Genomic DNA, 71,877 nt, shown 5'->3' with positions numbered 1-71,877 from the left:
ATACAACCCTATTATTCTTACAACAATGAGCAATTTCTCTACACACTTCTTCAAGTTCCCGCTGACTATCGGGTGGCCTATAATACAGCCGCACTAGAGTGACCTTCCCCTTCTTGTCTCTATGTTCTACCTATATGGCCTCATTGTACAATACCCCAAGAATGTCATCTCTAATTACTGCTGTTACATCCTCCCTTATCAAAAAGGCAACACCCCCTCCTCACTTCCCTGTTCCTCTGTCACGCCTGTAGCACTAGCAAATTTCCTTGCAAGGATATTGGTGTCTCTCTGGTTCAATGCAACCCATCCCTCTTGTACAGGTTTCCTCTACCGCAGAAGAGATTTGAATGATCCAAGAACCTGTATCTCTGCTCCCTGCATCAGCTTCTCAGCCTTGCATTCATTATCCTATCTTTCTCTTTCTGACCTCACCAGCAGATTAACAGAGATTACTACCCTCGAAGTCCTGCTTCTTAACTTCTTACCTAACTCTCTATATCATTCTGCAGGACCTCATCCCTTGTTCTACCTATGTCGTTTGCTCCAACATGTACAACGACTCCTGGCTGTTTGCCCACCCCCTTGAGAATGTTCTGCAACTGCTCAGAGACATCCTTGACCCTGGCACCCAGGAGGCAATACACCATCCTGGTGTCTTTTCTGCAGCTACAGAATCTCCTGCCTGTCCCCCTCGAGTCTCCTATCCCTATTCACCCTATCTATGCCCCTCATAATTTTATATACCTCTATAAGATCATCCCGCATTCTCCTACCCTCAACCACTTCCTCTAGCAGCTGGTTCCATATACTGACCACTCTCTGGGTGAAAAAGTTGCCCCTCAGGTTCCTATTAAATCTTTCTCCTCTAACCTTGGCCTCTACTTCTTGATTCCCCAACTTGGGGATAAAGACTGCACATTCACCCTATCTATGCCCCTCATGATTTTATACACCTCCATAAATTTTTAAAAATATTTTTAGATTTAAATTTTAAATTTTATTTACAGAGTGGTAACAGGCCCTTCTGGCCCAACAAGTCCGCACCGCCCATTTTAAACCCAAATTAACCTACCCGTACATCTTTGCAATGTGGGAGGAAACCCACGGGAGAACGTACAAACTCCTTACAGACAGCGACGGGAATCGAATCCCGATCGCTGGCGCTGTAATAGCGTCGCGCTAACTGCTGCGCTACCATGCCGCCCCTCTTCACCCCTCTCCCCATTCTCCTGTGCTGCAATGAACATGTCCCAACCTGCTCAACCTCTCTCTGTAATTCAGTCCTTCGCGTCCCGGCAACATCTCATAAATCTTCTCTGCACTTTTTCCAGCTTAATGGCATCTTTCCTATTGCAGGCTACAATATTCTAAATGCGGCATCACCATATTTCAGAAAGTACCTTCACTGAAGTGAGACAGGTGCAGGCTCCCCATACTATCACCTGCATTCCTGATACAATTACCTGCATTCCTGTCAGCCAATGAATGCTGACAAATTCTAAATTTTGATCCTAGTGTTGAAACTTGATGTTAATCACTGGAGTCAGAATTAACTACTGCCTTTGTACATTTCTGTGCCCCCTTTTAGTGGACATTTTAGTGGACAATGGTTGGATGTGGAGATTGAGAGTGGGCAGTATTAGTCTCGGCTCTTTTGGAAACCCGCCTCAAACGAGCACTATCTGGAGGTTTCCTTGCTGAGCTAATGAATATGTTTAGTTGCTGTAGATTGCTGAAATTGTATCATAAAAATTAATTGAAGTGTTGAAATCTTGTAATTTTGATAATAGTTAAAGTAGAGATTGTAAAGTGATAAGAGCAGTGCCTTGTGTCTACTTGCAGAACAATGTAACTTGGACAGAATCATCCATTGTTGAAAATTTAATTGGCTATCTTTCATTTTGATTTAACAGTACATCAGATGGAATATAGTGCAGTCAGAGGTGGCAGCACCAGCAACTGATGAGCAGTAAGTGTTATGTACTTTCATCTTTTTTAATTTGGACTGTTGTTTTCTCTTGTATCCCACGTCAAATAGAATACCAAATCTTAACCGACTGGCGGTGTTTTGGTAGAGAAACATATTTTATTCCAACTATAGATTAAGTATGATACTGTAGATGTAAGCAAATCATCTGTCACATGAAACCACTCTAGACTTTAATTTGGTATGAAGTACAATTAAAAAATAGCAATATCGAGACTTTTGACATTCCCTATCTGCCTCAATATCCCAGCTGTGTTCACTGCTTGTGAGGGTTTAATATAAACCCATGTGCCCAAAGAACAAAATTTGCTCATAAGTGGTTAGGTTAGAGCCCAAATTTAGAAATTGAATTAGAAGAAAAATATTTGCATCTGTTTATGTACATAAATCATGTATAAAAATTGATTTGCATCCATTTCAAGTTTAAGACCCAGACAGCAGGAAGTTGGGCCAGGCACTTCTTCTTGTTATTCATCTTAACACATTTCTGACTTGTTGATGATAATTAAATCAAAAGGTCATGATCTGCACTCTTCATTGTTTACTCATATTAGAACAGGGAACGCATCACACAGCAAGTCAGGAATTGTCCCAGAATTACAGGAACCACTCTGGCGCATTGATTTTATTTTCATTGTCTTCCTCCCTTACTGATTGCCTTGTGTTGCCATTTTGCAGACAAGCAGCAAGATGTCTTTATTAGTCATATGTACATCGAAACACACATAGCATGCCCACAACTTCCTAACCCGTACATCTTTGGAATGTAGGAGGAAACTGGAGCACCCAGAGGAAACCCACGCAGTCACGGGGAGGACGTTCAAACTCCTTACAGACGGTGGCCAGAATTGAACCCAGGTCTTTGGCGCTGTAATAGTGTTACGCTAACCGCTACACTACCATGCCTGTCCTTAGGAATAGTAAAAGGAAAAAATAACTGGTGGGAGTTGTCTATAGGCCACCAAATAATAACATTACAGTGGCACAAGCAATAAACCAAGAAAAAGATGTAGCAGAGGATGTGAAGGGTCTACGGAGAGATATAGACTGGATCACAGTGTCTTTGCACTAATTGTTGCAACCTGTGGCCATGATAACCTCTGTGGTAATGACCCAATCACACTATGGGGCCCATGAATGACCCAATCAACTCGGGAAATTTGAAAATATTTAGAAAGGTAATGACTGGACTTGCAACACTGGTACACGGGAGCATAGATTAATAATAGGGATTATAGGAAATCTTTTGTAAAGAGTGAAGCACTTGTTAAGCGTGAACAAATTTGTTTTTCTCTATTAATGCTCTTCACATTTCTTCATTATTCTTTAACTCATATACTTATGGTCATTTAAATGTTATTTTAAAGCAGTCTTCTAGGCTTTGTTTCTTGCTATGGTGGACTATGCATTATCAAGAGTTTTAAAGGCCTTGCCAGTGATACAAGACTTACGCGGGAGTTGAGTTGTAGTTGCAGAACTGTGCACGTGCAATCTTAGTTTCAAAACTACTAATGTGATCATTGACTCAGGTCAGCGCTTCAGAGCCATTTTATAAATACGCATGCTGGCAAAGTGTGCTTGTGCATAGACTTCGACACTTCCGTTTATTCATGTTATATGTTATACTAACAGATTAGTTCCTCAGAAAAACGTCTCTAAATATTATTTTCTCTTTGATTTTTATTATTACTATCAAGTCAGTTTTAGTTTCTGGTTTCTATTTTCTTTAGCATTCTGAAATCAGTTTCTATTTTTTAATTATGTAAATTAATTCTATTATTTTTTGATTTCTTTTCATTAAAATATCCTACATGACAGTCTGAGACTGTGTACATTAGTAACTTACATGTGTGGCGAGGTATCAACTAAAATAGGATCCATTTAATTCTCGGGATGAAAGAAAGCAACAGACATTACTGAGGAGGGGCAGCAGGCCAAAAGTGATGGGTGGAATTCATTGCCAGTCAGTGTTAAGGGATAGCAACATACAAAACGCCGGAGGAACTCAGCGGGTCAGGCAGCATCTTCGGAGAGAAAGGGACAGTCGATATTTTGGATCGACACCCTCCATCTGGACTGAAAGGTAGAGGAAGATAGCCGGTACAAAAAGATGGAGGGAAGGGGTGGGGCAAGAGCTGGCAGGCAATAGGTGGAGGGTTGATAGGCAGATGGGGGAGGGGAGAGTGGGAATGGTGTCAGAAGCTGGGAGGTGATAGGTGCAGGTGACAAAGGGCTGAAGATGTTGGAATGTGATAGGAGAGGATGTCGAGCATGGAGGGAGGTGGGGAGAGGAACCAGTGGGGGGAGTGTGTGGGTGATAGGCAAATCGAGAAGGTGGGGAGGTGAAAGAGATATGATGATGGGGCCAGATGGGGCCGGGCGGCCATGGCAGATGAAGCAAAGGTGCTCGGCGAAGCAGTCGCCCAGTCTGCGTCCAGTGTCATCAATGTAAAGACGGTCACAACAGGAGCATCAGATCCAATAAAAAACACCGGAGGATTTCCATATGCAGGTGATACGTAGAGAGATTGCAGCTAGTTGTCAACATAATAAGGTGGTATTAGTGGGAGATTTTAACTTCCCTCATATTGACTGGGCCAACCATAGTGTAAAAGGCTTGGACAGAGCAGAATTTGTGAGATGTATCCAAGAAGGCTTCCTTTATCAGTATATAGAGGGACCTACTCGAGAGGGTGCAACACTGGACCTCCTCCTGGGGAATGAGATAGGGCAAGTGGTGGGACTGTCTGTCGGCAAGCACTTTGGGTCCAGTGACCATGATTCTATTAGTTTTTAAATAGTTACGGAGAAGGATACGACTGGTTCACAGGTTAAGGTCCTGAATTGGGGCAGAGCAAATTTTGGAGCCATTAGACGGGATCTTGCAGTGGTTGATTGGGTGAGATTGTTTGCAGGGAAGGGACCGTCTATTGAATGGGAGGCCTTTAAAGGTGTGACGTCAAGAGTTCAGGGCCTGCATGTTCCTGTTAGGGTGAAGGGTGAAGGCTGGCAGGTTTCAGGAACCATGGTTGATGAGAAATATTGAGGCTGTGGTTAAGAAAAAGAGGCATACACTGCGCGTAAGCAATTGTGAACTAGTGAATCTCTTGATGACTACGAGAAGTGCAGGAGTGCACTTAAGAGAGAAGTTAGGAAGGCAAATGGAGGATATGAGAAGGATCTGGGAGGTAAGGTGAGGTAAAATCCAAAGAAATTCTATGGGTATATTAAGAGTAAAAGGGAGGCTAGGGAGAGAACAGGTCCCCTTAAAGATCAACAGGGCCATCTGTGTGTGAAACCAAAGGAAATGGGTGAGATTTTTAATGAATATTTCTCTTTCAATGAAAGCTAAGGAAATGGGGGAAATGAGTGGTGTTGTCTTGGACCACACATGAATTAGCAGGGAGGAGGTATTGGAGGCCTTAAAGTGCATTAAGGTGGATAAATCCCAGGGCCTGACCTAGTGCATTCTTGGACCTTGTGGGAACCAAAAGAAGAAATTGCGGAGGCTCTTGCAGAGATTCTTACTTCATCTCTGGCCACAGGTAAGGTTACAGAGAGTGGCTAAGGCAGATAGGACCACTGGTTTAAATTGCATCTATTTCAATGCATGTAGCTTAGCAGGTAAAGTGGATGAAATAAGGGTGTGGATTGCCGCTAGGGACTGGGATATTGTGGCCATAACAGAAACGTGGCTGAGAGAAGGGCAGGTCTGGCTGCTCAATGTTCTGGGATACCGATGCTTTAGGCATGACAGAGGAACATGTAAGAGATTTCAATTTTCCGCTATTGACCGGGCCACCCAGAGGCAAGGGGCCTGGATGGGGCAGAATTTGTGCAGTGCATCCAAAACAATTTCCTCACGCAATATATAGAGGAACCTACTCAAGAAGGAGCAATACTGGACCTCCTGTTAGGGAACGAGGTGGGCCAAGTAACTGAAGTGGCAGTTGGGGAGCACTTTGGGTCCAGTGAACACAATTCTGTTAGTTTTTAAATAGTTATGGAAAAAGATAGAAGAGGTCCACAGGTTAAAGTCCTGAACTGGAGCAGGGCCAACTTGAGTGCATTAGGCAGGATCTAGCTGGGGTTGACTGGGTGACTCTATTTAAAGGCAAAGGAACAGTTAGCAAGTGGGAAGCTTTTAAAAGAGTCATATCAAGAGTCCAGGGGCAACATGTTACTGTTCGACATGCCAAGTTCAGGGCCACCTACATGTGGAACCACAGGAGATGGCTAATATTTCCAGTTGGAGGGAAGTTACTGGAGGGAATTCTGATGGAATTCTGATGAAGTTCTACCATCAATTGGATAGTCAAGATCTGATCAACGTGGTTTTGTACGTGGGAGGTCACGTCTGACAAATCTTTTGGAGTTTTTGAAGATGTAACTAAAGGGATAGATGAAGGTAGGGCACTGGATGTTGTCTATATGGACTTTAGTAAGGCCTTTGACAAGATCCCACATGGCAGGCTGATCTGGAAGGTTTGGTCGTATGGAATTCAGGGGGAGCTAGCAAGGTGGATTCAGAATTGGCTCAATGATAGGAAACAGAGGTCGAAAGTTGATTCTCCAGCTGGAGGCCTCTGACTAGTAGAGTGCCCCAGGGGTCAGTGTTGGGACTTCTGTTATTCATTATTTATGCAAATGATTTAGATATGAATGTACATGGCACGATTAGCAAGTTTGCTGATGATACTAAATTAGGGGGTCTTTTTCATAGTGAAGCAGGTTACAATGAATTGCAAAGAAATCTTGATCAGTTAGGGAGATGGGATGAGGAATGGCAAAGGGATTTCAACTTAGGTAAGTGTGAGGTGAAGCACTTTGGACAGTCAAGCCAGGGTAGGGCTTATACAGTGAATGGCAGGGCACTGACGAGTGTTGTGGAACAAACAGACCTGAAAATAGCCACGCAAGTAGGCAGGATGGTGAAGAAGGCATTTAGCATGCTGGCCTTCATCAGTCAGGGCATCGAGGTTAGGAATAGGGACATCATGTTGCAGTTATATAAGTCGTTGGTGTGGTCGCAATTGGAGTATTATGTACAGTTTTGGTCACCCTGTTGTAGGAAGGATATTGCCAATTTGGAGAGGGTGCAGGAGAGATTTATGAGGATGTTGCCTGGACTAGAGGGCCTGAGTTATGGGGAGAGGTTGGCCACATTGGATCTTTATTCCTTGGAGCTTAGGAGAATGAGGGGTGACCTCACAGAAGTTTATAAAATCATGAGGGGAAAGGATAAGGTGGACGATCATAAAGGTACAGGCCACAGATACAAGATAGGAGGGGAGAGATTTAAAAGAGACCTGAGAAGTAACTTCTTTACGCAGAAGGTAGTGAGTACCTGGAATGAGCTGCCAGAGGAAGTGGTCGAGGCGGGCACAATAGTGTGTGGAATGGGCTGCCAGAAACGGTGGTGGAAGCTGATGTGACAGGGTCTTTCAAGAGACTGTTAGATCGGTATATGGAGCTGAGTAAAATAGAGGGCTATGGGTAAGCCTAGTAATTTCTAGGGTAGGGACATGTTTGGCACAGCTTTGTGGGCCGAAGGGCCTGAATTGTGCTGTAATTGTTCTATGTTCTAATTGCAACATTTAAGAGGCATTTGGACAGGTACATGGAGGGGAGGGGCTTGGAGGGTTATGGACCGAAGGCGGGCAACTGGGACTAGCAGGGAGGATGCTGTGGTTGACATAGACCAGTTGGGCTGAAGGGCCTGTTTCTGTGCTGTGACTCTAATATGGTACCATTGTTTAAAGTAGCAAAAACAAACCAGGAAACTACAGGCCAGTGAGTCTGACATATGTAGTGGGTAAATTGCTGGAGGGGATTCTGAGGGACAGGATCTACCAACATTTGGAGAGACAGGGTCTGATTCAGGACAGTCAGCATGGCTTTGTGCATGGGAAGTCGTGTCTGACAATTCACTTGGGGTTCTTCAAGGAGGTAACCAAGAGGGTAGATGAGGGTAGGGCAGTGGATGTTGTCTATATGGACTTTAGCAAGGCCTTTGTCAAGGTCCTTCATGTCAGGCTAGTCTGGAAGGTTAGATGGCATGGGATCTAGGAGGAGATAGTGGATTGGATTCATAATTGGCTCAGTGGTAGGAAGCAGAGGGTGATGGTCAAGGGTTGTTTCTCAGACTGGAGGTCTATGTCTAATGGCATGCCACATGGGCCAGTGCTGGAGCAGTGGTAGCTGCAAGAAGATGGCATGGCCTGGATGGAAGGGATCTTTATGATAGATGTTGCCTTCTTGAGGGAGTGCCTCACATAGATACTTCCGATGGGAGGGAGGGATGTGCCAGTGATGTATTGGGTTGAGTCTACTACTCTCCTCAGCTATTATGTTTCCATGCATTTGAATTGCTGTACCAGATCCTGATGCAACCAGTCAGGATACTTTCAACAGTACCTCTGTACAAGTTTGTATGAGTGTTCAGTGACATGCTGAACCTCCTTAATCTTCTAAGAAGGTAAAGACACTGGTATGCCTTCCTTGTGATTGCATCTATGTGCTGGTCCCAGGTCAGGTCATCATGTTAATGCCCAGGAATTTAAAGCTGCTGACCCTCTCCACCGCTGATCCACCACTGTAGACTTGTGTATGTTTTCCCTCCTTCCCATTCCTGAAGTCAACCATTAGTTCTTTAGCTTTACTGACATTGAGTAAGAGATTGTTGTGGCACCACTCAATCAGATGTCCGATCTCACCCCTGTATGCTGACTCATCAACTCCTGTGATTCATCCAACAATAGTGCCGTCGGCGAGTTTGTATATGGCATTGAAGTTGTGCTTAGCCACACAGTCATGTGTATAAAGAATAGAGCAGGCGGCTAAACCTGCAGCCTTGAGGTGCACCTGTGTTGATGATCAGTGAGGAGGAGATGTTGTTACCGATCCTCACTGATTGAGGTCTGCCAATAAGGAAGTTGAATATCCAGTTGCAGAGGGAGGTACAGAGGCCCAGTTCTTGAGGCTTGATGATAAGTTTGGATGGGATGATTGTATTGAACACCAAGCTGTAGTCAAAGCTGACATATGTGTTCCTGTTGTCCGGATGGTCCAGAGCAGAGTGAAGAGCCAGAGAAATAACATCTGATGTTGACCTGTTGTGGCGGTAAGCAAATTGAAGGGCATCAAGGTCATCTCTGAGGCAGGAGTTGATTTGCGCCAAAACTAACTTCTCGAAGCACTTAATTATGGTTGATGTCAGTGCTACTGGAAGGTAGTCATTCAGGTAGGTTACTGTAGGCACCAATATAACAGATGCCTTTTTGAAGCAGATGGAAACCTCAGACCATAGAAGCAAGAGGTTGAATATGTCCGTAAATACTCCAGCCAGTTGGTCTGCACAGATCTTTAGTACTGTGCCGGTTATGCCATTTGGACACTTTTGAAGTATGCTCAGACGTTGGCCTCAGAGACTGAGATTATAGGGTCATCTGGAGACTTGGGGGCTTGTGTGGGTGTGTCATGGTTCTCTGTGTCAAAGTGTACAAGAAAAGGCACTGAGCTCATCTGGGAGTGACGGGTTGTTGCCAGTTATTTTAAAGGGGATGTAAGGGGTAAGTTTTTTTTATGTAGAGTGATTAATATCTGGAACATGTTATCAGGAGAGGTGATGGAATCAGATACAATAACTGTTCAAGTGGCATTTGGACACACTCCAATAATCAAGATGGAAGGATATGGTCAATAAGTTCTGGCCTTGACTCTGGTCCTACATCCTGAAAATGAGTAAAGACAATTCTAGTTGTAGTATGAAAAAGGCTCAAGTATTGTGACACTCACTGGAACAAGGGCAATTGAGGAGGATCAATGAAAGCGGTGACTTTTTTGTAACTAGTAATATTTAGTTCATTGTTATAATTAATGCTAGTAACCCAGCCTACATGAATACTCACTGACAGTTGTCCAGTAGCTTTTTCTTAACGGGGTGGAGGCTAGTGAGTTAAAGTTTTTGTAAATGAAGCATAAAACTGAATGATATTACCGCCAAAAATAACCCTGATGCTCCATAAATGTCGCCATCAGATGATTTCTGGCAAGATCTGTGATAAACAATGTATCCATTCAGTGAACTAATCATTGTCTATTAGTACCAGTATTAAATATATAGCTTAATTAAATGTAACTAAAAGTTGTCTAAATCTCTTCAGAAGTATGCGTTATAAACCCCATAATTATTGTGTTCTTAATTTGGAGTTATTAATTTGCAAAGTTGGAAATGACATAGATGGGTGAAGACACTGACAAAATGATTAGCCCTTGATATAATTTCTGATTTTAATGAAATTGTACCAAAATTGCAATCTTGGATATTTGCAATGATCGATAGAATAAATGTGTTGCATTTCTTATTTGGACCTACGATGCCGGCGCTGATACTGAATTGGAAATTGCAATTTTTTCCCCTTTCTCTAGAAATGAAGATCAGTCGGACCAGTCCATTTGGTTTTGTTCTCAGATTAAGACCATTTGTCTTGTCGGTTTGCTGCTGGTTATTACACTGATGCTTGTGGCATTTTCCAGCTTTTTTTCCTTCGTCCCCTGGTCTTGTCAGAGGTACTCTTTTGCAGAATGCACAGACAGCAGCTTCTGGTCATTGCTGAAAGCCTTACTTTGCCCTCAAATCAGGCTAAGGCATGGGGCTCCTCCACCTGTTTGACTCAGTAATCAATGTAATTTTCAAAATAAACAGCACTTTAAAATTTTAAACTGTTTTAACTGAATTTAGTGATTTTAATTTACTTATACATTTACTTCTCTGTTCACCTGTAATGTCACAATGACATATGTAATTGCTCGGTCTAAATTATGTCTTCCTTTTGTTATTCCTCCATATTCATTAACTGTATGGTTGTGTGTTTAGGAAGACTGGAGAGAAAAATTCCATTCTTTCACTGGACAATTTTTTTTCTTTTCATCATTTGTTCAGTTTTGTGATTTGGACCAATAATGGAAGAAGGAGTATCTCATTTTCAGCATCCCCACTCAAAGGAAAAACATTTTGCAATCCAGGGGATTCTTTTTTTTGTTATAAAAAACAGCTTGAAATGTTTCTGATTCCATTTAATCAAATACAACATTTCCAAGTCTGTGTATATGTATTTTCCTTGACTAATTTGAATAAAATATAATAAAAAAACAGAACACTGGGAGAGGATATACATGAATGACTTCACAAGATCACAAGACAAGGGAGCAGAAGTAGGCCATTCGGCCCATTGAGTCTGCTCCAAAGAAAAGGGAAAAAAGAAAAAAGAATGAGAAATTTGGGGGGGGGGGGTGGGGGAAACAAAAAACAACTATTCTAACCCCAATTTCCGGCCTTATCCCCATATCCCTTGATACCCCGACTATTTAGATGTCTATCTATCTCTTTCTTAAACGCCTCCAATGATCTGGCCTCCACAGCTGTACGTGGCAAGGAATTCCACAAATTCACCACCCTCTAGCTAAAGAAATTTCTCCTCATCTCTGTTTTAAACCTGTACCCTCTAATTCTAAGATTGTGCCCTCTGGTCCTGGACTCACCCACCAAGGGAAACAGCTTGACCACATGTACTCTGTCCAGTCCTTTCAACATTTTAAATGTCCAAGAGCCGACAAACGCTCATCATACATAAGCCCTTTCATTCCGGGAATCATCCTCATAAATCTCCTCTGAACCCTCTCCAACATCAGCACATCTTTCCTAAGATATGGGGCCCAAAACTGTGCACAGTATTCCAAATGAGGCCTCACCAGTGCTCCACAGAGCCTCATCAACACTTCCTTACTTTTATACAATATACCTCTCGAAATGAATGCCAACATAGCATTCGCTTTCTTTACCACCGATCTGACCTGGTGGTTAACCTTTAAGGTATCCTGCACGAGTACCCCCAAGTCCCTTTGTACTTCTGTACTTTGAATTTTCTCTCCTTCTAGATAATAATCTGCCCGTTTATTTCTGTTTCGAAAGTGTACAATGGCACATTTCTCAACATTGAATCTCATCTGCCAGTTCCTTGCCCATTCTCCTAAACTATCTAGGTCTCGCTGCAACCTGCCTGTCTCCTCAATACTCTACTCCTCCACCTATCTTGGTGTCATCTGCAAACTTAGCCACAAAACCATTTACTCCATCATCCAAATAATGTAGATGGGCTGATTAGTAAGCTTGCAGATGACACAAAAGTTAGTGGAGTTATGGATAGTGAGGAAGGTTGTCAAAGGATACAGCAGGATATAGATCAGTCGCAGATACGGGCAGAGAAATGGCAGGTAGAGTTTAATCTGGGCAGCTTTGAAGTCGAATGCAAATCGGGGAGTTATGTTGCAGCTGTATAAAACTTTGGAGAGGGTGCAGTAAAAGTTCAGCAGGGGCTGCCTGGACTAGAGAGAATTAGCTATTAGAAGAGGTTAGATAAACTTGGATTGTTTTCTCTGGAGCATTGAGGCTGAGGGGAGACCTGATTTCATAAGTTTATAAAATTACAAGAAGCATAGATTGGATAGATAGTCTTCTTCTCAAGCTAGAAATGTCAAATACAAAATGGCATAGCTTTAAGGTGGGGGGAGGGTGTGGAATTTAAAGGAGATTAGCAGGAAAAGTTTTTTTCTTACACAGAGAGTGGTGGGTGCTTGAAATGCACTGCCAGGGGTAGAAGTAAACATGATAGCGGCATTGAAGAGGGATTTAGACAGGCACATGAACAGGCAGGGAATGGAGGGATATAGGCCCCATGCAGGCAGATGGATTAGTTTAATTTGGCATCATGCTCAGCATTGACATTGTGAGCCAAAGGGCCTGTTCCTTTGCTGTACCATTTATGTTCTAACTCAGCAGGTCAGGCAGCATCTGTGGAGGCAAAGGGATGGTTGACATTTCAGGTCGACACCCTCGGGCCCTACATTTCTTTCCGGAACAAAGACCCAACCAGTTCCTCTCCACTAACATTCTCCTTCTCTTTGCAGAACTTATCCTTGCCCTCAACAACCTCTCTCTCAGTTCCTCACACTTCCTGCAGCTCAAAGGTGCAGTAGCCATGGGCACTAATATGGGCCTAACTATGCCCATCTGTTGGCAATTTCGGCACACACCCCTCCCCCAAACACTCTCTGCGACATCAGAGCTGCTTCCTGTACTCATGTAGAATTTTGCCACCAACTTCCTCAAACTCATTGACCTAAACTGCCTCTGACACTACTCTTCCTTTTCTGGATCTCTCTTGTCTCCATGTCAAGAGACAGACTTGCCACAGACATCCTTTATAAACCCACCAACTCCCATAGCTACCTTGACTATACCTCTGCTCGTGTTTCCTCTTGAGAAGATGCCATCCCTTCTCCTCAATTTCTCCATCTCTACTGCATCTGTTCTCAAGATGAGGCCTTAGAACAGTCTGAGCCTTCTGCTCGGACTTCTGAAATGTCCTCCTACTTCCTGAAATATGGATCCCCTCTGCCATAGTTGATAGAGCCCTTGCACACATTTCCTCAATTACCCTCAAGTTTTCTCTCACCCCTCTGCCCCCCTCGACATAATAAAGTTCCCTTGGTCTTCACCCTTCACACCAGCCTCTGCTCCTACATATCATCCTTTGCCATTTCCATCAGCCAGCTCCAACATGATCTCACCACCAGAAACATCTTTCCCTCTTACCCCCCCAACCCCCATCTCCTCTCCACAGGGACTACTCTGACTCCCTCCTCAGCCAGCCCCAGGCACTTTCTTCTGCAACTGTAGGAGGTGTAACTGAACCTTCACATCCTCCCTTGCCACCATCCAGGGACCTAAATAGCACTCCAGGTGCGAAATTCACCTGCACTTCCAGCCAGTCTATTGCATGTGATACTCATGATGTGGCCTGCTCTATGTTGGAGAAACCAAGCGTAGATATAGAACAGTACAGCAAGGAACAGGCCCCTCTGCCTATGATGCTGTGCCGAACTAATTAAGCTAATGACACCTAATTAAACCATTCCCTTTTGCCTGCATATGGTCTGTACTGTATGGTTTTGTTTCCATAATAAAACTGAATTAAATTAAATTCTCTTCTGCCTGTACATGATCCATATCCCTTCACTCCCTGCATATTCATCTATCCTCTTAAACACCACTATTTTATGTGTTTCCATCACCACCCATGGCAGCCCATTCCAAGCAGCTACTGCTCAGTGTAAAAAACAACCTGCCCCATACATGTCCTTTAAACTTCCCCACTCTCACCTTCAATGCATGTCCTCTGGTATTTAACATTTTTCCCCTGGGGAAAAGATTCTGACTGTCTCTCCTATGTAGGCCTCTCATAATTTTATAAACTTCTATCAGTTGTCCCCTCAGCCTCCGAGAAAATAACCCGTGTTTGTCCAGCCTCTCCTTATAGCTCGTATCCCCTAATCCAGGCAGCATCCTGGTGAGTCTGTATCCTTTCCAAAGCCTCCAAATCCTTCCTGTAATGGGCGACCAGAATTGCACACAATACACCCAAGTGCGACCTAACCAGAGTTTTATACAGCTGCAACATGATTTCCTGACTTTGCCCTTTGCGATGAAGGCAAGCATACCATAGCCTTCGTTACCACCCTATCTACTTACGTGGCCACTTTCAGTCAGCTGTGGACTTGGGACCCCAAGATCCCTCTGCACATCAGTGCTTGTTAAGGGTCCTGCCATTAACTGTGTACTTTCCCCTTGCATTAGGCCTCCCCAAGTGTAACACCTCACACTTGCTCAGATTAAACTCCATCTTCCATTTCTCTGCCCATATCAGTAACTGATCTATATTCTATATCCTTTGACAGCCCTCTACACTGTCTGCAACTTCACCAATCTTTGTGTCGTCTGCAAACTTATGAACCCATCCATCTACATTTTCATCCAGGTCATCACAAGCAGCAGAGGCCGCACCATTGATCCCTGCAGGACACCACTGGTCATGACCTCCAGCCAGAATACCACCCTTCCACCACTTCCATCTGTCTTCTATGGGCAAGCCAATTTTGAATCTAAACTACCAAGTCACCATGGATCCCATGTATCTTAACTTTCTGGATCAGCCTCATTGTGAGAAAAGGTTCTTTGGAGTCTCAAAGGTAGAGGACTCTGTACACAGTCTTTGGAGTTTTTGAAAAATGATTTAATCACAAAGACAAACATGGGAACAGAATGAATGGAAATGGATGCGCACTCGCACACATGCACACGGGTGATCGCGAAACATATGGGAAGTTGCAATGGGGGTGAAGAGCGCGCGCGCACACACACACACACACACACACACACACAGCAAACTGGTTACAAATGATCAGGGAAAACACAATATGATGCCTGAACAATGGTGTCACGTGACAGCCATGACCTTTCACACTACATTCCACCCCTCGAAAGTGACACCTTGAGAACAGCTATAACTAAGCTAAGAAATATGTGTCAGTATGCAGTACTAACGGAGGGCAGAAGTGGTTCTAATAATCTGACAAACACAGCACAAAATACAGATAGCTATAACAATTAGAATGAGGGCAGTGGCCCAGTGGAGGACAGTTGTCCACCATCCCCCCAGTGTACCGCTACGGGAATGCATGGCCTCAGGTCCCCCGGGCAGGGAGGGTGATGGAGCAGACGTGCTAGGGACCCTGGCCTTCATCCTATGGGAGGGAGGTGGAGGTCTGCCACCCCGTGGGTGAGGGTTCCTGCTGGCGGAAGTGGGATTTTCCTGTCGCAGCAGGTCCCGGAGCTGAGCCTGGAGGGCAGGGAAGGCTGTTTCAGGTGGGGGGGGGGGGCGCAGGCAGTATCAGTGTCTGCGGGGGTAGCCCATGTGGTCTGGCAGTTGGTGGCGCCCCGTGTTGGACTTGGACCTGGGGTGGTCATGGGTCTTCCCCCGGCCGGGCTTCTCCAGAGCTCCTTCCATCGTGCTTGGAGAGTGGAGTTCGGGACCCCATCTATGCTAGCGTGGTCCGCCACCGAGCGCAACAGGTCCAGGTATAACTGCTTGCACGTGAGACGAGAGGTGGTGTCCCCAGACCTCGTCTCCGCTCTACGGACCAGGGTGAGTGCCCCCCACTGCATGTACTCCAGCCCTTCCAGGAGAGTGATGGCTTCCTGTACGGTCTTCCCACTAGCCGGTCCCATGAGGGGCAGGACCACTGGCCTCAGGTCAGGGCATGCGGTGGTGACCAGGTACCCCGCTAGCACACTGGTCACTGTGGTATTCTCTAACAGCTCAAGGTCGCCCGTCCCCGCATAAATGCCAGTCACTGGTGCCCATTCCCTGATGACCCTGGTGCCCTTACTAACTGTGCTTGTCCGTATAAATCCCACTCGAGGATGGTAGGGTACTGGGCCCTCACGGTCGCCACTATCCAATCTCACAGGATAGTGGTGTCCCTGATCCCTCCCAGTGGTGCCCGCAGGCCTTTATTAATGCTCTGTTAGTTCGACAAGCTCCCCAGGGTGCTCATTTTCTGGTGAGAGAAGCACACGTTGGGTCCCCTCATCCCACAGCCAGAGCAGCCATGCGGCCAGCTGTTCACCCGACCGCTGGTGGTACCAGCTGGGTGAGCTCCTTAATGGAGAAGTCCCGGGTCTCCGTGGTCTCGGAGAGACTGCAGGCACTTTCCCCTGTGGAGGTCCCATCCTGACTCTCTTCCCTTCTGTGGCGGACCTGGGACCGCACGATGACGGGTTAAGCCTGCAGGGCTTCAGGTGCGTGGGGGGGTGGAGCGGGTGTGATGGGGCTCAGGCTCTTCAGGTACCCCCCCTCGTCAGTATCCATCCATAATATCCCATCCCCCAGCCATGCGTCCAGCTTGTCGCCACGCTGGACCGAGGCTCGGATTTTAAACGGGTCTGGCTGCCAGCCAGACCTGAGGGCAGCTTGTGCCTGCTGCATTTGAATCAGTTGGCAGGCGACCTCAGTACCCCTGGCCTCAAGGTCATTGGCCCGGGTCTGGGCAGTCTGAACTGCCTTCTGCAGTGTACAGCATCGCTGCTGGAGCATCTCTATCTCCTTTTCCTTCTGGAGACACGTACTCTGCAACTGGCTAGTAATCCCAACCTGGTGTTTCAGGAGGGACACCAGGAGCCAGAAGGCACCCCTTTGATTCCTTTTGACTCTGGGGAACCCCAACTTCTGGAGGAGGGCCACTACATGGTGCCTCAGTTTCTTACCACGTGGATCTAACTGCTCAGCCCAGTCCACTGGCTTACCATGGTCTGCTGGCATGCTGGCCAAGCTCCCAAATCCCTCACTCTCATCAGTCCACCCAGGAATCCTCTCCTCAGTGCCTGCACCCGCCTTCTTACCCCTGTTCCAGTACATCCTACCTGTGTCTGTGTCCAGCCAAGACCTTTAAGACCCTGCTCGCTGCGCCAAATGTTGTGAGAAAAGGTTCTTTATGAGTCTCAAAGGTAGAGGACTCTGGACACAGTCTTTGGAGTTTTTGAAAAATGATTTAATAACAAAGACAAACACGGGAACAGAATGAATGGGAACGGATGCACACTCACACACACGCACATGGGTGATCGCGAAATGTGGGGGAAGTTGCAATGGGGCTGAAGTGTGCACACACACACACACACACACACACACACACACAGCGAACTGGTTACAAGTGATCAGGAAAAACACAATACGATGCCTGAACACCCTGACTCTGGACAAGCATCGGCTCTACGCTACCGGGAATCTACTCAGGATGCTCCTAAGCCCTGTGGAAGTGCACACTCTCACCAATGGTCCCTCGGCGTGGTTTTGATTCCTGCAGCAATCAAAAGAGAACCACACACATGTGGCATTCTTTATAGTGCTGGAGAGCTGGGTGGAGCCCGCCCAGGTAATTCACAAGGTCCAATAGGTACAAGAGGTGTGTGTGGGAACCAATGGTCAAGAGTGGGCACTAATGAGTGGGTGGAGCCAGACCTTGATTGACAGTGGTGTCGCTTTCGACCAGTGCTCAATGGTGTCACATGCAGCCATGACCTTTCACACTACAGCCTCCCACAAGGGACCCTGTCAAAGGCCTTACGAAAATCCATGTAGACAACACCCACAACTCTATCTTCATCAGTCACCTCCTCAAAAAACTCAATTACGTTAGTAGACTTGCCCGCACAAATCCATGCTGAGTGTCCCTAATCACACCATGGTTTTCCAAATGCATGCAAATCTTATCCCATAACTTTCCTACCACTGACGTGACACTCACCGATCAATAATTTCCTGGATTACCCCCACTTCCCTTCTTGAACAAAGGAAGAACATTGGCTACTCTCCCATCCTCCAGGGCCTTGACTGTCTAGTGAGGATATAAAAATATTGGTCAAGGACTCAGCAATCTCCTCTCTTGCCTATCTCAAAAACCTGGTGTATATCCCATCAGGCCTTAGGGAGTTATCCATAGAACAATACAGCACAATACAGGCCCTTCAGCCCACCATGTTGTGCCGACCTTCAAACCACTCCTAAGACTATCTAACCCCTTCCTCCCACATATCCCTCTATCTTAAATTCCTCCATATGTTTATATAACAATCCCTTGAACTTGGCCAACATATCAGCCTCCACCACCACCCCAGGCAGCGCATTCCACGCCCCAACCACTCTCTGGGTGAAAAACCTCGCTCTGACATCTCCCTTGAACTTCCCACCCATTACAATTAAAGCCATGCCCTCTTGTATTGAGCATTGGTGCCCTGGGAAAGAGGTGCTGGCTGTCTACTCTATTCCTCTTTAATATTTTGTATACCTCTATCATGTCTCCCCTCATCCTCCTTTCTCTCCAATGAGTAAAGCCCTAGCTCCTTTAGTCTCTCCTCATAATCCATACTCTCTAATCCAGGCAGCATCCTGGTAAATCTCCTCTGCACCCTTTCCAACGCTTCCACATCCTTCCTATAATGAGGCGACCAGAACTGGACACAGTACTCCAAGTGAGGTCTAACCAGAGTTTTGTAAAGCTGCATCATTACTTCGCGGTTCTTAAACTCGATCCCCCAATTTATGAAAGCTAACATCCCATAAGCTTTCTTAACTACCCTATCCACCTGTGAGGCAACTTTCAGTGATCTGTGGATATGAACCCCCAGATCTCTCTGCTCCTCTACACTGCCCAGAATCCTGTCATTCACCTTGTACTCCGCCTTGGAGTTTGTCCTTCCAAAGTGTACCACCCCACACTTCTCTGGATTGAACTCCATCTGCCACTTGTCAGCGCAGATCTGCATCCTATCAATATCCCTCTGCAAGCTTCGACAGCCCTCCACACTATCCACAACACCACCGATCTTTATGTCATCTGCAAACTTGCTAACCCACCCTTCCACCTCCTCATCTAAGTCATTAATAAATATCACAAAAAGTAGGGGTCCCAGAACCAACCATTGTGGGACACCACTAGTCACAGCCCTCCAATCCGAATGCACTCCCTCCACCACAACCCTCTGCTTTCTACAGGCAAGCCAATTCTGAATCCACACGGCCAAGCCTCCCTGGATCCCTTGGCCTATGACCTTCTGAAGAAGCCTACCATGCGGAACCTTGTCAAATGCCTTACCAAAATCCATGTAGACCACATCCACCGCACTACCCTCATCAATCTTCCTGGTCACCTCCTCAAAGAACCCTATCAGACTTGTGAGGCAAGATCTTCCCTTCACAAATCCATGCTGGCTGTCCCCAAATCAGTCCATGTTTCTCTAAATGCTCATAGAACCTATCTCTTAGAATCCTTTCTAACAGCTTACCCACCACAGACGTAAGGCTCACTTGTCTGTAACCTTTTTTGAATAAGGGGACAACATTCGCCACCCTCCAATCCTCTGGTACCGTCCACCTTGATGTTCTTCAAATGACCCAGCACCATCAGATCACTTCCTGATCTTAAAATGCCCTAGCACATTAGCATACCCCACACTATTCTCACTGTCCTCCAATGTTCATTTTCTTGATGAATACCAATGCAAAGTACTCATTTAGTAGCTCTCCCACATCCTCTGACTCCAATTCCTTCCTTTGCCCTGGAGTGGTCTGTAAGTTTAAAATGACTTGGGATTCTCTACAATTCTATTTGCCCAGGACGTTTTGTGACCCCTCTTCACCTTCCTAACGCCCTGCTTATGCTCTTTCCTGCTATCTCTATATTCTTCAAGGGCCTTGTCTGATTTTAGCTTCCTAAGCCTTACATATGCTTCCTTTTTCTTTTTGCCTAAGTTCACAACCCCTTACTCTGCCATGCCTTTTCTTCCTCACAGTCCTGAGCTCTGATCAGCAGGTCTCTGAACAACTCTCACCTTCCTCTCTATCTCACCTAAAACATCAAAACCCAGGAAAGTTGAGCTGCCAGTCCTGTCCCTCTCACAACCAAGTCTCTGTAACGGCCACAGCATCACGGTTCCATGGACTGATTCAGGCTCTAAGTTCATCTGCTTTATCCATTGAAATAAATGGCCCATCAGCTCCACCTTGTTCATCAACCCAGCACTGCCCATCCTTCTGTACAGGCTTACTTGTCATAATATCTACATTCCCCTCAAACCCTCCAATTGCTGCCCTGCCATGTAGTTTTAACCCTCCCAAGTAGCACTTAGCGAACTCCCTCCAGTTCAGATACAACCCATCTACCTTGTACAGGTCCCATTAGCAGTATACAGATACAGTGGTAAACTTTCCTCATCCCTCTCCATCCTGGAGGGTTGTGACCCAAAACATCAACATATATCTTTTGCCTCTTCAGATACTGTTTGAACCGCTGAGTTCTTCCAGCGTTCTGTTTTTAGTTCCAGATCCTGACATCTAGTCTCTTTTGTCTAAATAAACTGTAAAATTGTTTTAAAAATCTGCATTACAATTCACAGAAGATGGATTCTCTGCATAGAAAACAGAGTCATAGAGTTACACAGCACAGAAACAGGCCCTTTGACCCAACTGATCCAAGGTGCCTGCATTAGCCAGCCCCATTTGCCCATGTTTGGCCCATAATCCTCTCAACTTTTCCTATCCATGTACCTGTCCGTGTCTTTCAAATGTTAATATACTCACCTCTACCACTTCCTCTGGGAGCTCGTTCCATATATGGACCACCCTCTGTGTGGAAAAACCTGCTCCTCATTTCCCCTCTTACCTTAAACCTTTAGTTTTAGATTCCCCCAATCCTAGGACCATCCACCTTACCCATGCCCCCCTCATGATTTTATAAACCTCTCGAAGGTAACCCCTCAGCCTCCTAAGCTCAGGGGAAAACAGTCCCAGCCTATCCTTATAACTCAAGCCCTCCAGTCCTGATATCTTGTGAATCTTTCCTGCACCCTTTCTAGCTTAATAGTTGGGTGACCAGAACTGTGTACAATACTCCAAATGCAGTCTCAGCAACGTCATAAAGCTATAAACATTTCCCAACCCTTGTACTCGATGCCCTGACAAATGAAGGCAAATATTCACCACCCTGTCCATCTAAGTCATCACTTGCAGGGAACTAGATACTTGTTTCTCTGTTCTACAACCCTCTCCAGGGCCCTGCCATTTACTATGTAAATGTTGGCATGGTTTAACTTACCAAAATGCAGCACTGTCTGAGTTAAGTTCCATCTGCTGCTCCTTGGCCCACTTCCCCAGCTTGTAATCGTAGACACACTTTACAGTCCAGTTTTGGTGTCATCCTCAAATTTACTAACCATGCCAGCTACATTTTCATCCAAATCATTTATATAACAGGTGACCCAGCACAGATCCCCGTGTCGCACCACGGTAACAGGCCTCCAAATCTGAAAAACAACCCTCCACTGCCTCCCTCTGACTTCTCCCACCAAGCCAATTGTGTATCCAATTAGAGAACTCACCCTGGATCCCACATGATCTAACCTTCCAGGTCAACCTACCATGAATTAAATAAAATGAATAAAATATTTAATTTTTTACGTGCTTGGACTTGCAATGATTACAATTAGCATTAAACAAGTGTGATAATCTTACTGGAAAACTACTGGTTCTTGATCCACCTTAAACATATTTCTCACACATTAAGTACCAGGTACTCTAAAACTGGAGTAAAGGAGCTTTTATAAATACATGGTACACACTGCCAGATGACGTGGCAGAATCAGATACATTCGTAATGTTTAGGAGCCATTTCGGGAAGGCAGAGAAGGATATGGTCCAAATGTGGGCAAATGGGATTAGTGCAGATGGGCAAAAGATGGGCTTGAGATGATGGGCTTGAGGAAGTAAAGGGTTAAAAATTGTCACCATACCTATAGCTGACAGAAAAAAATACCTCGCAAGCAAGAGCACGCAAGCTGCTTACTCAATGGATAAGGTGTTAATTACTGTATCCGGAACCTTGGTTCCAGTCCCATTATGCTAGCCAATAGGGGTACTGGGTGCAATAAACGACGAGTGGGAAGCTTGTCCTAAACAATGAGGGTGAGACCTGTCTTTGAATTTCTTGATTATAACTCAATTATGCTGGACAATAGGTGCGACGTCTGTCTTGGGATCCCTGTGGCTTGACCGAAACTCTCAGTGCCGCATGCATTAAGTGTGCATGACAATATCTGTATAAAGTTCTGTCTGCTCCTTTGTACGGGGAGAACTCGGGAAGCGACTCTTAACGAGTGCTGAAGAGACCTCTCCTTAACATGTTTTATCGAAGCGCCCTCGTGGCACTGTGTTACTTTACAGCGGACAGAAGCGAGAACTTAATTCCGAGATGACAGGCTGAAGGGCTCATTTCTGTGATGTACCATTCAGTGACATTTGGTGGCACAGATGAGCTTCGCAATGGGAGTTAATTAAAGGCAGCACCTGCACTCAGCATTTTGAGAAAGCAGAAAACTCAGTTGAAAAAGACTTGCAGAGAGAGAGTTGTTGCAAGTTGCTTAATTACCTTTCCTTTCAGAGGTAACGATGAATCATGCATCTTAAAATGTGATCCTGAGTAAACATTGGAACCAGAACCATACAGTGCAGAACAGGCCCTTCGGCCCATGATGTCCGTTGACCACGATCTAATCACATGGTCCACATTCCTCTATTCCCTGCCTTTGCCTGTCTGAATGCCCCTTAAACACTGCTATCGTATTTGCGTCCACTTCCCCTGACGGTGCATTCTAGGCACCTTCCACTTTGTGGAAAAAACACTTGCTTTGTACATCACCTTTAAACGTTCCCCCTCTGCTGGTATTTGACATTTCCACCCTGGGATAAAAGACTTTTACTACCTCCACTACCACTTTATAAGCTTATCTCAGGTCACCCCCTCAGCCTTCTAAGCTGCTGAGAAAATAACCCAAGTTTGCCCAACACACACGCTGCAATGTGACTTCCCGACTTTGGTAGTCAACACCTCGACCGATAAAGGCAAGTCTGTTGTACCCTTCTTCACCACCCTATCCACTTGTGTTGCCACTTTCAGGGAGTTATGGACTTGCACCCCAGATCCCTCTGTACATTAGTGCTCCTGAGGATCCTACCATTTACTGTGTACTTTCCTCTTACATTTGACCTCCCAAAGTGCACACCTCACACTTGTCCAGATTAAACTCCATCTGCCATTTCTCTGCCCACATTTCCAACTGATCTCTATCCTGATAATTTAATGACCTTCCTCACTATTCACAACTCCACCAATTTTTGTGTCATCTGCAAACTTACTAATCAGCCCACCTACGTTTCCAACATCCTGGAAGTATTCAGCTGGCCAGACTGCATCAAGAGAGGTGGTTAATGTTTGAGGTGCTGCCAAATCTCAGAATATCTGTAGTACTTCTCTGTTTCTTTTCCCAAAAACCAAGTTCCAGAATCTTCATGTTTTATTTTGTATAACTAACCATCTGGTTATGCACCTAATTAATTTAAAGGTAGCAGGAGATACTAATTTGTTTTTAAAAAATCCTTTAAAAGAATTGCTAACGTAATGGTTCCAAAGATGGCCAAATCTCTGTTTATCAGGAAATGAAAGAACAACTTGAACTCAGTCTAGTTCTGCCAAAAACAAGGATGCAGGCTGAAACTTTATTTAAAATACAACAATGAATTAAAACCGTAAAGTGAATCCACCAGAAAAAGTCATTATTTTGTCAATTTCTGATCCATCCTTTTTTTAAAAACCAAAGTCCAGTCCAGTATTTATGTCTGCAGACTTTTTACACACATGATCTCCCTCTGAATTACCAAAATTATTAAAAATCAGTGTTGACATAAGTCACTTCATCTTAACAGTCCCCTTGGATAAATGGCAACTCTCAGCTCATCAAATGTTTATGGGTTGAAGGCCCACTGCAGGATTGTAGCAGCAAACCTAGCGGCAACTTTTGTAGCACTCAGCAGCACTGCATTTAGATGTGCCAGCTTTCAAATTAAGTTGTAAACAGAGGCCCTGTTCAAGCAAATCGGAAACAAGATATCTTGTGACAGCATTCAAAGAATGAACAGTTTTACCATGTCTGCAAGCTCCATTGCTGAAGCAGATATGTCATTTGTTGGGTAAGTTGGCAACTCTAAATGCCATGAGAATAAATGTAATTCAAAATTAGCTGCGACTTGCCTAAAATATGATATACACCATGTTTGTCCTCAGCAAAATGGGGAATCTATTGTTATTGAGGGGTCGTATTCTGAGTGGAGGTCGGTGACCAGTGGTGTACCTCAGGGATCTGTACTGGGACCCTTACTATTTGTGATTTTTATAAACAACCTGGATGAGGAAGTGGAGGGGTGGGTTAGTAAGTTTGCGGATGACACGAAGGTTGGGGGTGTTGTGGATAGTTTGGAGGGCTGTCAGAGGTTACAGCAGGACATAGCTAGGATGCAAAGCTGGGCTGAGGAGTGGCAGATGCAGTTCAACCCAGATAAGTGTGAAGTTCATTTTGGTAGGTCAAATATGATGACAGAGTATAGTATTAATGGTAGGACTATTGGCAGTGTGGAGGATATAGTGTATTGTCCTTCATCAATCAGAGAATTGAATTTAGGAGCCGAGAGGTATTGTTGCAGCTATATAGGTCCCCGGTCAGACCCCACTTGGAGTACTGTGCTCAGTTCCGGTCGCCTCACTACAGGAAAGATGTGGAAGCCATAGAGAGGGTGCAGAGGAGATTTACAAGGATGCTGCCTGGAATGCGGAGCATGCCTTATGAAAGCAGGTCGAGGGAACTCAGCCTGTTCTCCTTGGAGAGACGGAGGATGAGGGGGGACCTGATAGAGGTGTATAAGATGATGAGAGGTATTGATAGGGTAGATAGAGGCTTTTCCCCAGGGCTGAATTGGTGGCCACAAGAGGACATAGGTTTAAGGTGCTGGGGAGTAGATATAGAGATGTCAGGGGTAAGTTTTTTTTTACTCAGAGAGTGGTGAGTGCACGGAATGGGCTGCCAGAAATGATGGTGGAGGCTGATATGATAGGGTCTTTCAAGAAACTGTTAGATCGGTATATGGAGCTGAGTAAAATAGAGGGCTATGAGTAAGCCTAGTAATTTCTAGGGTAGGGACATGTTCGGCACAGCTTTGTGGGCTGAAGGACCTGAATTGTGCTGTAATTGTTCTATGATAATACCGTGAAGACAGTTGCACTGTTGACCACCTGTTGCAGTGGGTTATTGAAGAGTAAACTACTGATAGACAAATTCACCATTTCAAGGGAATAAGTCACTCAGTCTACTGGTACTTGTAATCTATTTGTGGAACTGCAAAATGAAATTTGCAAAATAGATTTCACACTTATGTTACATTAAGTACATAAAATGTGAATAGATTCCCCAAACTTGCCAACTAGATTATTGCAAGACATTTTGTTAGTGATAGATTCGCTAAGAGTTCATCTTTAATCCCATTGTCCAAGATAAAAATATCATTTAATGCCATCCAAGTAACTTTGTATGGGCCATAATCAACATACTGGCCTTCAGTGTACTACCATATCCAATACACACAGAAATAACTTTAAATTAAGTTGTAAATTAGTTTTTGTCTAAACCTAGACCTCACATAAAAACAGGAGGCATACTGTTGGAAAGGATTCTGCCACTGTAGCACCAGGCTGTCGAATAAAAGGCAACTCTGCTGTCATCTTTGTATCACATTGATCAGTAAATTAGTTGACGAACAAATTCACATCATTGAAACATTGAAACCTTCCTTATACATGCTAAATTATAAGGAGATAAGGGGGAGATTGCCAAAGAGTTGTAGTACTTGTGCAACACACAAGGAGGACAACAGTGGTCCTCCAAAGTTGACGCCTTTCACAATGGATGTGATTGAGAGTGCCAATAGATGATGGAACCTGTTAGCAATAACTGCACGTGCACAGGATGTAAACTAAATTTCCTTAAAGTCAAAAATAAAATATTTGGCTTCAGCAAGCTTGCTGAATAATGATTTCCTCCACCCCCACCCCTCCCCAGCCACTGACACTATTTTACAAACAGATTTCCAAATTCTTGGAGGTCAAAAACTTGGTTAATGACTGCTCGCAAAATTCTTTCTTGATACCACTGATGTAGAATATCCCTCTTTTGATAAACCATTTGCTCAGATGATATATTCCTGGACTATTGTAGAATGTTTTTATCACAGAGGATTTTATCTCAAGAGCCTTCCATTATTTTTTGTGGAACTGTGAAGAGGGGCGTGATGCAGTAATTGGCTGTTCTTCTCCAGTCAGTTGTACTGGAGAACTGCAGTGACTGTCTTCCACTAAAGTTTGTTTTCCATGTTTGGGAAAAATGAATAATTTAGGCCACAGACTATAACAGCTACGATTAACAGCATTCAGTGCAGTCACTGAGGCTTGGGTTCCACAGCACGAGACGTGGAGAGATGGAATACCATCTTCTGTGCATTTGTAGACATGGTTATAGTGCAGTACTTCACCTAATACAATAAGGTGAGGTACAATTCAACAGCAGCTGTTTGCTGGCTATCTTCCAGACAGTGTGGATTTAAAATGTAAATTCTGATGCCAAAAAGTGAAGCCACATATTTCACATCTGTAACCAGGCTGCACTCACCTGTTATTTCTTTCCAAAGTACTCTATACCTGGGTTGTAACCATGCCAACAGTGTTCATTTTTTTAATCTTCACCTCATGGTCAATGCAAGAAGCACCATGCCAATGGTTCTTGTACATAACGTGTGTCATAGGGAGGTGTTCAGATGTTTACTGGGTTTATTGGATGCCAAGGGAAAGAATGTGTAAGTTTGTGCCACAGAACTTTACCCAGGCACTGGAGACAAGGAATATCCACTGCAACAAAACTGACACATGTCTCTCACCCTCCCCTTTATTGATCACTAAATTAGGATGTCTTCAACTTGCATTGTGGTGGAAGTTTAAAATCTGCATTTGGTAAAAAGGGAAACGTTTCTGGTACGTGTTCAGCATTGCAAAAGCTTTGGAACCCAGTCTTCTGCTGATCTTTTCACAGATGTTCTTTGAAGACTGGCATCCCCACTAAAAACAGCAGTATCAAGCTTAAATCCCTCCATCACATTTCAAAAGCTGCACGATTCCTCATGGTCCATATTTAGGAATTGCAGCTTTCCTGTGTCAATACGAATGGCAATGAATCAGCTCGTTTCCTCTGGATGTTCAGCTTCAGTTGAAAAGAGCAAGGTGGAGGTGGTGGATGCAGGTAGGTTGGGAGCAGCGATGGTTAAGGAGGGACATCTTTCAGTTTGCTCCCTTTCTGATACACGATGCTTACAGTTTAGGATCACAATCCAAGTTACTTTAAAGAATTACGCACTTTTTCTTTGAGGGTTTTTTCTTCCTTTTACCATTTTTGCTGATCTTCTCCTTGTATTTACGAATTTCACGCACTAATGTGTAGAATGCATCTTCCACACCCTGAAATTATAAGAATGAACCAGAAGTGAAGGAGAAACAAAACTCAGGAGTTTCATTCCCGGTGACAATAGAAGTGTGAACATTCACTGCACGAATGTTGAGTTCACACGACAGTGAGTGATCACTGCTTTGATTTTAAAAATCCACTTCAAGTACAGTTATAGCATCAAACTGAGGACTTTAGTTCTCCGTTCTGAAGGTGCTGCTTCTGAGATAGTGTTATACATGCTGACAAACCAGTCAGTGAGAGTAGGCTGACAGTAAAGCTGTCGGCATGTTCACTTACATTGTCCAGCAGAGTACATCAAGTAGTCAGCAACCTTGCCAGAATTTTAGTGCCAAGACCTGGTCAACATGTGTAGCCTGGTTGAGGGGGCCCTGTGGGTGAGCAACTGGTGCTTTAACGCATCATCCTATTGGAAACATACAGGGAAACGTCAATGTCTGTGATGTTCGGCCGCAAGTGGTTTGTAGCTCTGGTGTAGCAGGTAACACCGCTGGCTCAGCTCCACTGATCCAGCTTCAATCCTGACCTCCAGTGCTCTCTGGCTGAAGTTTGCAAGTTCTCCCATGACTGAGTGGGTTTCCGCTGGGCCGTCCAGCTCCCCAGTACATCCCAAAGATGTGCTGGTTGGTAAATGCTGTGAACTAGCCCTGTGTGGGTATTAGGGTAGAGTTAATGGGCATGGGAGAATAGTTCAGGGAAATAAATAGAGGAAATGGGATTGCCTTGAGTGCCAGCATAAACTTGACACAGCCTCACTTTAAGTAGCAAGGAATTGCAAAATATGGGTTTGGAAACTAAATCAGTGACAATCGGTTGGGCATGTGGGCAAAGAAGTGGCAGATGGAGTTTAATACGGACAAGAGGTCAAATACAGAAGTACACGGTAAACGGCAGGACCATTCAGAGCACTGATCATAAGACCATAAGACATAGGAGCAGAATCAGGCCATTCATTTATTTTTCCCTCTCAACCCCATTCTCCTGCCTTCTCCCTGTAACCTTTGACGCCCTTACTAATCAAAAACCTATCAACCTCGGCTTTAAATACACCCAATGACTTGGCCTCCACAACCACCTGCGGCAATGAATTCCACAGATTCACCACCCTCTGGCTGAAGAAATCCCTCCTCATCTCTGTTCTAAAGGGACGTCCTTCTATTCTGAGGCTGTGCCCTCTTGTCCTAGACTCTCCCACTACTGGATACGCCCTCTCCACATCCACTCTATCCAGGCCTTTCAATGTACGGAGGGATCTTGGGCTGCAAGTCCATAGCTCCCCATGAATGCTAACACAAGTAAATAGGGGGGTAAAGTTGGCATATGGCATGATTGTCGTAATTGGTTGGGATTTTGAGTAGAAAAGTCAGGAAGTCACGTACAGAACTTTGGTCAGGCTGCATTTGGAGTATGGTGTGCAGTTCTGGTTGCCCCATTCCAGGAAGGATGTGCAGGATTTGGAGAGGGTGCAGAAGGAGTCCACCAGGATAGAGTCAAAGTAATACAGCATGGAAACAGGCTCTTAGCCCAACACATCCAGGCTGACCACGGTGTCCACCAAGCTGGCCCCATCTGCCCATGTTTGGCCCAGAGGGTGGTCAGTTTATGGAATGAGGCCCTAAGCCCCTCGTACCCGTGTACTCTTATCCAAATGTCTTTTAAATCTTGTGACTGCACCTGTCTCAACCACCCTCTTGCAGCTCATTCCATGGACCACCCTCTGGGAAAAAGAGTTGGCCCTCATGTCTCTTTTAAATCTTTCACCTCTCACCTTAAACCCATGCCCTGTGAGAAAGACTGTGCGTTCACCGTGTCAACGACCCTGATTTTATACACCTCTATAAGGTTCCCTCTGTCTTCAAGGAATAAAGTCCTGGCCTGCCCAACCTCTCCCTATAACTCAGGTCCTAGCAACATCCTTGTAAATCCTCTCTGCTCTCCTTCCAGTTTAACCAAGTCTTTCCTATAACAGGGCGACCAAAACTGTACATAGTGCTCCAAGTGCGGCCTCACCAACTTCTTGTACAACTGGAACACTTCTATACTCAGTGCCCTAACTGACGAAGGCCAGCGTGCCAAACGCCTTCTTCACCACCCTGTCTACCTGTGATGCCGTTTTCAGTGAACCAGGTAGTTCTACTCCCTCTGTTATAGGATCATAGAGTCATTCATCACGGAAACTGACCCAACTGGTCCATGCCATCCAAGATTCCCATCTAAGCCAGTCCCATTTGCCTACATCTGGCCCACATCCCTCCAAACCTTTCCTATCCATGTATCCATCCAAGTACCTTTTAAATATTGTTAATGGACCTGCCTCAACCACTTCTTCTGGAAGCTCATTCCATAAACTGACCACCCTCTACGTGAAAAAGTTGTCCTTCAAGTTAAATCTCTCTCCATCACCTTAAACCTTTGCCCTCATGTTCCACCGCACTCCCCAGGGGCCGACCATTCACTGTGCAAGTCCAACCTTGGTCTGACTTCCCACAATGCAACACTTTGCATTTATCCGAATTGAAACCCATTTGCCATTCCTCCGCCCACCTCACCTCACTGATCAAGATCCCGCTGTAATTCCTGATAACCTTCTGCACTGCCTACACCACCACCGATTTTAGTGTCATCCACAAATTATGAGAGGAACAGACAGGGTAGACAGTCAGAGTCTTTATCCCTCGGAGCAGAAATATCAAATAGTAGAGCACTTTAAAGTTGAGGTTCATGAGGCAAGTTTTTTTTTAAAAATCGCCCACACAGAGAGTGGTCGGTGATGGGAACATACTGCCAGGGGAACTGGTGGAAGCAGATATGACACAAGGTTTAAAAGGCATTTAGATCAGAACACAAACAGGCAGATAGGATTATTATAATCTGGTTTATGGTCGTCACAGACATTGTGGGCTGAAGGGCCTGTTACTTTGCTGTATTGGCTTTCAATCCAGATAAATGAGAGGTAACACATTTTGGGGGATCAAACCAGGGCAGAACTTAAACAGTGAACATTAGGGCCCTGGGGAGTGTTGTAAAACAGAGGGACCTAGGAGTGCAAGTGCACAGTTTGCTGAAAGCGGCATCACAGGTAGACAGGGTGGTGAAGAAGGCGTTTGGCACGGTGGCCTTCATCAGTCAGGGCACTGATGTATAGGAGTTGGGATAGTATGTTGCAGTTGTAGAAGATGTTGGTGAGGTCGCCCTGTTACAGGAAAGATGTTAGTAAACTAGAAAGATTGCAGAAAAGATTTACCAAGATGTTGCCTGGACTTGGGGGCCTGAATTACAAGGAGAGGTTGCGTTGACAAGGACTTTATTCCCTGGAATGTAGGTGATTGACCTGACAGAGGTGTACAAGATCATGAGGGGCATAGACAGGGTAAAAGCACATCATCTTTCTCCCAGAGAGTAAACAAGAGGGCATCAGCTTAAGATCAGAGGTGAGAGATTTAAAAGGGACATCAGGGGCAGGGTGGTGTATATTTGGAATGAGCTGCCAGAAACAGTGCCTGAGGTGGGCACATTAGCAACACTTAAAAGCCATCTAGATAAGTCGATGGATAGGAGAGGTTCACAGGCCAAACGCAGGCAGATGGGACCAGCTCACTGGGCAACATGGTCAGCGTGGATGAGTTTCTGTTCTGTACCACTCCGACTCTATAACTGGTCCAAGCCGACAAGGATGCCCATCCAAGCAAGTCCCATTCACCAGCGGTTGGCCCATAACTTTCTACACCATGTGATGAGATGAAAGCTCAAGAGGGTGCAGAACAGATCCACAAGGAGGGCGGCAGGCTCTCGCGGAGCGGTTCTGGTTGAGCTCTAAAAGTGCTGTGTTTGAGGTCAAAGTGCTGAGGTTTTGGGTTTCAGCAAAGAGTGGAGCAGAGGTAAGGTCTTTCAACTTTAGTCTTCAGGCGTAGTGTAGTCTCCCTGCAGGATCAGGGAGACTTCCAGTGTCCCTGTTGACTACACCTGTGGGAAGTGAATCCAGCTGCAGCTCCTGACTAACTGCGTCAGGGAACTGGGGCTGGAGTTGGACGCACTCAGGATCATCTGGGACACTGAGACCACCATAGATGGGAGTTTTAGTGAGGTGGTCACACCTGAGGTACAGGCTGCAGGTAGTTGGGTGACCACCAGGAAAGGTAAAGGGAGCAGGCAGACAGTGCAGGGTTCCCTCAATAACAGGTAGACCCCTTTGGATACCGTGTGGGAGTGGGGGATGACCTTCCAGAGGGCAGCAGCAGCCGCCAGGTCAGTGGCAGTGACTGGCTCTGAGGCTCAGTGGGGAAGGCTGGGGTCAGAGAGTGATCATGATGGGGGTCCCGATGGTGAGGGGGACAGACAGGAGATTCTGTAGCTGCAAAAGGAACGCCAGGATGGTGTGTTGCCTCCTGAGTGCCAGGGTTGAGGATGTCTCAGAGCGGTTGCAGAACTTTCTCAAGGGGGAGGGTGAGCAGCCAGAGGTCGTGGTGCACATTGGTACCAACGACATGGGTAGAAAAAGGGACAAGGTCCTGTGGAGTGAGTACAGAGAGTCAGGACAGAGGTTAAAGAGCAGGACCTCGGAGTAGTGATCTCTGGATTCCTGCCAGTGCCATGTGTGAAGGTAAGAACAGGAAGGTGTGGCACATGAATGCATGGATGAAGAGTTGAAGCAAGGGAGCCCATTGGGATCTTTCATGGGGCAGAAGTGACCTGTACAAGAGGGACGGGTTGCATTTGAACTGGAGAGGGGCCAATATTTTGGGAGGCAGATTTGCTGGTGCTACAGGGGAAGGTTCAAACTAGACTGGCAGCGGGGGAAAGGTTGGACGGAATAGGGAATGCTGGATGACAAGATACTGGGGCCCTGGTCAGGAAAAGGGGGGTCATGGGTCAGGTACAGGCAGCTGGGATCAAGTGAATCCCTGGAGTATAGAAGGCGTATGGCATGCTTGCCTTTACTAGTCGTGGCATTGAGTTCAAGAGTCAGGAAGTTATGCTGCAGTTCTATAAAACACTGATCAGGCTGCATCTTGAGTATTGCATTCAGTTCTGGTCGCCCCATTATAGGAAGGATGTGGAGGCTTTGGAGAGGGTGCAGAAGAGGTTCACCAGGATGCTGCCTGGATTAGAGAGCATGAGCTATAAGGAGTTGGACAAACTTGGGTTGTTTTCTCTGGAGCGGCAGAGGCTGAGGGCAGACCTGATAGAAGTTTATAAGATTATGAGATCACAAACATAGATCGACAGCCAGTATCTTTTTCCCAAGGTCGAAATGTCTAATACGAGAGGGCATGCATTTAAGGGGATGGGGGAAAGTTCAAAGGAGTTGTGCAGGGAAGGTTTTTTTGTTTACACAAAAAGAGTGGTGGGTGCCTGGAATGCACTGCCAGGGGTGGTGGTGATAGAGGCGTTTCAAAAGCTCTGAGATAGACACACAAATGTTCAGAGAATGGAGGGGGGGGGGAGGGGGGGGTGGTGGATATGGTCCATGTGCAGGCAGATGGGATTAGGTGTAATTAGTTTAATTAATTCAGCACAACATCGTGGGCCGAAGCGCCTGTTCCTGTTCTATGTTCCACAAGGGATGCAGGAGAATACTGAAGGAGGAAATCAGGGCATAAAGGGGGCATGAGAAGATTAAGAATCCAAAGAGATTTTATATCAAGGGAAAATGAGTAACTAGAGAGAGAACATGGCCCCTCAAAGACCAAAGAGCACGTCTATGTGTTGAGCCACAGGAGATGGGCAAGGTCCTCAATGAATATTTCTCCTCTTTTCACTGTAGAGGAGGACATGAAGACTTCAGAACTTGGGACAATCGATGGGGATGTCTTGAGGATAGACCCCCACCAAGAGGGTGGATTAAAACTGGAGGGCAGAGATTTAGGGTGTGAGGTAAAGGGAACCAGATGGGCAGGTTTATCCACAGAGGGCAGTGGGTACATGGAACGAGCTGCCAGAAGGGGTAGAGGTGGGTACAGTTACAATGGTTAGAAACATAGAAAACCTACGGCACAATTCAGGCCCTTCGGCCCACAAAGTTGTGCCGAACATGTCCCTACCTTAGAAGTTACCCATAGCCCTCTATTTTTCTAAACTCCATGTACCCATCCAACAGTCTCTTAAAAGACCCTATCGTATCCGCCTCCACCACCGTTGCCGGCAGCCCATTCCGCGCACTCATCACTCCCTGAGTAAAAAAGTTACCCCTGACATCTCCTCTATACCTACTCCCCAGCACCTTAAACCTGTGTCCTCTTGTGGCCACCATTTCAGCTCTGGGGAAAAGCCTCTGACTATCCACATGATCAATGCCTCTCATCATCTTATACACCTCTATCAGGTTCCCCCTCCGTAGCTCCAAGGTGAAAAGGCCGAGTTCACTCAATCTGTTTTCATAAGGCATGCTCCCCAATCCAGGCAACATCCTTGTAAGTCTCCTCTGCACCCTCTCTATGGCTTCCACATCCTTCCTGTAGTGAGGCGACTAGAACTGAGCAGAGTACTCCAAGTGGGGTCTGACCAGGGACCTATATAGCTGCAACATTACCTCTTGGCTCCTAAATTCAGTTCTCCGATTGATGAAGGACAATACACTATATGCCCTCTTAACCACAAGAGTCAACCTGCACAGCCGCTTTGAGCGTCCTGTGGACTCGGACCCCAAGATCCCTCTGATCCTCCACACTGCCATGAGTCCTACCATTAATACTATACTCTGCCATCATATTTGACCTACCAAAATGAACCACGTCACACTTATCTGAGTTGAACTGCATCTGCCACTTCTCAGCCCAGCTTTGCATCCTAGCTATGTCCCGCTGTAACCTCTGACAGCCCTCCAAACTATCCACAACACCCCCAACCTTTGTGTCATCAGCAAACTTACTAACCCATCCTTCTACTTCCTCATCCAGGTCTTTTATAAAAATCACAAAGAGTAAGGGTCCCAGTACAGACCCCTGAGGTACACCACTGGTCCATGCAGAATAGGACCCGTCAACAACCACACTTTGCCTTCTGTGGGCCAGCCAGTTCTGGATCACACTGCAATGTCCCCTTGGATCCCATGCCTCCTTACTTTCTCAATAAGCCTTGCATGGGGTACCTTATCAAATGCCTTGCTGAAATCCATATACACCACATCTACTGCTCTCCCTTCATCAATGTGTTTAGTCACTTCCTCAAAAAATTCAATCAGGCCCATAAGGCAGGACCTGCCCTTGACAAAGCCATGCTGACATGTTTAAGAGACACTTGGACAGGTACATAGACAGGAAAGGTTTAGAGGGATATGGACCGAACACAGGCAAATGGGACTGGCTCAGGGAGGTACCTCGGTCAGCATGGACAAGTTGGGCTGAAGGGCCTAGTTCTGCTCTATGTTCCACAGGCCAGTGGTGTACCCAACTTTCTAACCCATCCACATCCCTCTGCGCCCTCAGACAACGTCTCATCTACGACTCCACCAATTATTGTGTCATCTGCAACCTTACTAATCATGCCCCTAGATTCTCATCCATGTACTACAAACCCCAGTGGTCCCAGCACAGATCCCTGTAGTACGCCATGTGTTGTAGATTTGTACACAAAAAATATTTTGCATCTTTTCTGCCAACATGCCTCTGATCCCTTGTACCTTCACTTTCTGGACCAGCCTATCACGTGAGACCTTGTTAAAAGCCTTACTGAGATCCGTGTAAACCATGTCCACCATCTTCCTTCATAAATTATTTCAATTACCTCACCAAACTCAGAATTGTGAAATATGATCGACCCAGCACTAGACCAGGCCAACCCCTCATCAGTGCCTGCCTTTCCAAGTGAACCAATCCTGTTCCTCAGGATCTTCCCCAACAACCTCCCAACCACCTAAGGCTACGGCCTGTAGTTTCCAACCTTATCCCTACGGCCTTTTTTGAACAAGGAGACATTAGCTATTCTCCAGTCTGCTGGTACCTCACCCATGGCTAATGAAAATGCAAAAGTCAACGTCAGAACCCCAGCAATCTGGTCCCTTGCTTCCTTTGATATCCTGGGATAAATCCCATCCGGTCCTGGGAACTTATCCACCCTAACGTGCTTCACTAGTTCTAGTACTTTCTCCTTGCTGATACAGACATGCTCCAGAGTATCAGTGTACCCCTCCCGTAACACCACAGCATCCACATTCTGGTGAATACTGATGAGAAGTGTTCACTTGGGACCTCGCTCCTATCCCCTGGCTCCACACAAAGATCCCCCTTAGGTCCCCACGGGGACCTACTCTTTCCTCAGCTACTCTCTCGCTCCTAATTTACTTACTAAATGTTTAAGGATTCTCTTTAATTGTACTAGCCAAAGTCATTTCACTTTGTAGACACAACGTCTTCATTTGTATGCTCAATGTCTCAGCCTGTGAAGGCAAGCGTATCTCTACCCTACCCACTGTGCCTCCACAATAACAGCACTGAACCTGTCAAGTCCTTAGCAAACTTGATGACATTCCTCCCACTGATAATGGTGGTGATGTTGGAACTGGGAGTGAACAGCAATTCCAGAAGGAACCGGAAGATGTATTAATGGGCTCCTCAATGGAAGGTCAAACAGGTGCCAGGGAACCTTCAGAAACAACGGCAGCGTCTGTTACAAGCAAGAAGTCACTGACTGAGGGCACTTCCTCACCTGTGTGTGCAGGATTAGTGGTGTGGCCCAGAAACAAGCCGGCCAATCAAACCCACACAGGCAGCTAGCTCTTCAGATTCACTGATCGCAGATGAAGATAGCATTTTGTTCAGCGAGCTTACATGTCATAGACAAGGTGGACGGTAACAGTCATTTCCCCAGGGTAGGGGAGTCCAAAACTAGAGGGCATAGATTTAGGGCGAGAGGGGACTTAGAAGGGACCTGAAGGGCAGCTTTTTCACGCAGAGGGAGGTGAGTATATGGAACAAGCTGCCAGAGGAAGTGGGTGAGGCAGGTACAGCAGGATCATTTAAGAAGCACTTGGATAGGTACATGGAGGGGCAGGGCTTAGAGGGATATGGGCCAAACACAGGAAATTGGGACTACCTGGGTGGACACCATGGTCAGCATGGACTGGTTGGGCCGAAGGGCCTGTAACCATGCTGTATTGCTCTGTGATTAAGTCCTTTGGGGAAGGAGATTTACCACCTTTCCTGCTCGGGGCTATTGATAACTGTGGTGGAAGTCCTCTGAAATGGCAGCTGTTCTGTTCAGGAGTTGGGCAGTGAGTGCTGGCTGGCCCACAAAGGCAATAAGTGATGCACAAGTAATTGTAAAGGCCACACAATGGGGAGAGAGAGTCTGTGCACGGACAACAGATTTTGGCTTGAGTTTCACTATTCGTCTTTAAAAACAGTTGGCTAATGAAAACCAGATATGATCCCAAATTTAATAGATACAACATATCCACCAATTAAACAATTACCAATAGTCAGGAATATTGGCATAATCTCAAGTAGATTCGGGAACCAAAGCACAGGATGAGTAACAAGTCTTTTCCTTCTCTCACAAACACTAATTCTTGTACTCTTCCTTCCAATCTATCCTCCCCTCATTCCACTAACCGTCGTTGTATACCTGTCTTGTTTTGGCTGACGTTTCTACGAATGGGATTCCATAACTCTTCGCCAGTTCCTGTGCTTGCTTGGTGTCCACAGTCCGTGATGGAAGGTCACACTTGTTTCCAACTAATACCATGGGAACATCATCTGAATCTTTCACTCGATTAATCTGTTCTCTGAAATGACAAACAATAAAATGAAAATTAATTTCCACCTCTTGCTCTATGTTGGCAACAGCTGAAAAGCAGAACTGAATTTCCCCTTTCCAAGTGCATTAGGATGAAACATCTCATCCAAAGTAAGTGTCAGGTCACTAGGAACCCCAGAGAGAGTCTGAGGTGGTGTCCAAGGACCGGAAAATTGCAGATGTTACATCCATGCTCAAAAGTGGGTTCAGGAATTAACAGTTACCAATCAGTGAAACCCAGTGGTGGAGAGGTCTGAAAGCAATCATCAGAGACACGACGAGCCGCCTCTTGCACGTGCGATCATTTAGGGAAAACCGGCACTGATCTGTTAACAGCAAATGTCTCTTTGATGAAGCATCAGAGAAGGTTGATGAAGAAAACGTGGAACACAAACCTCCATTTAATAAGGTCCACATAATAGACTTGTTATCAAGAATGAAAGCTACAGACTAAAGTGTGGCTGGAGAGGTATGGAATGTCTGTTGGTTAAGTAACAAGTCACAGTGACAGGTTATTTTGTTTTAAACTGGAAACATGCAGCAAGTGTCAGGATCTGCAACCCACTGTCAGGCAGGGTGGGATGACCACTGGGGGTTGGAGTGGAGTCTTAAATGCCTTCAAACGGTCAAACAGGAGCAATTAGAGAACAACAAATGCCGGCCTTACCGGTGATAACAGATCGTAAAAAATCAACCGATTAAAGTCATGCAGTTGTACAGCACAGAAAACAGGCCCTTCAGCCGAACTTGCCCACGTTGCTCAGTTAGTACCAAGTTGCCATTTGCCCACATTTGGCCCATATCCCCCAAACCTCTCCTCTCCATGGACCTGTCCAAGTGTCTTTTAGATGCTGTAAATGTACCTGCCTCACCCACTTCCACTGGCAACTCGTTCCCATGTGTGTGGAAAACCTGCCCCTCAGGTCCCCTTTAATTCTCTCCCCTCTGACTTTAAACATGGCCCTCTAATTTTGGACTCCTCTGCCCTGGGGAAAAGACTGCAGCTATTCACCTTGTCTGTGCCCCCTCATGATTTTATAAACATCCATAAGGTCACCCCTCAGCCTCCTGTGCTTCAGAGAAAACAGTCCCAGTCTGTCCAGTCTTTCTTCCTAATTCAAACCCTCTGGTCCCAGTAACACCCTCGTCAATCTTTTTGTACCCTTTGTGGTTTACCGACATCCTTCCTATAGCAGGGTAACTAGAACTGCACACAGTCCTCCAAAGGTGGCCTTACCAACGTCTTGTTACATGACATCCCAACTCCTGTACTCAAAACCCTGACTGATGAAAGCAAGTGTGCCAAACACCTTCTTCACCACCCTACCGGCGCCATTACCTTGAAGGAACTATGTACCTGCACTCCTAGGTCTCTATTCGACAACACCCCCAGGGCCCTACCATTACTGTGCGGGTCCTGCCCTGGTTTGTTTTACCAAAATGCAGCACCTCACATTTCTCCGAATTAAACTCCATCTGCCATTCTTTGGCCCACCGGTCCAGTTGATCAAGATCCCACTGTACCACCAATTTTGGTGTCATCCACAAACTTACTGACTATACCACCCACATTCTCATCGAAATCATTCTTATAAATGATTCCATTCTGGCACTAAGGAAGCTGTTTAAGTATTCAAAAGGAAAATATTTGTAGACCTGGGGGGGAGCACAGAGTAGGGACCGCTGGATTGATCTTCCACAGTACTGGTATTGGCTTGATGAGCTGAATAGCCTCTTAAAACAAAAATAATTCATTGGTATCCCAAAAGCTGAGGTATCACAGGCCAGGCCCATCCCTAACTGCCCCCAGTAGAGCAGCCTGCTCAGCAATTCGAGTCGGCCACATTATCATGGTTCTGGGGTCAAACACAAGGCAGCCCAAGTAAGGACAGCAGGTTCCTGAAGGACATTTCAATCCCACCTGGTTCACTAATGACAATCCAGTACAATCTTGAACAAAAAAAGCAGAGGCCTTTGTCCAGAAACCCAGACCAAGTAGTGAAAGAGAAAGATCATTTGATGGGCACTTATTCCACACAATACTTTGGAAATGCCTGTGAATCTTTAGCCTTCCTTATAACAGGTGTTCAATGTGATAATTTGTTTAAAAAGCACACTTTTCAGCATATTAAGCACCCAGGCCACATTTTTCCATGTCCTCCTGTACTTGGCCCACTGCCCAGCTTCACTGGGACCCGAGTTATCATCCTGTTCATTCTTTCTCATAGTTAAGATTATTTACGTGTCTGTTTTTTGAAAACGAAGGTTTATGATAATTCTTGTTAATGAACTCATTAATTTTGACAAACCTCATCTTGCTCAGTGGGTCCTTGTCAATAATAGTTCAACTTACGAATGGAAAGTACTTATTTGAAAACTAAAAGCTCCTTGAAGCACAAGTTATGCATCTCCAACTTTCTTCAGTGCCTTCTGCAAGAATATGACTCTAATAAAATGGAACTCCTTGGTTATGTTTGGGTTCAAGATGTAAATCTGCCTTGAAGCTTATAATACTAACCTGTACAGGTGGACATCCTCGAAAGATTTGGTGTTATTGATCGCAAAAACACAGAGGAAACCTTCCCCTGTTCGCATGTACTGATCTCTCATAGCACTGTATTCCTCTTGACCTGCTGTGTCCAGGATATCTAATAAACACGTTTCTCCATCAATGACCACTTGTTTCCTGTAGGAATCCTGTGCAAAGGAAGAGGGGTCAGTAATCAAACCTTAATTACATTTCTCACCACGATTTGCCTCTGATCCTCCTACCTCTCCCTCATTGCTAATGCAAGTTTAGTCATACAAATGAAATTGTTGGGAGGAATTGAAGGAATTCAGAGTCCAGATGTGCTGCTTCCCCCAAGGGTCCTTCTGTTCCACCAGAAATTTCTTCTCACTTTAGTTACTTTCATGCAATGCCCAATCCCAGACTGTGCAGCCGTGTGGCGAGCTGCTCCCTTCCCAGTGCTTCTCATGGGTTGGTTGAAGGTTTCCTACTTCATGGAGAAAGCAAAATCCCCAATACATTTAAAGAATACTTAGAAATGCACTTCAAGAACTCATAGGACGACAGACCCAGAAATGGAAATCATAGAACTTGTTCCATATTGAGTCGGTACAGGTGAGGACACTTCTCCGGCACTGCTCGGTTTTACCACTTTACAGTTAGCTGAGTTCTGTGGCAGTTTATTGCCTCCAATTCAGGAAGAAGTTTCAGAAAATCTGAAGTATTACAGCAAATATTGAAGCCAACTGCAAAATCGTCGTTCCGTGCCTTGTCCTCACACCATTATCCAGTCCCATGCACTTAACCATCCAACAAACATCTGTTTGCAAATTTAAAGCACATGAGACAAGAACAGAAAATGCTGGAAAACCTCAGCCAGTCAGGCAGCATCGGTGAAAAGAGAAACGGTCAACGGTGAAAGTCTGGGACTGTCCATCGGAACTGGGAGAGGGAGACAAGGGTAACAGGAGCATGTCCAATAGGGAGAAATAATGTGGAGTTCAGGACCCCTGTCTGTGTGATGACCACCCGGGACATGTCCAGTAGACATGACTGTACAAAACACACAGCAAGCAGAAGTGGCCAGTTCTGATGTAAACAGACAGAGCGAGTTATCTGAAGTTGAAACATTTGACAGCGAGTGCTGCAGGCTGCCAGGTACCCAGGAGGAAGGTGACATGTTGCTGCTGGAACCTGCTCTGTCACAGGCAGACCCAGACCTGAGGAACAACAGTGCGTTTTCTGCCGGGGCGCATTACAGCCTTCCACCCTCCAACCTTGGATAACTCGCTCTTTGCTCCTGGCCATTTTTGCCCACTATTCTGTTCCGGTAGATCCTGGAGAGCTGGACATATCGCAGTAGGCCAGACTACATAACACCAGCCTCCTGTCTGTGTAACTTGATCCTCACTTCCCTTTGTTCCACTAACCACCCTCCCACACCTTCACTGCTGCTCAGATTAACGCGGTTCTCTCTTGGAGATACCAGAGGCTGGAGACGCTGGAATCTGGAGCAACAAACAATCTGCTGGAGAAACCCAGTGGGTCGAGCAGCAACTGTAGAGGGGAGATAACCAGAGGAGGGAGGGTGTGGCAGGGGCTGGCAGGTGATAGGTGGAACCAGGAGAGGAGGGGATGACAGGCGAGTGGGGATAGGGACAGAGGCTGGAAGACGACAAGTATGAAAGGTAACGTGTAACCAGATGAGGGAGGGATGAGGGGCAGGTGGAGCCAGGTGGGTGACCAGGAGAGAAAGGAGCAATGGGAGTGCTGAGATCCTGTGGCAGCTGGAGCAAGTGGCGAGTCATGAAGTCCAGACGCAAAGATGGAGCCCTTGCTGACATTCCCTCCATTTCCCCGATCAACATGAAAAGTCAACTAGCATTCTGCCTCCACAGATGAGGCTCCACCAGCAGTTTGGTTTTTGCTCGTTTCTCTTCCCTAGTTCTGAAGGACCTGAAAACATCCATCGTTTCTCCTTCCACAGATGCTGCCCGACCCGCTGAGCATTTCCAGCAGCTTGTGTTTATTCCAGATATCCAGTATCTGCAGTAACAGAGTCAGACAGTCATAAAGCACAGAAACAGGCCCTTCGGACCAACTGATCCATGCTGACCAGGATGCCCATCCAAGCCAGTCCCATTTGCCAGTGTTTGGCCCTTATCCTCTAAATCTTTGCTCCCCATGTACCTGTCCAAGTGTCTTTTAACTGTTGTTATTGTACCAGCCTCAGCTACTTACTCTGGCAGCTCATTCCACATAGATACCCCACCTCTGTGTAAAAAAATTGGCCCTCAAGTTCCTATTAAATCTCTCCCCTCTCACCCTAAACCTATGTTCTCTAGTTCTTGATTCCCCAACGCTGGGAAAAAGACTGAGTGCAGTCACCCTGTCTGTCTCCCTGACAATGCAGTTGTTAAGCCATGGGGATTGGGGCGATACGCTGGCAAAGGAGGAACAACAGAAGTAAAAGTTAAAACCAGGAGGCAGGCAGTGGTGAGTGGAATGCCACAAGGATCAGTCTTGAGCCCAACTCTTCTCAATACTTAATGGTGATTTAGATGAAGGAACTAAATGTAACAATCCACTTGCAGACCATGGAGAGGGGGGTGGGAGAAATGGGAGCTGTGAAGAGAATGCCAACAATCTTCAATTGTGACAAGTTGGGCATGGGTGAATTCATGCCAGACACATTTAATGTGGATAAATAAGGGTTTATTCACCTTAGTTCATTAAATTACAGATTATCCGATGAGTGACAGATTGGGTCAAGGTGCAACAGGTTCTGGGTACCTTTGTACACCGGTCACTGAGAGCAAAAACTGAAGGGGACCAATATCCCGGTGGGCAGGGTTGATAGTGCTACCGGGGAGGGTTTAAATTAGATTGGCAGGGGATTGGGTTCCTGAGAGCAGTGAGGCAGATGAGAGGCTAGAACTGATACAGAGATCAGTGACAGCAACTTCAGTACAGGAGACAGACAGGAGCTTGGCAGGGGGCAATCCCAGCAGCCGTAAAAGCAGAGAAGAGGAGCCAGCAGTGCTCAGAAGTTGTTTTGCAGGTATAAAGGGGAAACAGCTTGAGTGAAGTGACCAGTTTGAGAGTGGCTGGGTTTGAGTACAAAATGCTGAGAATTTGGCTTGTGAGGCTTTGGTGAGAGGAGGCTGAGCAGCAGAATCAGGTAAGAGCAGGTAAGGTTTCCCTTGGAATTACTCTCCCTTTTAGAGTCGCTGGGATGGCAGTCAGGGCAGTGGCATGCTCCTCCTGCAGGATGTGGGAGATCAGGGAGACAGCCAGTGTCCCTGGTCCACAGTGTCACTTCACCTGTGGGAAGTATGCCCAGCTGTAGCTCCTGACTGACCACATGAAGCAACTGGAGTTGTATGCATTTAGGATCATCTGGCACAAGAGTTTTATTTAAGTGGACACACCCAAGGTGCAGGCAGCAGATAGTTGGTAACCACCAAGAAAGGTCAAGGGTACAGGCAGTCAGTGCAGGGTTCCTCTGAGGCCATTCCCCTCAGCAACAAGTAAACCACTCTGGATACTTTTGGTGGGGGGGGGGGGGGAGTGGAATTGACCTATCAGGGCACAGCAGCAGTCAGGCCAGTGGCAGTGTGACCAGCTCTGAGGCTCAGCAGGGAAGGGTAAAGTCAGGCAGAGAAATAGTGATAGGAGTCCTGATAGCTAGGGGGACAGATAGGAGATTCTGTGACCACATAAGAGACGCCAGGATGGTGTGTTGCCTCCTGGGTGCCAGGGCTGAGGAAGTGTCTGAGCGGCTGCAAAACCTTCTCAAGGGGGAGGGTGAGCAGCCAGAGGTCATGGTGCACATCGGCACCAACGACATGGGTAGGAAGGGGGATGAGGTCCTGTGCAGTGAGTATAGGGAGTTAGGCAAGAGGCTGACAAGCAGGACCTCAAAGGTAGTGATTTCTGGGTTCCTCCTGGTGTCAAGTGCTAGTGAGGACAGGAATAGAAGGATGGAACAGATGGATGTGTGGCTGAGGAGCTGGTGCAGGGGTAGGGATTCAGGTTCATGGATCATTGGAACCTCTTCTGAGGCAGGGGTGACCTGTACAAGGGGGACGGGTTGCACTGTAATTGCAGGGGAACCAATATCCTGGCCGGGAGGTTTGCTGGTGATACTTAGGAGGGTTTAAACTAGTTTAGCAGGGGGATGGGAACCAGAGCACCAGGTCAGAAAGTGGAGGGATTGAGAGGCAGATTAGGGAAAGGTGTACATGTCATGACCAGTAAGTCTGTAAGGAGGAACAGGCAGGAGCAGGGTGATAGACACGATGGGACGGATGGGTTGAAGTGTGTTTATTTTAACGCTAGGAGTATTAAGGGTAAGGGTGATGGACTTACAGCATGGATCAGTACATGGAACTATGATGATATGGCCACTACAGAGACTTGGTTGAGAGAGGAACAGGACTGGATGTCAATGTTCCAGGGTTTCGCTGTTTTAGGAAAGAGACAGAGGGAGGAGTTGCACTACTGATCAGGGACCGTATCACAGCTGCACTCAGAGGGAACATAATGGAGGCTCATCCACTGAGTCTGTATGGGGAGAACTCAAAAATAAGAAAGGTGCAATGACTCTGATGGGATTATACTACAGACCCCCCAAATAGCCACCAGAAAATTGAGGAACAGATATGCAGGCAGATTAGGGAAAGGTGTAAAAACAACAGGGTTGTTGTCATAGGGGACTTCAACCTCCCTGATATAGACTGGGACCTCCTCAGTGCAAGAGGTTCAGACAGGGCAGAATTTGTTAGGTGCATCCAAGAGGGTTTCTTAAAATCAGTATGTAGATAGTCCAATGAGAAGAGGGACCATACTGAACCTGGTGTTGGGAAATGAGCCTGGCCAGGTGACTGACTCTTCAGCAGGGAACAATGATCACACTTAAAGGCTTCATGGGTTTCACTTCGGAAGACGTCGGGACTTCGGAGCAGAGAAGTTTTTTCTTTTACTTTTAATATGGTTTTTATTATGAGGGTTAGATTTTATAAGGTTCTTTTTTAAGTTGTTTTATAAGTTTTTAAATCGGGAATAGTGAGGGCTGGACTGCGCAGGTGCGTGACGTTGGCAGGTAAGGCGCGGGCAGTTTAAAAAGCAAACCTCCATATCCAGCAGGCAGCATCGGAGCGGGCAGCGGAGTGAGAGGGAGCAGAGTGGTCGGGTTTCAGCTCAAGGGGCTTAGGTGTAAAGGGGCAAGGCAGGTGAGTAGCTGGTAAGTAGGTAAAGGTAAGGTTTACCTGTTATCTGTTATAAATTTTTAAGAGAAAAACTAGGGGGAGAAAAGAATTAGTTCTGATGGAGGACATGGTGGTGTGCTGCGGCTGCTTGACGTGGGAAGTCGTGGACCTTGCTGTGGTCCACGATGGCCACATCTGCAGTAAGTGCTTGAGGCTGGAGGAACTTCGACTCAAAATCGATGAGCTGGAGTTACAGCTTCAAACACTGCACAGCATCAGGGAGGGGGAGAGTTATGTGGATACTGTACATAAGGAAACGGTCGCCGACCCCCCTTAGAGCAGGTACTTCTGGAGTCCAGGAAGTAGATAGAAGGGTGACTGTCAGGGGAGGGAAAAAGAAAAGGAAAACGAACAGGCAGATAGAGCAGAGGACCACGGAGGCTGTTCCCCTCAGTAACAGGTTTTCCGCTTTGGAGGCTGTTGAGGGAGATGATCTGCCGGGGCCTAGCAGCAGTAGCCAGGTCTATGGCACTGGGACCGGTCCTGCTGCTCAGAAGGGAAGGGAGGAGAAGAGGAAGGCAGTAGTGATAGGGGACTTGATAGTCAGGGAAACAGATAGGAGGTTCTGTGGCAGTGAGCATGAATCCTGGATGGGATGTTGCCTCCCAGGTGCCAGGGTCCAGGATGTCACTGATCGGGTCCACAGGATTGTAGAGCGGGAGGGAGAACAGCCAGAAGTCGTGGTTCATGTTGGTACCAACGACATAGGTGGGAAGAGGGATGAGGTCCTGAAAAGTGAGTTTAGCAAGCAAGGCGGAAGGCTGAAGAACAGGACCTCGAAGGTAGCGATCTCAGGATTGCTGCCAGTGCCACGCGATAGTGAAGGTAGGAATAGGAGGAGATGGCAGATAAATGTGTGGCTGAGAAGTTGGTGCAGGAGGGAGGGTTTTAGATTTTTGGATCATTGGGATCTCTTCTGGGGAAGGTGGGACCTGTACAGAGAGGACGGGTTACACCCGAACCTGAGGGGGGCCAATATCCTTGCAGGCAGGATTGCTACGGTGGTTCAGGAGGGTTCAAACTAGATTGTGAGGGGGGAGGGAACCGGAGGAGTAGGTCAGAGGAAGAAGGGGATGGGGAAAAGGCAGATCTGACAGGTAGAGAGGCTTTGAGGAAGGAGAAGCAGAGGACAGGCAACAAAAGTAGTGAGGTGGATGGGCTAAAGTGCATTTACTTAAATGTGAGAAGCATCAGGAATAAGGGAGATGAACTGAGGGCTTGGATAAGTAGATGGGACTATGATATTGTGGCTATTACAGAGACATGGCTGACATCAGGGCAGGAATGGATATTGAATATTCCTGGTTTTCAGTGTTTTAAAAGGGATAGGGAGGGGGGAGAGAAGAGGAGGAGGGGTGGTGATACTGGTCAGGGACACTGTTACAGCTGCAGAAAGGGTGGATAATGTAGAAGGATCCTCTCCAGTCAGTATGGGTGGAAGTTAGGAACAAGAAAGGGGCAGTTACTCAACTGGGAGTATTCTATAGGCCCCCTGGTAGCAGTAGGGATACTGAAGAGCAGACTGGGAGGCAGTTTTTGGAGAGATGCGAAAATAACAGAGTTATTATAATGGGAGACTTCAACTATCCAAATATTGACTGGCACCTACTTAGTGCCAAAGGTTTAGACAGGGCTCAGTTTATTAGGTGTGTCCAGGACGGATTCCTGACACAGTATGTTGACAGGCCAACTAGAGGGAATGCCATATTAGATCTAGTTTTAGGTAATGAACTGGGACAGGTGACAGATCTATCAGTGGGTGAACACTTGGGGGACAGTGACCATTACTCCATAACCTTTAGAATTGTCATGGACAGGGATAGGAGCAAAGAGGATGGGAAGATATTTAATTGGGGAAAGGCGAATTATGAGGCTATTAAAGGCGAGAACTTGGGAGTGTAAATTGGGGTGACATTTTTGAATGGAAATGTACTATGGAGATGTGGTTGATGTTCAGGGATCTTTTGCAGGATGTTAGGGATAAATTCGTCCCGGTGAGGCAGAGAAGGAATGGCAGGGTGAAGGAACCGTGGGTGATGAGAGAGGTGAAACAGAAGTTAGGAAGAAGGCGGCAGCATACATCAGGTGTAAGCAGCAAGGATCAGACAGGGCTCGTGAGGAATATAGAGTAGCAAGGAAGGAACTTAAGAAAGGGCTGAGGAGAGCGAGAAGGGGACATGAAAAGGTTCTGGTGAGTAGGGTTAAGGAGAATCCCAAGGCTTTTTTCTCATACGTGAAGAGCAGAAGGATGGCTAGAGTAAAGGTAGGTCCGATTAAAGACAAAGGTGGGAGAATGTGCCTGGAAGCTAAGGAAGTGGGTGAGGTTCTCAATGAATACTTCTCTTTAGTATTCACCAAGGAGAGGGGTCTTGATGATGCTGAGAACAGTGTAGGTGAGGGTAATGTTCTAGAGTATGTAGTTATTAAGAGAGAGGATGTGTTGGAGTTGTTACAAAATATTAGGACAGTTAAGTCCCCGGGGCCTGACGGAATATTCCCCAGGCTGCTTCGTGAGGAGACTGCTGAACCGTTGGTTAGGATCTTTGAGTCCTCGTTGCCCACAGGGATGGTACCGGAGGATTGGAGGGTGGCAAATGTTGTCCCCTTATTCAAGAAAGGTAGTAGGGATAGTCCAGGGAATTACGGGCCAGTGAGCCTTATATCTGTGGTGGGTAAGCTGTTGGAAAGGATTCTAAGAGATAGGATCTATGATCATTTAGAGAATCATGGACTGATTAGGGACAGCCAGCATGGCTTGGTGAAGAGAAGATCTTGCCTCACAAGCCTGATAGGGCTCTTTGAGGAGGTGACCAGGAAGATTGATGAGGGTAGTGCAGTGGATGTGGTCTACATGGATTTTAGTAAGGCGTTTGACAAGGTTCCACATGGTAGGCTTCTTCAGAAGGTCAGAGGCCAAAGGATCCAGGGAGGCTTGGCCATGTGGATTCAGAATTGGCTTGCCTGTAGAAAGCAGAGGGTTGTGGTGGAGGGAGTGCATTTGGATTGGAGGGCTGTGACTAGTGGTGTCCCACAGGGATCGGTTCTGGGACCTCTACTTTTTGTGATATTTATTAACGACTTAATAACAAGGGGGTGGAAGGCTGGGTTAGCACTTTTGCAGATGTCACAAAGATCGGTGGTGTTGTGGATAGTGTGGAAGGCTGTCGAAGCTTACAGAGGGATATTGATAGGGTGCAGAGCTGGGCTGAGAAGTGGCAGATGGAGTTCAATCCAGAGAAGTGTGAGGTGGTACACTTTGGAAGGACAAACTCCAAGGCGGAGTACAACGTAAATGGCAGGATTCTGGGCAGTGTAGAGGAGCAGAGGGATCTGGGGGTTCATATCCACAGATCACTGAAACTCGCCTCACAGGTAGATAGGGTAGTTAAGAAAGCTTATGGGGTGTTAGCTTTCATAAGTCGGGGGATCGAGGTTAAGAGCTGTGAGGTAATGATGCAGCTTTACAAAACTCTGGTTGGACCACACTTGGAGTACTGTGTCCAGTTCTGGTCGCCTCATTATAGGAAGGATGTGGAGGCATTGGAGAGGGTGCAGAGGAGATTTACCAGGATGCTGCCTGGATTGGAGAGCATGGATTATGAGGAGAGACTAAAGGAGCTAGGGATGTTCTCATTGGAGAGAAGGAGGATGAGGGGAGACATGATAGAGATATACTAAATATTAAGAGGAATAGATAGCATAGACAGCCAGCGCCTCTTTCCCAGGGCACCAATGCTCAAAACAAGAGGACATGGCTTTAAGGTATTGGGTGGGAAGTTCAAGGGAGATATCAGAGGGAGGTTTTTTCACCCAGAGAGTGGTTGGTGCATGGAATGCGCTGCCGGGGGTTGTGGTGGAGGCTGACACATTGGACAACTTCAAGAGATTGTTAGATAAGCACATGGAGGAATTTTAGATAGAGGGATATGCGGGAGGAAGGGGTTAGATAGTCTTAGGTGTGGTTTGAAGGGCAGCACAACATGGTGGGCCGAAGGGCCTGTATCGTGCTGTATTGTTCTATGGTTCTATGGTTAAATTTTAAGGAGAGTATTAAATTGGGGCTTGGCAAATTACAAGTGTATTTTAAATTATGAGAGGGCAGGGACCAGGTAGAGTTAGTTGGGAACAGCTGTTTTTGGGCAAGTCCACATCTCACATGTGCAGGGTGTTTAAAGACCAACTGCACAGAGTACAGGACAGGTATGATCCAGTAAGAAGGACGGACAAGGATGGCAAGGTAAGGGAACCTTGAATGTCGAGAGAGGTGCTGAATTTATTCAAGATGTAAGAGGAAGCGTATGTAAAGTTCAGGAAGCTAACATCAAACAGAGCCCTTGACGATTATAAAGAAACTGGAAAAGAGCTCAAGGGAATTAGTAGAGCCAGGAGGGGCCATGAAAGTCCTTGGCAAGTAGGATTAAAGGCATTCTATACAAGAGAATAACTAGGAAGAGGATAGGACCACTCAGGGATAAAAGAGGGAACATGTGTTTGGAGGTGAGGGATGTGGGAGAGCTCCTAAATGAGTACTTTGTGGCAATATTCACCAAGGAGCAGGATGTGGAGGATAGGGAGATCATTGTGGAGCATGTTAATATGCTAGGGCATTTTGAGATAACGGAGGTAGTTTTGGGTCCTTTTTAAGAACATTAAGGTGAATAAGTCCCTGGGGCCTGAAAAGATATACCAGGTTATACCATAAAGGTTACTGAGAGAGGCAGCAGATGAGATTTCTGGGGTCTTGACCAAGACCTTCATGTCCTCTCTAGCCATAGGTGAGGTCCTGGAGGACTGGTGAGTGGCAAATGTTGTTCCGTTATTCAAGAAGGGAAATGGGACTAATATGGAAACTAGACGGTGAGTCTCACGTCAGTGGTGGGGAAGCTACTGGAGAGGATTCTAAGGGATAGGATTTATGAGTATTTAAAAAACCTTGGCCTAAGGACAGTCAGCACAGCTGTGTGCGGGGCAAGGCATGTCTTAGGAACTTGATTGAGTTTTCTGAGGAGGATACAAAGGTGATTGATGAAGGGAGAGCCGTGGGTGTTGTCTATGTGATTTTAGTCAGGCATTTGACAACGTCCCTCGTGGGAGGCTCATCCAGAAGATTAAGATGCATGGGATCCATGGTGACTTGGCTATTTAAACTCAGAATTGACTTGCCTGTAGAAGACAGAGGGTAGTGGTCGATGGGACTTATTCTGGCTGGAGACCTGTGACTAGTGGTGTTCCTCAGGGATTTGTACTGGGACCTCTGCTGTTTGTGATATATAAAACATGGATGGGTAGGTTAATAAGTTTGTAGATGATTTAAAGATTGGTGGTGTTGTGGATGGTGTAGAAGATTGCCAAAGGATACAGCGGGATAGCGATCAACTGCAGATATGGATAGAGAAGTGGCAGGTGAAGTATAATCCCACTAAGTGTGAGGTGTTGCACTTTGGGAGATCAAATGTAAAGGGACAGTACACAGTTAATGGCAGGACCCACAAGAGTGTTGATGTACAGAGGGATCTTGGGATCCAAGACCGTAACTCCCTGAAAGTGGCTCCACAGGTTGATAGGATGGTAAGGAAGGTGTATGACATGCTTGTGTTTATTAGTCAAGGCACTGACTTCAAGAGTCAGGAAATTAATTCAGTTCTGGTTGCCCCATTATAGGAAGGGTGTGGAGGCTTTGGAGAGGGTGCAGAAGAAGCTTATCAGGATGCTGCCTGGATTAGAGGGCGTGTGCTATAAGGAGAGGTTGGACAAACTTGGGTTGTTTTCTCTGGAGCGGCAAAGGCTGAGGAGAGACCAGATGGATGTTTGTAAGATTATAAAAGGCACAGACAGACAACTGCTATCTTTTTCCCAGGGTCAGAATGTCTAATACTAGGGGTTATACATTTGTGAGAGGGGGTAAGTTCAAAGGAGATGTGCACAGGAAGTTCTGTTTTTACACAGAGAGCGGTGGGTGCCTGGAATGCACTGCCGGGGTGGTGGTGGAGGCAGATACGTTTCAGGTGTTTAAGAGGCTCTTAGATAGACTCATGAATGTGCAAGAATGAAGGGATATGGACATTGAGTAGACAGAAGGGATCAGTTTAGTTAGGTATTTAATTACTCATTGAATGAGTTCAGCACAACATCATGGGCCAAAGGGCCTGTTCCTGGGCTGTTACTGTTTGATGTTCTATGTACTCTTGGGAAACAGGGCAGGTCAGTGGGGGAGCACTTTGGAACCAGTGACCAGTGTTTTAAATTAGTTATCATAGAATCATAGCATCATAGAACAGTACAGCACAATACAGGCCCTTCAGCCCACAATGTTGTGCCAACCTTTAAGCCTCATCTAAGACTATCTATCCCTTTATTTTAAATTCCTCCATATGCTTATCTAGCAATCTTTTGAATTTGACCAATGTACCTGCCTCCACCACCACCCCAGGCAGCACATTCCATGCCCCAACCACTCTCTGGGTAAAAAACCTTCCTCTGATATCTCCCTTGAACTTCCCACACATAACTTTAAGGCTATGCCCTCTTGTATTGAGCATTGGTGCCCTGGGAAAGAGGCGCTGGCTGTCTACTCTACTCCTCTTAATATTTTGTATACCTCTATCATGTCTCCTCTCATTCTCCTTCTCTCCAAAGAGTAAAACCCTAGCTCCTTTAGTCTCTCCTCATAATGCATACTCTCTAAACCAGGCAGCATCCTGGTAAATCTCCTCTGCACCCTCTCCAACGCCTCCACATCCTTCCTATAATGAGGCGACCAGAACTGGACACAGTACTCTAAGTGGACACAGTACCAGTGTTTTGTAGAGCTGCATCATTACCTCGCGGCTCTTAAACTCGATCCCACAACATATGAAAGCTAACATCCCATAAGCTTTCTTAACTACCCTATCTACCTGTGAGGCAACTTTCAGGGATCTGTGGATATGAACCCCCAGATCCCTCTGCTCCTCCACACTACCCAGAATCCTGCCATTAACCTTGTACTCCGCCTTGGAGTTTGTCCTTCCAAAGTGTACCACCTCACACTTCTCCGGATTGAACTCCATCTGCCACTTCTCAGCCCAGCTCTGCATCTTATCAATGTCCTGTTGTAACCTACAGCAACCTTCTACACTATCCACACCACCACCAACCTTCATGTCATCTGCAAACTTACTCACACCCTTTCACATGACCCGAGCAGCTGAATGGCCTCCTGCTGCTCCTACTTTTTACGTCCCTATTACACAATTGCCATTTCTTCTCCAGTTTCCAAAGCAGCATCTTATTTCCCTACTTCACCTCAGGGTCTCCACTTACCTCTATCGTTGGATCATATTCATCCACAAAATGGTTCTGTATCAGCTGGATGGTCAGAGCACTTTTCCCCACACCACCAGCCCCCACCACCACCAGCTTGTATTCCGTCATCTTCCCGTTGCTGCAGCAACTCTGAGCACGAAGCCAGCAGCAGCGTCAGTCAACTGTCAACATTTTCATCCGCAACGTGACCTGAAATCTGAAGAAGATTTACATTTGTTATTGGCTTTCAAGTTCAGGAAGTGTCACTTAAATGCAAACCATCCAAACATCTGCTTCAGTGTACAGTCCGTCCATGGGTAATGAACCGGTTCCGTTTTTATAGACATCCATGAGTCTATTTTGTCCATGTCAGAAAATACACAAAATCCTTCTGGTGACTATTCCTCCACAGCTTTGTAATGAAGGGCATCAAAAGTGTTGCACTTTGGAAGGTCAAATAAAAGGAGAAAATATACAGTTAATGGTAGGTCCCTTAACAGCATTGAGGTACAGAGGGATCTTGGGGTCCGGGTCCATTGTTCACTGAAAGTGGCTACACAAGTATGGTGGATAAGGTGGGGAACGGCATTGGTAGAGGTGTTGAGTACAAGAGTCAGGAAGTCGTGCTGCAGCTGTATAACACATCAGTCAGACCGCACTGAGAGTATTGTGTGCAATTCTGGTCGCCCCATTACAGGAGGGATGTGGAGACTGAGGAGAGGGTGCAGGAGAGATTTGCCAGGATGCTGCCTGGATTAGAGGGTATGAGCTATGAGGAGATGTTGGCCAAACTTGGGTTGTTCTCCCCAGCGTGTCAGAGGCTGAGGGGAGACCTAATAGAGGTTTTACCCTGATCCCCAGGGTAAAAATGTCAAACACCAGAGGACGTGCTTTTAAGGTTGGGGGGGGGGGGGGGGAGGGGGGAGTTTAAAGGTGACATGAGGGGCAAGTTTTTTTTTTTTACGCAGAGAGTGGTAGGTGCCCGGAGTGGGTTACCAGGGGTAGTAGTGGAAGCAGGCAGTTTGGTGGAGTTTAAGAAGTTTTTAAGGTAGACACATGAATATGAAGGGAATGGAGGGATGTGGGTGATACACAGGAGGAGGACATTTAGTATAAATTGGCATCAAGATCAGTACCGATAAGAAAGAACAATTACTAAGAGTGGGGAGAGAGAGGGAGGAAACCAGTTCTGCTGTTCCTTGGAATGAACCTATGTACAGACACATCAGACTCTTGAATTTAATTCTATTTTGGGAGTTTGTTTGTATCCATAGTTGGGTGTTCTTAACCTGGGAGTGGTCTGTATGACACCTGGGGACCTGCAGTCACATGAAGGCCCAACAACATGTAGCTTCCATGCATCATTTTTGATTTGCATCCTAGTACCAGTGTCTTTCTTTGCTCTGAGATGGGACCTTGCCCAAAGCAGATGGTTTGGTATCAAATCCCACTTCAAAGTGGCAGTCTGCTGCCAGTGCACTGAAGGAGAGATGCCAATATGAAGATGTGGTCCAATTGTCACATGGGCATAGAGCAGCCTGTGGCACTCAACGAGGGCAGAGGAATTCTGTAACAATCTCCTCAACCAACTGTTACAAAACCCAGCTCGTGAGCAATAAAAGAAAATGCCCAAGTCAACTGCATTTGTGGAAACAGTTAATGCCAGACTCCGGACACTCCCAGCATTTCCTCGTATTTCACATTTCCAGCATCCACAGTTTCTTGCTCTGGATCTGCTCAGTACTGCAGTTGTCAGGGGGATGATGCTGAACCAAGTTTCCAACATTAGTGAATCCTATGTTGGTTCCCACTTTGGGATGTTCTTCTGAGAGAGACAAAGATCACAAGAACGCAGCGTGCAGTAATCAGGGCAAGTTCTCAATCATGCAATCAAACAAGCCCAACTGAACACACCGGATACTGTGCTCCATCCCAGCAAGTCGTTTCCACATCCAGACCCTGAGATATCACAATAGGTTGTCTGACCAAAAGGAATTCAGAGTTGAGTCAGGATAACCAAAGGAATGATGCCAATAGAGAGGAGGCCAGGGAGAAGGGAATCCCCCTCAGTAGGGTGGGGATTTGTAACCAGTACATACAGAGGTCACTACCACAAGATGATAAAATTAGAGCAGGAACCCAAGCCTAACAACAGAGACAAGGGACAAAGGGAAAACTAGGACAGATAAGAAATTTCTTCAGACAAAATATAATGTAGGAGGACACAGCGCACCACCAATAGGCTGAATGCCCTTCTGTGCTAGAGATTCCATGAATCTAGGCCAGAGAGGATGATGAAAACAAGTGAATCCGGGCACAATAAAATTATTTGATGTTATCAAAAATTACAGGGGTGTCTTGATCAGGTAGGTAAATCGGCAGAAGATTGATAAATGGCTTTCAGTTCTGTGAAGTGTGAAGTGTTGCATTTTGGCAAGTTAAACCAGGGTAGGTGTTGTGGAACAGAGGGACCTAAGAGTACAAGTACATAGTCTGCTGAAGGCAGCATCACAGGTAGACAGGGAGGTGAAGGTGGTGTTTGGCACGCTGGACTTCATCAGTCAGGGCACTAAGTACAAGAGTTGGGACATTACGTTGCAGTTGTACAAGATGTTGGCAACTGTACTGTGTATTGTATACAGTTTTAGTCACCCTGTTATAGGGAAAGACGTCATTAAACTGCAATAAGCGCAGAGAAGATTTACAAAGGTGCTGCCAGGACTCGAAGGCCTGAGTTATAGGGAGAGGCTGGGCAGGCTGGGACTTTATTCCTTGGAGCGCAGGAGACTGAGGGGTGATCTTATATAGAGGTGTATAAAATCACGAGGGGCATAGATAGGTTGAAAGTACATAGTCTTTTTCCCAGGGAAAGGGAACTAAAAATAAGAAGGCATAGGTTTAAGATGAGGGCTGGAAGATTCAAAAAGGGACCTGCGCAAGGCATACAAGAGTGAGATAGATCGGCTGGTTGAGTGGTGTTGCAACAACAGCCTCGCACTCAACGTCAGCAAGACAAAGGAATTGATTGTAGCCTTCAGGAAGGGGAAGTCAGGACAACACACACCAGTCTTCATTGAGGGATCAGCAGTGGAAAGGGTGAGCAGCTTCAAGTTCCTGAGTGTCAACATCTCCGAGAATCTATCCTGGGCCCAACACATTGATGCAATCATGAAGAAGGCATGCCAGTGGCTCTACTTCATTAGGGGTTTGAGATTCAGTGCGTCACCAAAGACTCTTGCAAATTTCTACAGATGTACGGTGGAGAACATTCTGACTGGTTGCATCACCACCTGGTATGGAGGCTCCAATGCACAAGATCACAAGAGGCTGCAGACGGTTGTAGACTCAGCCAGCTCCATCATGGGCACAACCCTCCCCACCATCGAGGGCATCTTCTAGAGGCGGTGCCTCAAGAAGGCAGCATCCATCATTAAGGACCCTCACCACCTGGGACATGCCCTCTTCATGTTACTACCATCGGGGAGGAGGTACAGGAGCCTGAAGACCCACACTCAATGTTTCAGGAACAGCTTCTTCCCCTCCGCCATCAGATTTCTGAACAGTTCATTATTCCTCTTTTGCACAATTTATTATTTTTTGGAACATTGTAATTTTCTGTCTGGCACTGTACTGCTGCCGCAAAACAACACATTTCATAACATTTGTCAGTGATAATAAACCTGGTTCCGATTCTAAATATAATAATTGTATCTGATTGTAGTGCGTTCCAGACATCAACCACTCTGTAAAAACTTACCCTTAAACCCCCCCCCTCATGTTAGAACTATGCCCTCATATCTGACCATCTCTGCCTCTCATGATCTTACATACCCCCATCACAGCACCCCCACCCCCAGCCTCCTTTGCTCCAGAGACAGCAAGGCCAGTCTCTCCAATCTCTGCCAGTATTAAAAAGTTGTCCGATCCAGGCACCATCCTGGCAAATGTCGTCTGCTCTCTGTCCTGCGTCTTTTCTAGAGCGCCATGACCAGAAGAGCAGGCAGATCTCCCAGGTGCGGCCAAACCAGCGTTTTGTGAAGTTGCAACATGACGTCCCATTCCGTGCGCTGACCTAGGAGGGCAAGCCTGCCTTATGCCTCCTTCACGGCCCTACCGAGCTGTGTTGCCACTTTCAGGGTTCTATGGACTTTGACCCCAAATTCCCCTGTTCATCAACACTGCTTAGTGCCTTAGCATGACTGAATACATCCTACCCCTATCCCACTTCCCAAAGTGCACACTTGTCAGGAATAAATTCCATCTGCCATTTCTTTGCCCAACTTTCCAGCCGATCCATATCCTGATGCATCCTTAAACAACCTCACTCAGTATCCACAACTCAACAAGCTTTCACTTCATCTGTAATCAAACCCCCAAGTGGTTAATGCACATCACAAAGAGCCAGGGTCCCAGCACCTACCCCTGTGGTGGACCACAGGTCACACAATGTCCTTCCACCAGGACCCTCTGCCTCCTCGATCACCAAGCCTCACCTTGGAGCCCACGTGCCTTCTGGACCAGCCGAACATGCGGAACCTCGTCAAATGCCTCAAAATATAGAACAGTACAGCACAGGAACAGGCCCTTCAGCCCACAATCTCCATGCTGACCACAATGTCAATCCAAACAAATCCCACCTGCCTGCACGTAGTCCGTATCCATCCATTCCCTGCCTGTCCATGTGCCTGTTTAAACCCTTCTTACACGTTGCTGTCATATCTGCTTCCACCCCCTCCCCCAGCAGCACATTCCAGGCACCCACCAAACTCTGCATAAAAAACTTGCCTTTAAACTTACCCCCCTCACCTTAAACCTGTGCCCTCCAGCATATGACATTTCCACCTTTATCAGTCTCCATTCTCAAGGATACAAGGGAGACAAGTGCTGCCTTTGTGAAGAATGTCCACGTCCCAGAATAAACGGAGCCATGTGATGGAACAGTCTTCCTCTGACTACCAAAGAGTCTCGTCTCTTCAGACTGTCGCAGGAGGTGCTCTTCAGCAGTCATCAATAGGAAGTCTAGTTGGCCCCATTCTTGTCTTGGGGCCAAACTCCTGGTCTTTGTGCTAGGATTTTCAGGATTGGAGCCTTTGCTCCGGGGTGGGTGATCCCAATATCTCCCTGTTCAAAGACAAGCAGCTCCTGATCTAAAGGACCAGAAATCCACTGACTATCACAGAACCTCTCCTACCAACTAACGAACTCTCATTCCCCCAAACTTTCAGAGTCAGGTGCTGAATTTAGCTGTAACATTTGGCTGAAGCCTCACCTCACACGGCCACAAGTCCAACAGCTCAGTGTTGAAGCGTCAACCGCAGCATTGTAAATCCAATAAAAGAAATCAGCAGGTCAGGCAGCATCTAGAGAGGGAAATACAGTTAAATGGTTCAGTCAGAAGGTTTTCAATACATAGGAAATGTATCAAGTTCTAAGCAAGTACAGGCTTGGGAAAGTGGTGCTGGGGATAGGCAGGAGTGTGCAGATGTGGGGGAGGAGAGAACAGGCCACAGAAGGCAGAAGAGATTAAACGGAACAGAAAGATCTGATTTCAAAACTGCCCACGTACCAGCCAAGCACCGGAAACAGGATTGGCACAGATGGGAACGCAACAGTCAGCATGGACACGATGGGCCGCAGGGCCCTGTTCCCTTGCAATACGACAGTGTCTCCCTCTTAACAGCTCCTCAACTCCCCACCGTACCTTTGTTCATTCTGTACCTGACAGCTCCAACACCCTCCTGTTCATCCCCGTCCCCGACCGACAGTCCTCCCTCACCAGCAGCAGCTCAGTCTTCAAATTCTCAGCCCCCCCCGTCCCCACCCCCTCCACCGCCTCCCTCTCCTGTCCCCTCAACCCCGTCCCCAGTCCCCTCCACCCTGTCCCCAGTCCCCTCCACCCCCCCACCCTCTGTGTGAAAAAAACCTACCCCCTCTCACCTTAAATGGTATTAGATATTTCGACCATGGGAAAAAGATACCACCTGTCTATCTATCCATGCCACTCATCATCTTATAAACTCCTATCAGGTCTCCCCTCAAATTCAGGCATCCTGGTAAACCTCTTCTGCACCCTCTCCAAAGCCCCCACATCCTTCCAATATTGAATGCAATACTCCAGATGTGACCTAACTAGAGTTTTAGAAAGCTGCAATGTAACTTCCCAACTCCTGAACTCAATACCTTGACGTACGCCTTCTTTACCACCCTGTCAATCAGTGAAGCCACCTTCAGGGAGCAATAGACTTCAAACCCAAGATCCCTCTGCACATCATCACTGTGAAGGGTCTTGCTATTAACAGGGTCCTGTCCCTTTACATTTGATCTCCCAAAGTGCAACATCTCACATTTGGCCACATCAAACTCCATCTGCCATTTCTTCGCCCATATCTGCAACTGATCGATATCCTGCTGTAGTAATCTTCTACACGACACGACCAACCTTCATATCGTCTGCAAACCTACTAATGCTCCCATCCACAATTTGTCCCAGTATGGATCCCTGTGGAACACCACTAGTAACAGACTTCCAGCCAAAATAAGTCCCATTGACCACTACCCTCTGTTTCCTACAGGCAAGCTAATTCTGAATCCAAATGGCCAAGTTACTGCGTTACCCACACCCAGTTCTGCCCCCCCACAAATGTTACCATCAGATACAATGTTACCCACCCACCACTGCCCAACACAATGTTACCACGCACGAACTGACACACACAGTTACAATGTTACCCCCACAGTTACACTCATACCAACACATACAATGTAACCCCCACAGCTACACTGTGACTAAACTAGTTTGGCAAGGGGATGGGAAACCGAGTGTTGGTGCATTTAGTATACAAGTAAATGCAGAGTCTAGAAAGACTGTGAGGAAGGATAGACAGTTGAAAGGGCAAAATTGCAGTCAGTTGGATGGGCTGAAGTGTGTCTACTTTAATGTGAGAAGTATCGGGAACAAGGGTGATGAACTCAGAGCATGGGTAAGTACATGGAACTGTGACGTTGTGGCTATTACAGAGACTTGGCTGTCACAAGGGCAGGAATGGCTGCTGGATATTCCGGGGTTTAGATGTTTCAATAGGGACAGGGATGGAGGTAAAAGAGGTGGGGGAGTGGCTTTGCTGATCAGGGACAGTGTCACAGCTGGAGAAAGGGAGGATGTCCTGGAGGGATCGTCCACTGAGTCAGTGTGGGTGGAAGTCAGAAACAGGAAGGGAGTGATCACTCTGTTGGGAGTATTCTACAGACCCCCCAATAGAGCAGAGACACCGAGCAGATTGGGAGGCAGATTTTGGAAAGGTGCAAAAATAACAGGGCTGTTGTCATGGGTGATTTCAACTTCCCTAATGTTGACTGGCACTTCCTTAATGTAAAGGGGATAGATGGGGCAGAGTTTGTTAGGAGTGTCTGGGAAGGATTCCTGACACAGACGTGGACAGGCTGACTAGAGGAGAGGCCATACTTGTCCTGGTACTAAGCAGTGAGCCTGATCAGGTTTCAGATCTCTCAGTGGGAGAGCACTTTGGAGACAGTGACCATAACTCCTTGACCTTTACCATAGCCTTGGAGAGGGATAGGAGCAGACGATATGGGAAAGTATTTAACTGGGGGAGGGGGAATTATGATGCTATTAGGCAGGAACTTGGAAGCATAAATTGGGAACAGATGTTCTTGGGGAACTGCACAGCGGAAATGTGGAGTTTGTTTAGGGAGTACTTGCATGGTGTTCTGGATCGGTTTGTCCCATTGAGGCAGGGTAAGGATGGTAGAGTGAAGGAACCCTGGTTGACAAAAGACATAGTATCTCTTGACAAGAGGAAGAACAAAGCTTACCTGAGGTTTAGAAAGCAAGGATCAGACAGGACTCTGGAGAGTTACAAGGTCACCAGGAGGGAGCTTAAAAATGGACTTAGGAAAGCCAGATGGGGGCATGAGAAGGCCTTGGCGAGTAGGATCAAGGCGTTCTACACATATGTGAAGAATAGGAGGATGACTAGAGTGAGGGTAGGACCGATCAGGGAAACGTGCCTGGAGTCGGAAGAGGAAGGGCAGGTCCTTAATGAATACTTTGCTTCAGTATTCACCAGTGAGAGAGACCTTGATGTTTCTGAGGACGGCGTGCAACAGGCTGTGGACATGTCGACATGAGGAAAGAGAATGTGCTGGAACTTTTGAAAAACATTAGGATAGATAAGTCACCAGGGCCGGACGGGATATACCCAAGGTTCTTACGGGAAGCGATTGCTGTGCCTTTGGCAATGATCTTTGCATCATCACTGGTGACAGGAGTAGTGCTGGATGATTGGACTGTGGCAAATGTTGCTCCTTTGTTCAAGAAAGGAAGTACGGTTGACCCTGGGAATTACAGACCAGTGAGTCTTACTTCAGTGGTGGGCAAATTACTGGAGGAGATTCTTAGAGACAGGATTTATGGGCATTTGGAGAAGCATAGGCTGATTAGGGACAGTCAGCATGGTTTTGTGAGGGGCAGGTCGTGCCTCATGAGCCTAATTGAATTCTTTGAGGATTTGACAAAGCACATTGAACAAGGTAGAGCAGTTGATGTGGTGTACATGGATTTTAGTATGGTGTTTGATAAGGTTCCTCATGGAAGGCTTATTCAGAAAGTCAGGAGGCATGGGATCCAGGGAAACTTGGCTGTGTGGATTCAGAATTGGCTCACCCATAGAAGACAGAGGGTGGTGGTAGATGGAGCATATTCTGCCTAGAGGTCGGTGACCAGTGGTGTTCTGCAGGGATCTGTTCTGGGACCCCTGCTCTTTGTGATTTTTATAAATGACTTGGATGAGGACGTGGAAGGGTGGGTTAGTAAGTTTGCTGATGACACAAAGGTTGGTGATGGTGTGGATAATGTAGAAGGTTGCTGTAGGTTACAACAGGACATTGATAGGATGGGTTGAGAAGTGGCAGATGGAGTTCAACGCAGAAAAGTGTGAAGTGATACACTTTGGAAGATTGAATATGAAGACAGAATACAAGGTTAATGGCTGGGCTCTTAGCAAGGTGGAGGAACAGAGGGATCTTGGAGTCCACATCTATATATCCCTCAAGGTTGCTGTGCAGGTTGATCAGGTTGTTATGAAGACGTATGGTGTGTTGGCCTTCATTAGTCAGGGTATTGAGCTTAAGAGCCACAAGGTAATATTGCAGCTCTACAAAACTCTGGTCAGACCACACTTAAGAGTACTGTGTTCAGTTCTTGTCCCATCATTATAGGAAGGATGTGGAAGCTTTAGAGAGGGTGCAGAGGAGGTTTACCAGGATGCTGCCTGGATTGGAGAGCATGTCTTAAACGGATAGGTTGAGTGAGCTGGGGCTTTTCTCTTTGGAGAGAAGGAGGATGAGAGGTGACTTGATAGAGGTGTACAAGATGATATGAGGCATAGATTGAGTGGTCAGTCAGAGACTTTTCCCTAGGGCGAAAATGGCTAACACAAGGGGCATAATTTTAAGGTGACTGGAGGAAGGCATGGGGGGGGGGGGGGGGGGTGATGTCAGAGTTAATTTTTTTTACACACAGAGAGCGGTGAGTGCATGGAACGCACTGCTGGCAGAGGTTGTGGGGGCAGATACTTTAGGGACATTTAAGAGACTCCTAGCTAGGCACATGAATGATAGAGAAATGGGGGGGGGGCGATGTGGGAGGGAAGGGTTAGATAGATCTTAGAGCAGGATAAAATGTCGGCACAACATTGTGGGCCGAAGGGCCTGTGCCGCAGTGTTCTATGTGACCCCCACCGTTACCATGTTACCTCCCATGGTCATAATATGATCCCCCCCCCCCCGTTACAATGTTTCCCTCACCGGTTACACTGTCTCCCACCGGCTACAATGTTTCCCCCCCCCCGGCTACACCGTGACGCCGTCACTCACCCACCGGCCGACACCCAGCGACGACGCCGGTCCTCCGACCCTCCGCCCAACCAATGGGATCGGCGGACGCTCCGGCACCGACCAATCACGTCGGCAAACGGCCGCAGGTGTCGAGGCCCTTCGCCGTCTGTCTTCCGGCCGCCTGTGCAATATTTCTGCAACTAAGATCAATTTTCTGAAAAAGACACGTTGAATCATTTGAACCAATTGGGCAGCGAGCCGGGGTTTCGGTGCTGTATAAATGTGTGAATTGAATTGTTGTGTGAATGTAAATGTATCCGGGAAACCGCAAACGTAGGCACCTCATGGACAAAAATCAGGACCCAGTTTTTAAAGAGACAATTCCAGGGAGGGGGAGGGGGAGGGGGAGGGCCCGGGGGGAGGAGGGTTTGTGTGGGGTGGACCGGGGGGGGGGGGGGGGTTTGTGTGGGGTGGACCGGGGGAGGGGGGGGTTGTGTGGGGTGGCCCGGGGTGTGTGAGGGAGGGTTCGGGGTTGTGGGGGTTCCAGGGTCCCGGGGGTGTGAGGACAAGCAGAATAGCAGCATAATATTGGGCCATATCTAAGAAAGATCAGATGTTGTCAGGTTTCCTGATTGTCATAAAGACCTTCATTTTCTTCTTGAAAATTAAAAAGACTGCAGATGCAAGAAACCTGAAATATAACTAGAAAATGCTGGAAGCACCCAGCGGGTCAGGCGGTATCTGTGGAAAGGGAAACAAAGGTAAAGCTTTAGGTTGAACACACTTTGTCCCAACTGGGAAAGAGAGAAAACAAGTTAGTTTTAAGTTGCAAAATGGTGGTGGAGGGATGGATGGGAGGGGAATATGTCTGATAAGGTGAGGCTAGGATTGATGAGTTCGTGAAGGGAGTTAGAAAAAGAGAATATGAACAAAAGAACATAAAAGCTGCAAAATGCAGAGCTGTAGGAAATGTCCAGCAGGTCAGTCAGTGCTAATGGAGAGAGAAAAACTGCCAATATTACAGGTGAAGGGTCTACAACAGAATTGGCCAGTTCTGATACAAAGCGAGAAAACAGGTTACCTGAAAATGTAGAATTTGTTATCAGGTCTGGAAGGCTACAATGAGCACAGTGCAAGCTAAGATACTGTTCCTCAAACTCACTGTGGGCGTCATTCTAACAGTGCAGGAGGTCACAGAGAGATAGGTCAGAGAGGGAGAGGGATGGAGAGGAAAAGTGACAAGAAGGGGAAACTCAGAGATACCCCTGCAGACTCAACACGTGCTCTGCTACATGGTTGCCCTCTCTGCATTTGGTTTCTCCAAAATAGAGAAGACCACATTTTGACCACCAATGCAGTACATAGTAGAAGTGCAGCTGAATCACTGCTTCACGTGGAAGGATTGTTTGGGCTTCTGGATTGTGACAGGAAGGAGTAAAGATCAGGTGTTATATTTCTTGTGGTTACATAAGAAAGTGTTGTAAGAAATCAGGTTATTGGCGGAGATGGAAGAGCAGACCAGGGAGTCAGGAAGTAAAGATATACTTCAGTTTATATTTGTCACGGCCACAGCAGTTAACTTCCTTATTCAACCATTCTATCTGCCAAGGGAGTTCACTTCAGCTATCCTGATGGCAGTCTACATCCCACCACAGATGGACGTGAAGCCGGCACTCAGTGAGCTATACTCCATGGTCAACAACCTTGAGACAGGATACCCTGAGGCCCTCTTCATTATCACAGGTGACTTCAATCAGGCCAACCTCGAGTGTGTCCTGCTCCACCAGGGGCGCCAACACCCTTGACCACTGCTATACAACCATCAAAGATACTTTCGAGCCACCCCTCGTCCTCACTTTGGGAAATCAGACCACCAGGCTGTGCTCCTTCTCCCTACATACAAACAGAACCTGAAGCGGGAGGATCCAGTACGGAGAGTCGTGCAGTGCTGGTCTGAGGAAACAGATGAGCTCCTGCATGACTGCTTTGAGACAGTGGACTGGTCCATGTTCAAAGACTCAGCTGCCAGCCTTGATGAGTATGCCACCACCCTCACAGACTTTATCAGCAAGTGTGTGGAGGACTGTGTACCTAAGAGGACAATCCGGGTGTTCCCAAACAAGAAACCATGGATGAACCGAGAGATCCACTCCCGACTGAAGGACAGGACTGCTGCACGCAAATCTGGTGATCCTGATCTGTACAAGAAATCGAGGTATGAAAAGTCGGGCTGCATAGCTAACATCAGCGCATCCCTTCTGGATGAATTTAACGCATTAAATGTGCGTTTTGAACTGAAGGGAAGTGGATCGTCACCACCCACCCTGACAGCCTCCAATGCAACTGAACCTGTGGTCACCATTGAGGATGCAAGATCAGTCTTCCAGAGAGTGAACACGAGGAAAGCATCTGGCCCAGACGGTGTCCCTGGCTGTGTGCTCAGATCTTGTGCTGATCAGCTGGCAGAAGTATTTCCGGACATATTTAACCTCTCCCTGCTTCAATCTCAGGTTCCCACCTGTTTTAAGAAGACCACTATCATCCCGGTACCGAAGAAAAGCAAGGTAACATGTCTCAATGACTACCGGCCAGTGGCTCTGACATCCACCATCATGAAGTGCTTTGAGAGGTTGGTCATGGCTCGCATCAACTCCAGCCTACCAGACAACCGGGACCCATTGCAATTTGCCTATCGCCGAAACAGGTCCACAGCGGACGCCATCTCCCTGGCCCTAAACTCAGCTCTGGAGCATCTGGACAGTAAAGACACCTACATTAGACTATTGTTTATTGACTTCAATACAATAATTCCAAGCAAACTCGTCACCAAACTCTGAGACCTGGGATTCAACACCTCCCTCCCTCTGTAACTGGATCCTGGACTTTCTAACCAACAGACTGCAATCAGTGAGGATAGGCAGCAATACCTCCGGCATGATTATTCTCAACACTGGTGCTCCACAAGGCTGCGTCCTCAGCCCTCTACTCCCGATACACTCATGACTATGTGCCCAGATTCTGCTCTAACTCCATCTACAAGTTTGCAGATGATACCACCGTTGTAGGCCTTATCTCAAACAGTGATGAGTTGCAGTACAGGAAGGAGATAGAGAGCTTAGTGACATGGTGTCATGACAACAACGTTTCCTTCAATGTCAGCAAAACAAAAGAGCTGGTCATTGACTTCAGGAAAGGGGGCAGTGTACATGCACCTGTCTACATCAACGGTGCTGAGGTCAAGAGAGTTGACAGCTTCAAGTTCCTGGGAGTGAACATCACCAACAGCCTGTCCTGGTCAAATCACGTAGATGCCACGGCCAAGAAAGCTCACCAGTGCCTCTACTTCCTCAGGAGGCTAAAGAAATACAGTTTGTCCCCTTTGACTCTCACCAACTTTTATCGAGGCACCACAGAAAGCATCCTATCTGGATGTATCACGGCTCGGTACGGCAACTGCTCTGCCGAGGACCGCAAGAAACTGCAGAGAGTTGTGGACACAGCCCAGTGCATCACGGACACCAGCCTCCCCTCCTTGGACTCTGTCTTTACCTGTCATTGTCTTGGTGAAGCAGCCAGCATAATCAAAGACCCCACCCACTCGGGACATTCTCTCTTCTCTCTTCTTCCATCAGGTAGAAGATACAGGAGCCTGAGGGCACGTACCACCAGACTTAAGGACAGCTTCTACCCCACTGTGATAAGACTATTGAACGGTTCCCTTATATGATGAGATGGACTCTGACCTCACAATCTACTTTGTTGTGACCTTGTACCTTATTGCACTGCACTATCTGTAGCTGTGACACTTTACTCTGTACTGTTACTGTTTTTACCTGTACTACCTCAATGCACTCTGTACTAACTCAATGTAACTGCACTGTGTAATGAATTGATCTGTACAATCGGTATGCAAGACAAGTTTTTCACTGTACCTCAGTACAAGTGACAATAATAAACCAATACCAATACCAATTTGCCAGAGCAGCTTGGGAGGGTTTAAACTAGTGTGGCAGGGGGTGGGACCCAAAGTAGTCGTGTGGCAGATGAGAATGTTGAGGCAAGTATAGAAGTAAAATCAAGACCAGTAGGCAAAGCAGGACAGGGTAGGAAGCAGGGAAAGTCTGATGAACCAAACTGCATTTATTTTAATGCCAGAAGCTTGACAGGTAAGGCAGATGAGCTCAGGGCATGGATCGGTACAGGGGACTGGGATATTGTAGCTCTGACAGAAACGTGGCTGAGGGAGGGGCAGGACTGGCAGCTCGATATTCCGCGGTATAGATGCTACAGGGGTGAGAGAGGTACGTGAGGAGGGGAGTTGCGATTTTGATTAGCCAGGACATAAGATTGATACTTAGAGAGGATATTCCTGGGGGAATATACACTGAGGCTACATGGGTAGAACTGGAGGGGATTCTGAGGGACAGGATCTACCAGCATTTGGAAAAGCAGGGACTGATTATGGAGAGTCAGCGCGGCTTTGTGTGTGGAAACCATCTCACAAGGTTTTTGAAGAGGTGACCAAGAGTATTGTTGAGGGCAGGGTGGTCGACACTGTCCTTGTGGACTTCAGCAAGGGGTACGGCATGGTAGGCTGGTCCGGAAGGTTAGGTCGTATGGGATCCAGGGTGAGATGGCCAATTAGAAAAACGGGCTTGCTGGAAGGAATCAGTGGGTGGTGGTGGAGGGTTCTTCTCATGTCAGAGGTTGTGACCAGTGGTGTGCCGCAGGGATTGGTGCTGGGTTCACTGTCTTTGTCACCTATATTAACAACTTGGATGAGAATGTGTGGCCTGATTGCTAGGTTAGTGGATGACACCAAAACTGGTGGTGTGGTGGACAGTGAAGACGGTTATCCTCGGTTACAACAGGATCAGGATCAACTGGGAAAGTGGGAAAGGAATGGTAGATAGAATTTAACTCGGACACATGCAAAGTGATGTATTTTGGGAAGTTAAACCAGGATGGGGGACACACAGTGAATGGCAGGGCCCTGGGGAGTGTTTAGAACAGAGTCAGAGTTACACAGCATGGAAACAGGCCCTTTGGCCCAACCCGTCTGTGCTGACCGAGTTGCCTAACTGAGCTAGTCCCACTTGCCTGTGTTTGGCCCAGATCCCTCTGACCCTTTCCTACCCACATGTCCTAATGTCTTTTAAATGATGTAATTGTACCCACCTCGACCATTTCCTCTGGCAGCTCATTCCATAAAACCACCAACGTTCATGTGGAAAAAGTTGCCTTGGGTCCATTTTAAATCTTCCCCCTCACACTTCAAACCTGTGCTCTCTAGTTTTGGACTTTCCTACCCTGGGGAAAAGACTGGCTATTCAACTTATCTATACCCCTCGTGCTCTTATAAAGCTCTATAAAGCCATATCCCTCAGCATCCTTCACTCCAGGGAAAAAGAGTCCCGGCCTATCCATCCTCTCCTTATATCTCAAGCCCTCCGGTCCCGATAACATCCAGCACTCTCTCCAGTGTAATGATATAGAACCATACAGCACAAAACAGGCCCTTTGGCCCACCATGTTGTGCCGTCCATCAAACCACCCTCACACTATCTAACCCTTTCCTCCCGCATATCCCTCTATCTCACATTCCTCCATGTGCCTATCCAACAAACCCTTGAACCTGTCCAATGTATCTGCCTCCACCACCACCCCAGGCAGTGCATTCCATGCACCAACCACTCTCTGGGTGAAAAACCTCCCCCTGATATCTCCCCTGAACTTCCCACCCATAGCCTTAAAGCCATGCCCTCTTGTCTTGAGCATTGGTGCCCCGGAGAGGAGGCGCTGGCTGTCTATCTATTCCTCTCAATATTTTATATACCTCTATCATGTCTCCTCTCCTCCTCCTCCTTTCCAGTGAATAAAACCCTAGCACCTTAAGCCTGTCCTCATATTCCATACTCTCTAATCCAGGCAGCATCCTGGTAAATCTCCTCTGCACCCTCTCCAATGCCTCCACATCCTTCCTATAATGTGGTGACCAAAACTGAACACAGTACTCTAAGTGTGGTCTAACTAGAGTTTTGTAAAGCTGTATCATCACTTTGCGGCTCTTAAAATAATCCCACGATTTATGAAAGCTAACATCCCATAGGCCTTCTTAACTGCTCTATCCACCTGTGAGGCAACTTTCAGTGAACTGTGAATATGAACCCCCAGATCCCTCTGCTCCTCTACACTGCCAAGTACCTTGCCATTTACCCTGTACTCTGCCCTGGAGTTTGTCCTTCCAAAGTGTACCACCTCACACTTCTCCGGATTGAACTCCATCTGCCACTTGTCAGCCCAGATCTGCATCCTATCAATATCCCTCTGTAAGTTCTGACAGCCCTCCACACTATCCACAACACCGCCTATCTTAGTGTCGTCCACAAACTTACTAACCCAGCCTTCCACCCCCTCATCTAAGTCATCTATAAATATCACAAAAAGTAGAGGTCCCAGAACCGATCCCTGCGGGACACCACTAATCACTGCCCTCCAATCCAAGGGCACTCCTTCCACGACAACCCTCTGCTTTCTACATGCAAGCCAATTCCTAATCCACACAGCCAAGCTTCCCTGGATCCCTTGGCCTCTGACCTTCTGAAGAAGCCTACCATGAGGTACCTTATCAAACGCCTTACTAAAATCCATATAGACCACATCCACCGCACTACCCTCAACAATCTTCCTCGTCACCTCCTCAAAGAATTCTATCAGGCTTGTGAGGCAAGATCTTCCCTTCACAAAGCTATGCTGACTGTCCCTAATCAGTCCATTATTCTCCAGGTGTTCATAGATCCTATCCCTTAGAATCCTTTCTAACAGCTTACCCACCACAGACGTAAGGCTCACCGGTCTGTAATTCCCTGGACTATCCCTACTACCTTTTTTGAACAAGGGGACAACATTCGCCACCCTTCAATCCTTCCTATAGCTGGGCAAACAGAACTGCATGGGAACAGGCCCTTCAGCCCACAACATCTGCACCGAACTCGATGCCAAATTCAACTAAATCTCTTCTGCCTGCACATGATCCACATCCCTCCATTTCCTGCACATTTATGTGTCTAACAGCCTTTTAAATGCCCTTTATTCATTATTGTATCATACGCTTTTCCTTGCAGCCTTTCTTAAAGAAAGGCACAACATTAACCGCTCTCGTTTTCTGGCACCTCACCTGTGGCTTTCGATGATGCAAGTATCTCCACAAGAGGCCCTGCAGTTTCTACCCTAGCTTCCCACAATGTTCTGGGATACACTTGATCGGGGATTTAATGACCTTTGTACGTTTTAAGATCTCCAGCACCTCCTCGTCTGTAATGTGGTCTCTCTTCAGTATTAACTTCCCCAAATTCCCAAACATCGATATCTTTCTCCGCAGTAAATAGAGACAAGAAATATTCATTTAGGACCTTGCCCGTGTTCTGCGGCTCCACACAGGGATAACCTCGTTGATCTTTAAGGGTCTCCATTCTCTCCCTAGTTACTCTCTCGCCCTCAATATACTTGCAGAATCTTTGGGGTTCTCCTTTCCCTTGTCTGCCAACACCATCTCATATCCCCTTTTTGCCCTCCTAATTTCCCTTCTAAGCATACTCCTCTGCACAAGGGATACACATGATCCCAGCTGCCTATACCTGACATATACTTTCTTTGTTCTTCACCAGAGCCTCAATATTTCATCATCCAAGGTTTCCCACTCCTGCCAGCCTTGCCCTTCTCTCTAAAAGGAACGTGCTGTCCCTGAACTCTCCTTATCTCACTTTTAAAAGCATCCCATTTGCCAAACGTCCCTTTACCTGCAAACGGCCTCCCCCAATAAACTTTTGAGTTCTTGTCCGATACCATCTAAATTGGCTTTTCCTCAATTTAGGACTTTAACTGTCCTTTTCCATAACTGTTTTAAAACTAATGGAACTATGGTCACTGGTCCCAAAGTGCTCCCCCACTGACACCTCAGTCACCTGCCCTGTGTATTTCCCGAGAGGAGGTCACATTTTGCTCCTTCTCGAGTAGGGCCATCTTCATATTGATTAAGAACTTTTCCTGAATGCACTTAAATTCCTGGAGACCTAGGGGTACACCTACATAGTTCCCTGAAGGTGATGAAGAAGGCATAAGCACGCTTGCCTTCATTGGTCAGGGCACTGAGTATAAGACTTGGGACGTCATGTTACAGCTGTACGAGACATTGGTGAGATCGTACCTGGAATATTGTCTAGCGTTCTGGTCATCACGCTTCAGGAAGGATGTGATTTAAGCTCGAGAGGATGCAGGAAAGATTCACAAGGACTGGAGGGCTTCAGCTGTAAGGAGCAACAGGATAGGCTCGAACTGTTTTATCTGGAGTGAAGGAGGCTGAGGGGTGACCTTGTAGAGGTCAATAAAATCATGAGGGGCATCGATAAGGAGGATGGTCACAGTGTTTTTCCCAGGGTCGGGGAGTCATAGAGTCACACAGCACAGAAACAGGCCCTTTGGCCCAACTGGTCCATGCTGACCAAGGTTCCCACCTAAGCTAGTCCCAATTGCCAGTGTTTGGCCCATATCCCTCTAAACCCTTCCTATCCATGTATCTTTTAAATGTTGTTGTACCACTTAGTACACCAGCAAGGTGGTGCTGGAGCGTGGTGACTTGTTGCAAGCTGCTCTCTACAGATCTACTCGTTACCCTCACTATAATCGTTCTACCTGTACTCAATGCACTCTGTACTAACTCAGTGTAACTGCACTGTGTAATGAATTGATCTGAACGATCGGTACGTAAGACAAGTTTTTCACTGTACCTTGGTACAAGTGACAATAATAAACCAATACCAATACCAGCCTCAACCACTCTGGCAGCTCATTCCACATACCGACTACCCTCTGGGTGAAAAGGTTGCCCCTCAGGTTCATATTAAGTCTTAAACCTTAAACGTGTGCCCTTTAGTTCCTGATTCCCCAAACCTGAGAAAAAGACTATGCGCATTCACCCTATCTGTGTCCCTCGTGACTTTCTACATGTCTATAAGATCGCCCCTCATTCTCCTAGGCTCCAGTGAAAACAGTCGCAACCTGCTCAACCTCTCTCCATAACTCAGTCCTTCAAGTCCTGGCAACATTTTACCGAATATAAATGTTAGGCTTGCTGGTCTACAGTTCCCAGGTTTTTCTTTGCAGCCATTCTTAAGTAAAGGATGCAAAGAATAAACATTCACCACCCTCCAGTGTTCTGATACTTCTCCCATCACTAATGATAGAACATAGAACAATTACAGCACAATTCAGGCCCTTCGGCCCACAAAGCTGTGCCGAACATGTCCCTATGCTAGAAATTACTAGGCTTACCCCATAACCCTCTATTTTACTCAGCTCCATGTTCCTATCTAACAGTCTCTTGAAAGACCGT

At 46.6% G+C, this 71,877-nt stretch overlaps 2 protein-coding genes across 4 annotated transcripts; one reads left to right on the top strand and one right to left on the bottom strand.

Moving 5' to 3' along the window:
• Positions 1-23,965: 23,965 nt before the first annotated feature.
• LOC127585487 (GTPase HRas-like) lies at positions 23,966-62,647 on the bottom strand. 3 transcript variants are annotated; one of them, XM_052042974.1, is made up of 7 exons: positions 62,526-62,647; positions 57,901-57,991; positions 52,650-52,848; positions 40,087-40,265; positions 37,398-37,557; positions 28,116-28,242; positions 27,740-27,829 (listed from the first exon to the last, which is right to left on the bottom strand). In XM_052042974.1, the coding sequence occupies exons 3-6, from the start codon at positions 52,758-52,760 to the stop codon at positions 28,162-28,164; spliced, it is 531 nt and encodes a 176-aa protein (XP_051898934.1). In that variant the 5' UTR covers positions 52,761-52,848; positions 57,901-57,991; positions 62,526-62,647; the 3' UTR covers positions 27,740-27,829; positions 28,116-28,161. The 3 variants fall into 3 exon arrangements, with proteins under 3 accessions (XP_051898932.1, XP_051898933.1, XP_051898934.1); XM_052042972.1 differs by lacking the exon at positions 28,116-28,242 and having other exon boundaries at positions 23,966-27,829; positions 62,526-62,633; XM_052042973.1 differs by lacking the exons at positions 28,116-28,242; positions 62,526-62,647 and adding an exon at positions 60,864-60,882 and having other exon boundaries at positions 23,966-27,829.
• Positions 62,648-63,058: 411 nt separating this feature from the next.
• LOC127585608 (uncharacterized) lies at positions 63,059-65,446 on the top strand. The gene is made up of 2 exons (XM_052043208.1): positions 63,059-63,247; positions 64,096-65,446. The coding sequence occupies exon 2, from the start codon at positions 64,493-64,495 to the stop codon at positions 65,321-65,323; it is 831 nt and encodes a 276-aa protein (XP_051899168.1). The 5' UTR covers positions 63,059-63,247; positions 64,096-64,492; the 3' UTR covers positions 65,324-65,446.
• The last annotated feature ends 6,431 nt before the right edge of the window (positions 65,447-71,877 follow it).

This window comes from Pristis pectinata, chromosome 33 (assembly GCF_009764475.1).
Source record: "Pristis pectinata isolate sPriPec2 chromosome 33, sPriPec2.1.pri, whole genome shotgun sequence".
In the NCBI taxonomy this organism is placed as follows: Eukaryota; Metazoa; Chordata; class Chondrichthyes; order Rhinopristiformes; family Pristidae; genus Pristis; species Pristis pectinata.
This window is presented reverse-complemented; position numbering and strand designations above follow the sequence as displayed.

Coding starts and splice junctions, on each gene's coding strand:
- LOC127585487 (XM_052042972.1), bottom strand. CDS start 52,760: ATGACGGAATACAAGCTGGTGGTGGTGGGGGCTGGTGGTGTGGGGAAA. Junction 40,266..52,649: donor AATATGATCCAACGATAGAG/GTAAGTGGAGAC, acceptor TCCTTTGCACAG/GATTCCTACAGGAAACAAGT. Junction 27,830..37,397: donor CGTCAGCCAAAACAAGACAG/GTATACAACGAC, acceptor TTATAATTTCAG/GGTGTGGAAGATGCATTCTA.
- LOC127585608 (XM_052043208.1), top strand. CDS start 64,493: ATGTTCAAAGACTCAGCTGCCAGCCTTGATGAGTATGCCACCACCCTC.